Source organism: Nicotiana tomentosiformis, chromosome 1 (assembly GCF_000390325.3).
Source record: "Nicotiana tomentosiformis chromosome 1, ASM39032v3, whole genome shotgun sequence".
Taxonomy (NCBI): domain Eukaryota; kingdom Viridiplantae; phylum Streptophyta; class Magnoliopsida; order Solanales; family Solanaceae; genus Nicotiana; species Nicotiana tomentosiformis.
In genome coordinates this window covers 15476709-15548797 of record NC_090812.1, presented here as the reverse complement: position 1 = coordinate 15548797, position 72089 = coordinate 15476709, and the positions used below count along the sequence as shown (strand labels likewise).

At 38.1% G+C, this 72089-nt stretch overlaps 1 protein-coding gene, 1 long non-coding RNA gene and 1 pseudogene across 2 annotated transcripts; 2 read left to right on the top strand and 1 right to left on the bottom strand.

The window, feature by feature from the left end:
* Nucleotides 1–25887: 25887 nt before the first annotated feature.
* Nucleotides 25888–30660, top strand: LOC104099961 (uncharacterized). The gene is made up of 2 exons (XM_009607096.4): nt 25888–28082; nt 30503–30660. The coding sequence occupies exon 1, from the start codon at nt 26237–26239 to the stop codon at nt 28025–28027; it is 1791 nt and encodes a 596-aa protein (XP_009605391.1). The 5' UTR covers nt 25888–26236; the 3' UTR covers nt 28028–28082; nt 30503–30660.
* A 2722-nt stretch (nt 30661–33382) lies between these two features.
* LOC104099962 (probable rRNA-processing protein EBP2 homolog) lies at nt 33383–41936 on the bottom strand (annotated as a pseudogene).
* Nucleotides 41937–50714: 8778 nt separating this feature from the next.
* LOC104099963 (uncharacterized) lies at nt 50715–51907 on the top strand. Its single transcript, XR_687111.4, has 3 exons — nt 50715–50931; nt 51068–51181; nt 51579–51907. It is a non-coding gene; the product is annotated as an uncharacterized lncRNA (long non-coding RNA).
* Nucleotides 51908–72089: the final 20182 nt, after the last annotated feature.

Here is a 72089-nt window from a genome sequence, read left to right as displayed (position 1 = left end):
TACAGAATTAAAAAATACAAGAAGAGGCATTGGTAGCTGCAGGACAGCTCATAAAGGCACCTCACCACTGCGCCCCTAGATAACGAGGATGTGCGATGATAGGTCCTCCACTAGTATCTGTCTCAGATCCTACACAAAAAGTGCAGCGAGTGTAGCATGAGTACGTAAACAACGTGTACCCAGTAAGTATCAAGCCTAATCTCGAAGTGGTAGAGACGAGATGGCCGACTTTGACACTCACTAAGGGTCAACAATAATAAATGGAATAAATTATAATTATTCAACTCAACATGACTCACAGAGTTAACAATAATTTTATTCAATTAGCAGAAATAATAAAAATCCTTAAAATGCAACAATTTCCAATCTATTAATTAAATCCTTCAATTTCAATAAAAATTTCAATTTATCAAATAGCTTTACAAGCTGCAATAAATTGTCCAAGTATCGTGTAGTTATTATTATTATTAAGCATGATTTCTGCCGAGGTCGTACGACCCGATCCAGAGTTTTGTGTACATTGCCGAGGGACGTGCGACACGATCCATAGATGCATCTATCCTGCCGAGGCTTTCGGCCCCCTCACAAGATTAGACAAGAAACTTACCTCGTCTTGCTCTAATTTAACCCACTAGTAGGCCTTTTTCTCGATTATCCAACTTCGATTGGCTCTAATCTAACCAAAAATAATTCGATACAATCACTAAAATTTATAGGAATCAATTATATAAGTTGTCACACCTCCTTTTTACCCCCAAAATGATGAAATGAGTATTATTGATTGTGGATGGTGGGTTAAAGAGTTTTTCCAATTAAAGTGACAAACTTGAATAGGGATTATTTTATTTACAGAGTCGCCACTTGAAATTGATTTTTTTGGGTGTTTCAAGTCACCTTTTGTTTGAATCCCTAGTCAAAGGAAAGATTTGACTCTTTTATTATTGGTCTGCAAAACAAAATCCGGGTAAGGAATTCCGTTGACCGGGGAGAAGGTGTAAGGCATTCCCCGAGTCCCGTGGTTTTAGCACGGTCGCTTCATTGACTACAACTTGGCTTAATTATTAGGCCCAAAACCACACGTAGCACGTCATATTGACCCATTTGACTTAGTGAAATTTCTTACAGCTTTCTTCTCCAAAGCTTTCACAAAAATAAACTAATGATAAAATAATATTTAACTCCATGACACATGCTCAAAACAGAATTACTGCAAATGCAAGTGACATGGACAGAAACTGCAAATAATGAAGTAAATATCTAGAATATGAATTAGCGAATTAAGACGACAAACAAAGGCATGCTAATACAAGATATCAATTAAGCGACAGAACTTTTACTTAAACCAACAGGAGCAAAAATAAAATAAAAAATTAATTAAAGGGGGGAGGAGACCTTATGTGAAGCTTTTCGAATATGTGTATTGATATAAAACTCCAAATGTATACAGCAAAGTGGGACTCCGATTGTCAAACTCGCCCACAGAAAACGGACAGCAACAAAACCTCGGACTGGAGCTTTCGAACCTCAAGTGACTCGAACAACGACTTCAAACAAGGAGCCCGAACTCGCCGGTAGCCTCTGTTTTTGACATAGGAATAGTGGCTGTTTCGGGGTGGTTTAGTGCTGGATTCTTTGGCTGGAAAAATAGCTTTTTTTTCTTACTGATTTTCGTCACCCTTTTTTGGCTATTTTTGCAGCGAATATTTGCTGGAAAAGGGCTGTTTTTCAGGTATTTTCGGAGCTATTTTTTTGGAGTGATTTTTGGCTATTTTTTTTTTCTCTTTTGAACTGATTTTTGCTGGGGTTTTGATGTGGAAACAGAGCTGGTTTATGGACTATTTTCGGATCCGATTTTGAGTGAGAAAAGCAGTGTATTTTCCCCCATTTTTTGGGTGGATTTGGACTGATTTTATGCATGTGGGAGGGGGACAAGCATGGGGGGACAAAAAGTAATGGGGGGACAAAGCATGGGGACAAGAATAATGGGGGGTTTAGACGTGGGGGACAAGGCATGGGGGACAAACAATAATGGGGGGACAAGACATGGGGGACAAAAATAAGGGGGGGACAAGACATGGGGACCGGTATGGTGGGGACACGCGCGAAAAGATGGGAGCGGAAAATATTCAAACACGGTAAAAAATTAAGTGCTCACAGCATGCCCCTCTTTGCTTGGAAACATTAAAGGTTTTCAGGCAAAGATAAAGTGAGCCGTGTGACTAGATTTTGGTTTGGACTGCCTACATATCCTGGGTTATAAGAGAATCAGGTCGCGTGTAGTTCAAGGATAATGATGGAATGATGAGTTGGAGAGTCGAGTGAGGTTCCGTCGAGGCTCTGGTCCGTGGTCTTGCTATTACATCAAAATTGAAAGAAACTAAACAAGCCTATCAACTATGAGTTACAAGATTCCTATCTATAAGTCTTTTGGAGCTTGATCTTGAGTCTTGACTGGTTGTTCAATACGGACTCTGATCCGAACCTTGATGCTTGCTAACTGTAGGTGCTAGTTCATTCTTCTACGGCTTCTTCTGAGCAAGACGGGAAATGTGAAGCTCGTAACTTTAGTCATGTCTTGAGTAGTCCATATCCTTTCTATCTTCTTCTGCATTTTGATTCACTTCTTTTCCTTTTCTTTTCTTTATTCTGGATTGAGACTTTTTCTTTTGTTCATCTCGAACACTGTGCCTCGCGGTAAAACCTGCTCAGACATCACAACAAACAAACAAACGAAATTTTTCTGCCCCAGTTTTCACTAGGAAAATTTCGTGAGTTATTGTAACAAAAATTCTAAACTACTTCTTTATTGAAAGAAATAAAAGAACAGGAATGGTGTACCCTGAAAAGGTCATGATAAATTTTTTTTTTTTTTTATTGTCCCAAAAGAATGTCTCAACTAAGGATTTGTGTACCTTATGTTAGGAAACTGTGGTCAGAGAATGGGATACCCTATATTGGCAATGATACCAGGGAGTGGTGTATCCTGCTTTTAAAATCAAATCAACTAGGGAGTGGTATACCATATGTTGGAGAACACAACAAGGGATTGGTGTACCCTATACTGGTAAGGAAATGTAATCAGGGGATGGCGCCCTGTATTACTGAAAAGGAAATATAACCAGGGGTTGGTGCCCTGTAGTACTGAGAAGGAAATGTAACCAGGGGTTGGCGCCCTGTATTACTGAAAAGCAAATGTAACCAGGGGTTGGCGCCCTGTATTACTAAAAAGAAAATGTAATCAGGGGTTGGTGCCCTGTATTACTGAAAAGGAAATGTAACCAGGTGGTTGGTGCCATGTATTACTGAGAAAAAGAATGTTGAATCCCCTTGGTGAAAAAGTTCTACCTGGGTTAAACTATGAAAAACAAAACTGGACAAATAGTACTTCTACCTGGAAATATAAGCTGGATCCCCTTAGGCAAACTACCTAGGTTAAGCTACGAAAAGCAACCTGAGCGAATAGTACTTCTACTCGGAACTATGAGCTGGATCCCCCTAGGCGAAAAAGTTCTACCTGGGTTAAACTATGAAAAGCAAGCTTAGGCGAAGAGTACTTCTACCCGGAAATATGAGCTGGATCCCCCTAAGCGAAAATGTTCTACCTGGGTTAAGCTACAAAAAACAGCCTGAGCGAAGAGTACTTCTACCCGGAACTATGTGCTGGATCCCCCTAGGCAAAAAGGTTCTACCTGGGTTAAACTATGTAAAACATCCTGAGCGAAGAGTACTTCTACCCGGACCTATGAATTGTATCCCCCTAGGTGACAAGTTTTTACCCGGGTTAAACTATGAAAAGCAAACCTGGGCGAAGAGTACTTCTACTCGAAACTATGAGATGGATCCCCCTAGGTGAAAAAGGTTCTACCTAGGTCAAGCTACGTAAAACAACTTGACCAAAAGTACTTCTACCTGAAACTATGAACTGGATCGCCCTAGCCAAATGGTTCTGCCTCGGTTATGCTACGTAAAACAACCTGAGCAAAGAGTACTTCTACCCGGAACTATGAGCTGGATCCCCCTAGGTGAAAATGCTCTACCTGGAACTAATAGTTGAATCCCTCTAGGCGAAATGGTTCTACCCGAGTTAAGCTACGGAAAAATAAATCCTGAGCGAAAATTATTTCTACTCGGAACTATGAGCTGTATCCCCCTAGGCGAAAAGGTTCTACCTGGGTTAAGCTACGAAAAACATCCTGAGAGAAGAGTACTTCTACCCGGAACTATGAGCTGGATCCCCCTAGGTGAAAATGCTCTACCTGGGTTAAGCTACGAAAAGCAACCTGAGCGAAGAGTACTTCTACCCGGAACTAATAGCTGAATCCCCCTAGGCGAAATGGTTCTACCCGAGTTAAGCTACGGAAAAATAAATCCTGAGCGAAAATTATTTCTACTCGGAACTATGAGCTGTATCCCCCTAGGCGAAAAGGTTCTACCTGGGTTAAGCTACGAAAAACATCCTGAGCGAAGAGTACTTCTACCCGGAACTATGAGCTGGATCCCCCTAGGTGAAAATGCTCTACCTGGGTTAAGCTACGAAAAGCAACCTGAGCGAAGAGTACTTCTACCCGGAACTAATAGCTGAATCCCCCTAGGCGAAATGGTTCTACCCGAGTTAAGCTACGGAAAAATAAATCCTGAGCGAAAATTATTTCTACTCGGAACTATGAGCTGTATCCCCCTAGGCGAAAAGGTTCTACCTGGGTTAAGCTACGAAAAACATCTTGAGCGAAGAGTACTTCTACCCGGAACTATGAGCTGGATCCCCCTAGGTGAAAATGCTCTACCTGGGTTAAGCTACGAAAAGCAACCTGAGCGAAGAGTACTTCTACCCGGAACTATGAGCTGGATCCCCCTAGGCGAAATGGTTCTACCTGGGTTAAGCTACAAAAATGGGAGGTATGAACAGTAGTGATGCATGCTGCAAATAAAGGAAAGTGGAGATTTTAACGAAACCTACCTTTGGTGACATTCGCCCGTTGAAAATCGCCATTTTGCACCGCTTTGATCCTGCTTCAAACAAAGAAAAATTTGTGAGTTTTTAGAGTGGTGGTCGGTTTGTGGCCTTGATGCCCTTAGTAGTTCGAATTCACCCCTCTGCTGTCGAAGAACTGATTTTGTCAGTGTGATACCGAGGTTCCCGAATACTCTGTATCGCTTTCTGGAGACATTGTCTTTCTGACGGTGCCCCTGGCTGTTTCCTTTAAAATCAAACTTAGTGGTCTTTCACCTAAAACCAATGTTTTTCTGTAGTGCTTATCAACTTTTCCATGAAGCAAGTCTTGCTCAAGAGACCTTTTCAGTTTCTTTGAGACACTTTGTCTGCCTTATCAAAAAGAGATCACATATGGATTCCTGCCTTCGTCAATGCCGTATATGCTCCAAATTTATGCTTGGTATTACGGGAAAGTTATAGCCAGTTTCGCAGCCATCTTTGCTTTGCTCTTGATGCAAGATTAGACCGAAAGAGAATCTAAGAAAAATTGTGGAAAAGAATAGAAAAGCAATTGGAAAATGAAAAAGGAATTGTGTCTAAATAAAAGGTGTCCCTTTCGGGGAGAGAAATAAGGAGACTTATCTGGAGATATGTGCCGACTTCAATGAATCATGACATGCATTTTGGATTGGACGCCTGATCTGTCTGAGCTGTCTAATTCTCAAAATACGTCGCAAATGTTCATCTTGAAACTGTCTTAGTTGTACTCATGTCTGCGCATGGAAGACCCTCATTCGGTTAGTAGCGCCCTTTGCGGGTTTTCACTAACTGACCTCTCTCATTTCTCTAATCACTGGCGCCTTATAGTGCCCATACGGGTTTTCACCGATAAGACTCTCTCATTTCTTCTTCTTTTTTCTTTTTTTTTTTTTTTTTTTTTTTTACTAAAATACGACCCACGGAAGGTTGGCTGATGCCCCTGGCATGGGGACTTCAAGTATTCTCAAAGATCGATCAGAAGTTCTTGACAGGAAAAGGCGAAAGGAACCTTGAACTGAATTACGACCTTTGGAACTGTTTCTACAGGAAAAACTGTAAGATAAAACAAACTTCTGCCCCAGTTTTGGAATATTAGGAATATGGATTTTTGTTGCAATGGGACCGAACCCGGGGTAAGGCTGCCTACGTATCCTTTCGGAATCAGGTCGGACGTAGTTCAATAACTCAGAAAATTTGCTCTTCTTTTTTTTTTTTTTAAGTACACATGTTCCAAAAAGTGGAAAACAAAGGAAGAAGAAAAATACAACTTGAAAGGGGTAACAAAAGGGTGACACTTTCTTGGAATAGCGAGCAATGGTAGCCTTCGTCATCTCGATCTAAGAAAATCATGCACGAAAGTTCCACAGTGGGTATATATCATACATAATATCTTTTGACTGCATCTGCATTAATAGTCATATCTGGTAGCCGTCCTTCTTCATCTACCAAGTGCAAGGCCCCTTTTGGTAACACTTTCTTGATGATGTACGGTCCTTTCCAGTTTGGGGCGAACTTTCCTTTAGCTTCTACTTGGTGTGGAAGAACGCGTTTCAGGACGAGTTGGCCTACCTCAAAGTACCTTGGACGCACTTTCTTGTTGTAAGCGCGTGCCATTCTTTGCTGGTATAACTGGCCAAAGCACACTGCTGCTAGCCGTTTCTCATCAATCAACATTAGTTGTTCTAAACGGGTCTTTACCCATTCTGCATCTTCAATCTCCGACTCCACAATGATCCGAAGAGAGGGAATTTCGACTTCAGCCGGTATTACAGCTTCTGTCCCATATACCAACAGATAAGGAGTTGCACCGACCGATGTGCGAGCAGTCGTGCGGTATCCCAGGAGAGCAAAAGGCAACTTTTCATGCCATTGTCTCGAGCCTTGGACCATTTTCCTAAGAATCTTCTTGATGTTCTTGTTCGCTGCTTCAACGGCTCCATTGGCTTTTGGCCGGTAAGGGGTAGAATGGCGATGCATAATTTTAAATTGCTCGCATACTTCCTTCATCAAATGACTATTGAGATTGGCTGCATTGTCAGTGATAATGGTATTTGGGATACCAAAGCGGCAGATGATGTTGGAATGAACAAAGTCTAACACTGTTTTCTTGGTGACTGCTTTGAAAGTGACGGCTTCCACCCACTTGGTGAAGTAATCAATTGCAACCAAAATGAATCTATGCCCATTTGAAGCCTTTGGCTCAATTGGCCCAATAACATCCATTCCCCAAGCAACGAAAGGCCAAGGAGAGGACATGGGATGCAACTCTGAAGGTGGCGAGTGGATCAGGTCACCATGAATCTGGCATTGGTGACACTTGCGAACAAAACTGAAGCAATCTCGCTCCATTGTAAGCCAATAATACCCTGCCCGCAGAATCTTCTTCGCCAAAACATATCCATTCATGTGAGGTCCGCATACCCCCGAATGTACTTCACTCATGATCCGCTTAGCTTCTGTTGTATCTACACATCTCAATAAGTTCAAATCTGGGGTCCTTTTGTACAAAATTTCCCCACTCAGGAAGAAACCGTTGGCGAGCCTCCTTATAGTTCTTTTTTGATCTCCCTTAGCGTGCTCTGGGTATTCTCTCATTTTCAGGAATCGTTTTATGTCATGATACCATGGTTCACCATCTGGTTCTGTCTCAATTGTATTGCAGTAACCGTGTTGATTCCGAATTTGGATTTCTAGTGGATCGATATGGGTGTTTCCCGGATAAGGGAGCATCGAGGCTAAAGTAGCCAAAGCATCTGCTAGCTCGTTGTGAAACCTGGGAATGTACCTGAACTCGATGGATTTGAATCTTTTGCTCAAATCTTGTACACATTGTCTGTATGGAATAAGCTTGATGTCTCGAGTCTCCCATTCACCTTGGGCTTGCCGGATAAGCAAGTCAGAATCTCCCATAACCAATAGTTCGTGCACATCCAGATCGAGGGCCATTTTCAAACCCATGATACATGCTTCGTATTCTGCCGTATTATTGGTACAGAAGAACCGAAGTCGGGCTGTTGCAGGGTAATACTGTCCAATAGGTGAGATGAGGATTGCCCCGATCCCAACTCCTTTGATATTGACAGCTCCATCAAAATACATTTTCCATAGAGGGTTGTCGTCTGGAACTACTTCCTCTATTGAGTTGACCTCTTCGTCTGGGAAGTATGTGGTAAGTGGCTTGTACTCATCATCAACTGGATTCTCTGCCAAATGATCGGCCAAAGCCTGTGCTTTCATTGCAGTGCGAGTGACATAGACGATGTCGAACTCTGTAAGTAGGATTTGCCATTTTGCGAGCCTGCCGGTGGGCATTGGCTTTTGGAAAATATACTTCAGAGGATCCATTCTGGATATGAGGTAAGTAGTATAGGCCAAGAGATAATGTCTCAACTTCTGAGCGACCCAAGTCAAAGCACAACATGTCCTTTCTAAAAGGGTATACTTAACCTCATAATTTGTGAACTTCTTGCTCAAATAATATATTGCTTGTTCCTTTTTGCATGTCGCATCATGTTGCCCCAGAACGCATCCAAAAGAATTATCCATCACCGATAGATATAAAAACAAAGGTCTACCAGGTTCAGGTGGGACCAGTACAGGGGGTTTTGATAGATAATCTTTGATCCTGTCAAAAGCATTTTGGCAATCGTCTGTCCACTTGATTGCAGCATTCTTTTTCAGCAACTTAAAGATGGGCTCGCACGTGGTTGTGAGCTGAGCGATGAACCTACTGATGTAGTTCAACCTTCCGAGCAAACTCATGACCTCCTTTTTGTTCTTCGGGGGTGGCAGATCTCGAATGGACTTTATCTTAGATGGATCCAATTCGATGCCTCTCCGACTGACTATAAAACCGAGGAGTTTCCCAGATGGAACCCCAAACGCACATTTGGCTGGATTGAGCTTAAGGTCATACCTTCGAAGCCGTTTGAAGAACTTTTCCAAATCATTCACGTGGTCAGCCTGTGTCTTTGATTTTATGATGACATCATCGACATATACTTCAATCTCTTTGTGCATCATGTCGTGAAAAATGGTGGTCATGGCCCTCATGTAAGTTGCCCCTGCATTCTTTAAACCGAATGGCATGACCCTGTAACAATAGGTACCCCATGGAGTGGTGAAAGCGGTCTTTTCTGCATCACCCTCATCCATTAGAATCTGGTGGTACCCAGCATAGCAATCCACGAACGACTGTATCTCATGCTTTGCGCAATTATCTACAAGAATATGGATGTTCGGCAAAGGAAAATTATCCTTCGGGCTTGCTTTGTTCAGGTCTCTGTAGTCAACACAGACTCTAGTTTTTCCATCTTTCTTTGGCACGGGCACAACATTTGCCACCCAGGTGGTGTATCGTACAGCTCTGACAACATTGGCGCTCAACTGCTTCATTATTTCCTCTTTGATTTTATCACTCATGTCCGTTTTAAATTTTCGCTGCTTCTGTTGGACTGGTGGAAAATCAGGATACGTGGGAAGTTTATGAACCACTAAATCGACGCTTAAACCAGGCATATCATCATAAGACCAGGCAAACACATCTCTATACTCAAATAAAAGCTGAATCAAGGCATCTTTGGTTTTTTGTTCAGTGTGAATGCTTATCTTTGTTTCTCTAACTTCTTCATGACCTCCGATATTGATTGGCTCAGTTTCATTGAGGTTGGGCCTAGGCTTGTTTTCAAATTGTTCCAACTCTCTTTTTATTTCATCAAAGACCTTATCTTCATCATATTCGACCTCTTGATGCATTATTTCGAATTTAGACAGCCTTTTGAGATCTGGGCGTGAATTCCGCATGCATGTCATGTTATTAAAGCCGGCATTAACAACACTGAAATGGAAATAAAAATGGCAGGAATTAGGAAAAGGAAAATATACAAAATTTAACACGAAACTGAACTGCATTTCATTGAATTCGAAAGGATAGGAGGGTTAACATCAAAATAAAACAATCATACTAAGATATTCGGATTACAACCCTGGAAGTAACCCAAAGTACAAAAGAAAGAAGCTGCAAAAGTCAACTACCAAAACTCCTTCCTTATGGGGAGAGGAGTTGCTTCCCAGTTATTGAGCATGGTTTCTGGGCCAATTAGTTGCATATCGGCACGACTAGTGCCTTCTCCCGCATGGATCATGTTCACTTCAAAAAACATCTGCCTGAGGTCTTGGCAAATTTCATCAATGTTTGCATGCGCCTCGGAATTTTCACCATATTTGAATCGTGGCTTGACAAAAGTGTGGAAAATGTGAGGGATAGGTTGCTGCAAGACCCACCCTTGCTTCTTGCAGTGCTTGGCTTTGTCTTTGTCTGCTTGTGTTGGCCTGAAGCCTAAACCAAAAGTACCCCTGTTACTGAAAGGAGAAATGGGTTCTGAAATTCCTTGCAATGATGCCCCCAAACCTTTTCCTGGCTCATAACCTTGTCTCATCATAAGTGCAGCCACCATTACAGATGTGGCAGAGAGACGCGGATGTAGAATGGGTTTTCCTTCCTCAACATGGTCCACAACAACCACTTCGAAAGCCTGATAGACAATGGACTCACATCCTTCCTTGGCCTCAATACATGGGATTAACGGGTCTTTATAAATGGATGACTCGTCTTCTCCGTGAACAATAATTTCTTGCATGTTGTGCTCGAATTTGAGCATCTGATGCAAAGTGGATGGCACAGCTCGGGCTGTATGGATCCATGGCCTTCCAAGAAGCAAGTTATAAGAAGTTTTCATGTCCAATACTTGGAAGACAATTTCAAAATCAACAGGCCCAATCGTCATGGTCAGGTCGATCTCCCCAATGGTATCCCTCGCTGAGCCATCAAAAGCCCGGATGAGAACATTGCTGGGTCGGATCCTGTCTGTATTGATCTTCATTCTTTTCAAGGTAGAAAGGGGGCATACATCTACACTCGAGCCTCCATCAACCATGACTCGCTTCACATAATGCCCCTCGCATTTGACAGTCAAGTGCAAAGCCCTATTGTGACCGGCTCCCTCCTCAGGAAGTTCATCATCAGTAAAGGAAATTCTGTTCACCTCAAAAAATCTATTGGCCATCTTCTCTAATTGATTCACAGTGGTATTTTCTGAGACATGTGCCTCGTTCAGGATTTTGATTAGTACACGGGCATGCTCTCCTGAGTGTATAAGCAGAGATAACAGAGAGATTTGGGCAGGAGTCTTTCTCAGCTGGTCAATGATTGAGTAATCGTGAACTTTCATCTTTTTCAAAAACTCCTCCGCCTCTTCTTCAGTGACCGGTTTCTTTATTGGCATTTGGCCTTCTCTGATTTGCTTAGCCTTCCTCAACTCTTCTGGAGAGTAACACCTTCCTGATCGAGTCAAACCTCCAATTTCCCCCACTTCTTCTATGATTTCCTTACCTTTGTAGGTTACTACAGTTTTGTTGTAGTTCCAAGGGATGGTTTTCGTATTTGTTATACGGGGTTGTGTGGCAGGCTTGATTATGATTGGCTCTATTATACTCGTCGTACCGCCCTGATTCTCCTTTGTGATGGGGTGACCTCCAAGGACGTATAACTTTGGGCTTTGAGCATTGGAGCGAACCTCCAACCTCGAGATTTTTGGAACATATAAAATTGCCCCTTCTGAGCCCTGAGCACCTTTCACAATCAACGGTGCATCTAGGCTTGGATTTACTTCCAGTTTGGTTCCCTCTTGAATTGTTACCACTGTCATTTCTGCTCGACCAACCGGCTTGTATTCATGATCTCGGCCAATCATTCCCACAAAATGAACATCATTGTGTACTGGTAACGGGTTATTGGTCACATTAGGAGGGTCCTCACCATTCGTGACTACAATCAATTTTTCAACAATGAGTCTTTCTACGGCTCTTTTCAAGGTCCAACAATCATCAGTGCTATGCCCCGGAGCACCTGAATGATATTCACATCTAGCGTTTGCTTGAAATCCATGTGAATCGGGATGCATATGGTGGGGAGCGATGGGTCCAATCACTCCTATCTGCTTCAACTTTTGGAACAGACTAGAGTATGATTCCGCCAATGGAGTAAATTTTTCCACTGGCCTCTGCTCTCGGCCATAATCCTGCCTAGGACGAGCGTTGTAGGGTGCCCGAAAATTTTGCTGCTGAGGTCGGGGTAATCTTGGAGCTGGTGCCCGTACCTGTTGATTAGGAGGACGAGCATATGATTGAGCATTAAACACTGTGTATTGTGGCGGTCCCAAAGAGTACTGAGGAATTGGCGGGGGATAGTAATGTTGAGGGTAGATGGAGTGCCCCTGCTGAGCTTGCACATAAGGGTGCGATGCCCCTCTTTGAACTTCCCTGGATCCCGAAGTCATCATGGACCCTTCATCTCTTTTCTTTCTATTTGCCAAACTTCCCGACCCATTTTGGATAGCCTGGGTGGTGGCTTTGAGAGCAGCTTGACTTACAATTCTGCCAGTCTTGAGGCCATTTTCGACCATTTCTCCTATTTTGATCGCTTCTGCAAAAGGTCTACCCATTGCGGACATCATGTTCTGAAAGTAATCAGGCTCTTGGGCCTCCAGAAAAACAGTAATCAACTCGTGGTTATCCATGGGTGGCTTGACTCTAGCTGCTTGCTCCCTCCACTTGATTGCGTACTCCCTAAAGCTTTCAGTCGGCTTTTTCTTCATATTGGACAGGGAATTGCGATCCGGTGCAATATCTATGTTGTATTGAAATTGTTTGACGAAGGCTTGGGCCATGTCATCCCAGACATGCCAGTGAGAGATATCTTGGTCAATGAACCATTCAGAGGCTACTCCCACAAGACTTTCTCCAAAATAAGCCATCAGCAATTCTTCTTTTCCACCTGCACCCCTCAGTTGGTTGCAGTACCTTTTCAAATGGGCAATAGGGTCGCCGTGCCCATCATATTTCTCGAATTTTGGGGTCTTGAACCCTGGTGGCAAATGGATGTGAGGGAACATGCATAAATCACTGAACGAAACACTTTTGTGACCCCCTAGTCCTTGCATGTTCTTTATGTTCTGTTCAAGACTTTTCATTTTCCTGGCCATCTCATCCGACTCAACCGTCTTGGCAGGCTTTTCATTTTCCACTGGTGACTCGTACTGAGGAGTCTGATTATATGGAGCCGAAACCCCGAAAGCCATGTTTGGAGAGTAGTATTGGCCATCATAAGCGTGAGATGGTGGCTCGTTGATTGGCCTCGTCACAGGATGTGGAGGCGGGATTGTGTATGCCGGTGCGCCAGACACGACTAGAGGAGTGTTCCTGACCGGTGCGACTGGAGGTCGCACATTAGAGGTACCGGGAGCAACGTGGAGGCTGTAGTTTGGCACATACCCTGGTGGTAGGATGTGGTCGCTCGTTGCATGAGGCGGTGGTTGAGTGACCAGGGGTACGGTGGAAGTTCCCTCTGAGGGACCACGGGGTGGAGGCTGACCAGACACCCAAGCTTGATACACATCAGACAATTGTTGTCTCAATTTTCTTATTTCCTCTGACTCTTGTTCAACTGATTGACCTTGTGGATCGTCACTGATCAACTCGATCTCATCATCGTTGGCCATTACTACCGCTCCCTTAGATCTAGTGAAGTAATGGTGTGTTGCCAGTTTCACCACAAACCAACCACCCTAAGCTTACTAGATAAGAGACCGCAAACGTGTTAGGGTTAAGCATTTTATAGATATGAATCACATAATGTGCCATGCTCCTATCATTGTCAATATTTCTAACATGCTTTTGGAGGCTTCATGTTTCATTCCGGCTTATGAGGTAGCTTCTTATTGACGCTTTTTTTTTTTTTTTTTTATTTATTTTATTTTATTTTTTTTATTTATTTATTATTTTTTATTTTTTTTTTATTTTTTTATTACTCACGCCTCATTTTGATCCATCATCTTAGAATCATTGAAAAAATATTTTGATCGAACCTTTTGTGGGTTGCCTACGTATCATGTCGCCGCATGAATCAGATCATTACGTAGTTCAGGACAGACAAAATAACAATTATATATATATATATATATATATATAAATTATATATATATATATAACAATTTTTTTTTTTTTCAAAATGACTCTAAAGACATAAATATGACTGAAAATGCGACAAATATAAAATTAAAAATACGACGAATGCAAAAAAAAAAAAAAAAAAAAATGAAACTAATAACTAAGTGACTGCACTAAAACTTTAATCTTCATTGGCATTCTTTCTTAAACTGATATCATCAATGATCTGCATCCCTTGGCCTCCACTCTCCCCCCAACATCTCGTACAAATTCTAAAACACTCCCGGCAATTGTGGAACGAGGGCACGTGCCTGTTGACCAACTTGCTCATTGTTTAGATGACGATGATCATCGTGGATATATGCTGCTTTTTCTGCCAATTGAAGTACTTGCTCTCTCGCTTGCCCCATATTCATGTGACAATTCTGCAACCATATCTGGGTAGTGTTGAGGGCGTTACCCATATCAGTCTCGCGTCCCTCGTATTCTTCAATCCGGCGATTTAGCACAGCTCTCTCAATCATCCACTGACGCCGCTCAACCTCAAAATCTGTATGTTGACAACTTTTCGTTTCTTCCAATTGTGCAAAAAACTGACCCTTTGAACGTATCGAATGGGCCCTTTCCCTTGCAAACTGCTCTCTCTGTTTATCAAACTCTAATTGCTGTTGGTGCGCATCCTCTTCAATGATACTCAAGTCTTCTTGCAGCTTACGCATTTCAGCATTTTTATTTGCCTCAACTCTTCTAACTAAACCAATAGTGCTTGCCAATTCTTCTTCTAAGCGGGCCGCCTCATTTTTAGCATGCTTTAGATCTTTATCCATGCCCTGTAAGGCCGATTGATAATCTTTCTCAATATTTAAACGAATCTGAGCGACTCCGGCCTGCATTTGGGCTTGTTGTTTAGATATGGTCATCCGGGAATGCTCCAATTCCTCTTTTAACCTTTCTATAGCTCTTTGATCGTTTCTCCTCCTGTTGGATCCTTCAATCCTATCTCTAAGAAACGAAGGGTTATGAAACCAGGTAATATATTCAGGGATCACCTCTCCACGATCGCGGTCTTCTACCATATCATTCAACTCCGAGACTTTACTTGCATACCAAATTTTCATAATTTCTTCTTCGTCATGAGGTTGATCTTTACCAAAATCATAACAGAACTTGCTCATATCTCGTGTTGGTGGCACCTCCTGTAGTCGTGCAAATTGGCGCATTACCCGAAGTGGAGCATAAGACTGAACACCATCCAATCCTATGAGTACCAAATAAGAGTGGTATGCAGACTCACAAATGACCTCTTTGGAGGAGAACCAATCGTAGTTCCAAGTGATCCGTTTGGCAGACAGAGTAAGAAGTAGTTCTTTCCAGGCGCCAATCCCCTCTGGTAAGTCACATTTATCAATCCTTTTCTGGTGATCGTAAGTATGATTGGGCCATAACTCACTAAAATTAGTGATCGTAGGATGACGATAGAAATGCTCCAAAAACCATATCTGTAACAAAATGTTGCAACCATCGAAGTTTCGCGCGCCCATTTTACATCTAGTTAAAGCACGAAAAATGCAAGAAAGAATCATAGGAACCAAAGTATAATCACTCCCTTCTGAGGTCAGAGCCTCAACTATACCTGCCAAACGGATGTCAATGCGTCCCTCTCTTTCCGGGAAAACTACACGCCCCAAAAAAGTGACCATAAATGCAAACCTTCTATGTATCTTCCACGTTTCCTTATCTTCCTTTGATTTTAATTTTCCCACATTCCTTTCGAAATTGCATTCTAGGCCATACAACTGAAACAAAAGGCCCAACTTAACCCATTTGCCTCCTAGACCTTCATATTGTCCGTAATTTATGTTCAAAAGCTTCAGAAACCTACCCTCATTCATATTTTTTGGTACTATGGGCCTTTGGCGGCGAAGATTGCGGCCCCACCCCTGGAAATGGGAGATTTCCTCCAAGGTCGGAGTCATTTCGCAGTCGGTAAAACGGAACACATTATTTTTCGGATCCCAATGCGGAATTAAAGCTTCAATCACATCCCTCCTGGGCTTTATCGTAATCATGTGAACCAAATGTCCCAAGTATTTCTTTATCTGGTTCCGCTCATATTCCTTAAAATCTCTCCACCAATCCCACAACAACTGTGGTATCTGATCGACAATCAGAAAATCTGGTATCCCTTCTGATCTGGGCCTCTTTTCAGACCTACCTCTTTCCCCACTCATGGTATGCCTGTCTAACCAGACACAGGGTTAGGATTTGATCAAACATATTATTGACACACAAAAATTCCGATTTCTTGGGTTTTGACTCCATAAAAGAATATAAATCAATAAATAAAAACTCAACTATGGGACTATAAAAAATATTTTCGGATTTAGTAATTTTTATTTTATTTTTTATTTTATTTATTTATTTATTTTTATTTTTTTTGGATTTTCTAAGGAAAGAATTGTAAATATGGAATTAAGGAAAAGGAAAATATTTTTGATTTTTTTTATTTTATTTATTTTTTTTTTTTGAAAATTGGGGCCGGAACCGATGAGGTTTGCCTACGTATCTCACATCCGGTGAGAATCAGACCCGCGTAGTTCGGTTAAATCGACTATATTTTTTTTCTTCTTTTTTTTTTTTAATGAAAATTAATCTTTAAAAACCATATGACTGAACCACATCATTTTTTCTTCGTTCAACCGATATATGCTAAAGTCGGTCGACATGCAAGCCTCCCAAATAATGCAACAAGTAGCACATAACATGACATAATGGTCTCAACAAGGAACTTGTCCTAAAAGACAACTCGGCTCATGAGTCGAGTGCTTCTAAGTCAAATGCACATGATGCAAATAAAGCGTAGCCTACTAGGGATATTCATTTCTTGTGGCTTGTTCTTCTAAGTTTGTAAATCCTAAAGGAGATGGTATCTAGACCTGGCTTACTCAGGCGGACAACCCGAGCCGGGGAGCGTCAAGCATTACCAGTAGTAGAACAGCACTGGCTAGCTAACGGCTCTCCCGCCTAAACATATGTGACTAAATCCTTCACCAGAAGCTGGTAGGCTAACTGGCTTTATCTCAAGACAGAAATTTTGTGATGCTGGTAGGCAAACACAACATAACTAATTATCAGAAGACTCAGAGGGATGCGAGAGAAAAATACAATTTATATGTACAGTTCAACAATATCAAAGCGGTAAAAACTCGACAAGTAACACATTAGACTCAAATAAATCACAATATATACAAAAATTAATAAAGCCAAATAAAGTCAATGTACAAGCTCGAATTCTTGAAAAGGGTCCCCAGCAGAGTCGCCAGAGCTGTCACACCTCCTTTTTACCCCCAAAATGATGAAATGAGTATTATTGATTGTGGATGGTGGGTTAAAGAGTTTTTCCAATTAAAGTGACAAACTTGAATAGGGATTATTTTATTTACAGAGTCGCCACTTGAAATTGATTTTTTTGGGTGTTTCAAGTCACCTTTTGTTTGAATCCCTAGTCAAAGGAAAGATTTGACTCTTTTATTATTGGTCTGCAAAACAAAATCCGGGTAAGGAATTCCGTTGACCGGGGAGAAGGTGTAAGGCATTCCCCGAGTCCCGTGGTTTTAGCACGGTCGCTTCATTGACTACAACTTGGCTTAATTATTAGGCCCAAAACCACACGTAGCACGTCATATTGACCCATTTGACTTAGTGAAATTTCTTACAGCTTTCTTCTCCAAAGCTTTCACAAAAATAAACTAATGATAAAATAATATTTAACTCCATGACACATGCTCAAAACAGAATTACTGCAAATGCAAGTGACATGGACAGAAACTGCAAATAATGAAGTAAATATCTAGAATATGAATTAGCGAATTAAGACGACAAACAAAGGCATGCTAATACAAGATATCAATTAAGCGACAGAACTTTTACTTAAACCAACAGGAGCAAAAATAAAATAAAAAATTAATTAAAGGGGGGAGGAGACCTTATGTGAAGCTTTTCGAATATGTGTATTGATATAAAACTCCAAATGTATACAGCAAAGTGGGACTCCGATTGTCAAACTCGCCCACAGAAAACGGACAGCAACAAAACCTCGGACTGGAGCTTTCGAACCTCAAGTGACTCGAACAACGACTTCAAACAAGGAGCCCGAACTCGCCGGTAGCCTCTGTTTTTGACATAGGAATAGTGGCTGTTTCGGGGTGGTTTAGTGCTGGATTCTTTGGCTGGAAAAATAGCTTTTTTTTCTTACTGATTTTCGTCACCCTTTTTTGGCTATTTTTGCAGCGAATATTTGCTGGAAAAGGGCTGTTTTTCAGGTATTTTCGGAGCTATTTTTTTGGAGTGATTTTTGGCTATTTTTTTTTTCTCTTTTGAACTGATTTTTGCTGGGATTTTGATGTGGAAACAGAGCTGGTTTATGGACTATTTTCGGATCCGATTTTGAGTGAGAAAAGCAGTGTATTTTCCCCCATTTTTTGGGTGGATTTGGACTGATTTTATGCATGTGGGAGGGGGACAAGCATGGGGGGACAAAAAGTAATGGGGGGACAAAGCATGGGGACAAGAATAATGGGGGGTTTAGACGTGGGGGACAAGGCATGGGGGACAAACAATAATGGGGGGACAAGACATGGGGGACAAAAATAAGGGGGGACAAGACATGGGGGACCGGTATGGTGGGGACACGCGCGAAAAGACGGGAGCGGAAAATATTTAAACACGGTAAAAAATTAAGTGCTCACATAAGTAAATACTACATTTTCAATAAATAAATCTCGAAATTAATTAAAAATTCGTCTGTGGGGCCCACATCTCAGAATCCGGTGAAAGTTATAAAATCTGATAACCCATTCAATTACGAGTCCAACCATACCAGTTTTACCAAATTTCGATATCAACTCGACCCTCAAATCTTCAATTAAAGTCTTCAACAAGCCCAATTTACCCATGCATATCCCTTTTATCCTTAATAGATTTCATCCTTAACCTTTAAGCCCCAATCTAGGTTATATGATTCAATAGTTAATCATTATTAAGCTATTGAAGCACTAGAATCACCAACCATCCAAACAAGATTCAAAAAAAATACTATTCATCTTCTTCTTCATTCGAACCCTAACTCACAATACCCATTTCAAGGATTAGCATAATTCTTCAACCAGTTGGTACTTTCTACTTCACAGTACATCACAAATACCTAATCCATAGTTGTATTTAAGTGTAGGGTGGAGAATTTACCTCTTGTAGCTCAAACCCTAACTTGAACCCTTTTGAATGATTCTTGAAGATTAGAGAAATTCCTATGAATTTCAATCCATGTAGATATTAATACTACCATTAACTAGTGTTAATCCATTATAAAAATATTATAAAACTTACCTTTGATGTGTATTTGGGTTGAGGATGCTCCACCTTCTCTCTAGAACCCAAAACTTAGCCAAAATTATTATGTTTTTCTCTCTCTCCGGACCTCCCTTGTTTTATAAAAAATGAACTGGGTAGGCTGGCTGCGTAGCCTACGCAGATTGACTACGCAGCTTAACCCTCCCCTCACTTCCATACTGAGTTTTGCCTACGCAAATCTGCGTAAGCTACGCAAGACTCGCGTAGCTGTTCTGCCACTATTTAGTAAAATGGTCATAACTTCTTGTAGAAATCTCCAAATGCTTAACGGTTTGATGCATTGGAAACTTGACTCAAAGGGATTTAATTGGATAGGTTATACACCATATAACTCTTCATATCCTGAGATTTATGTTCATTTGAATTTAGATCTTGTGCAAACTCACTTGAAACTTTATCCAATCATATAATTTTCAACTTGATTTAGCCTTAGGGCTCTTATTAGACCCTAAACCATTTTTAATGCACCTCATACATATATTATCAAGATCACTTGATATCATTCAAATTATCAGTCTTGTTCATACCCGAATTGATATATTTAGCATCCGCCAATCTTCTTAATGGTATTAAAACACTTTTAAAAAAAATTGGAGTGTAACATTCTCCCCCGCTTAAGAACATTCGTCCTCGAATATTTTACAAGTCATTATTAGACACATTATTATCCTCTTTTCACCTTAACCATCATCTCTAATCGCTCTTGACATCAGCATGTTAGGTATCGGTGCCCAGAGCACGAAGCTTTAACTTGCGGCAAAATTTTGGTCTTGAACAGCGATCTCCATTGCTCAAAGTTTGCAAATTTGGCTTCTCATGTTGGTGGATGGAGTCCTTCAATATGGATTAATTCTGACTAAAGAAGCAATGCAAAGTACATATAGAAACAAGTTAAAATTGTTAGCTCTAAAAAAAAAAGGAACGGACAATCTAAATAAATGTTGATTTGCCGAAAAGAAAATCTGTCAAGCTTGGTGTCTTTCAGTTCTTTGTGGCAAAAACTCGTAAAAGTGCTACTGATTTAATTTGCTACTCTCGACCCAAGGTTGAATGTTGATCGCATGCTTCGGTGAGTTACTGCTTTTACGTTGTAATGCTGCTAATCATCAAAAGTTGATGAGAAAATTGTCTTATGCACTGTAAGAACCTCAGTTGTCTACGCATCTGTCAAGCTAAATTCCAAAATCCCATTTGTAATATGACAAATAAAAGCCTCCAACTGAGATTTATTTTCACTGTCTTCCTTCTATGAACTATGAAATATGAATATATAGCATGAGGTATTTGTCCTTTTATAGGAGTTGCACAAGAAGGAATTTGTCTTTCAATAAGGAGAAGAATTGTCATCAAGGTAGAGTTTACATTTGAAGAGGAGTATGCTATAGAATAAAGCAAGAAAACGAAAAAATTTGCCGGTGTCAAAGTCCCAAAACACATGACATCGGCCTTAATTTGGATTTGGCAAGCAATCCTACTGATAAGGGGGCACTTACACTGCTTAGAATTTAAAGTGGAATATTTTATCCTATTACTATATGTCAATAGGAGATGAATATGAAATTTTCAAGTATGGCCCAAAGTGGATGCCAACGTTGTGTCAATAGAAAATGTCCAACAAAATTTCAAATTAAGTTGGCTTACTGCCAATTGCCACGCTTTGAATTGAAGACCATTTTTTTTTTTGGAGTATAAAACACCATATCCCAGGTTAAATTCGTCCAACCAAAGGTTCTTGCCTGGGTAAAAAATGTTAACTCTGCTCGGGAAAAAGTATGTTATATTTGTACTTCAAGTCTTGTCTTCAAGTCTCGGTAAGTCACATTACGACAAACCTTGAAGTAGGGGCATTTGTAGGCATATAAATTTTATCGGAATAAAATCCATAAAATAGCATGGACTATATTTTAATATATTAGACTAAATAAATATTTTGGGCTAATATAATTAGATTAATTATATAAGTCCAATATAATTGAGCTAGCCAATTTAATTTAGCTACAAATAATGAGCCCGCTTCATCAGGCCCAATATATCATCTTCCTAGAGGCCCACTTTGGTGCCACGCGTGAAATGACATGGCACACCAAGTCAAACGGAAGAGCCAATGGGATCATGCCACATGTCAAAATGACAAGGCATGCCAAGTCAAATTAAAAGGCCAATGAAACCGTGCCACATGTGCAAGTGACATGTTCTGGCCAATCAAATGCGGTCTTGTCACTCTTCAATCTGATTGGTCGGAAAGAGTTTATTCTTATCATAACTCTTCCCTCCCACAACTATAAATAGGGATTTTCATAACCCAGAAAAGAGGCCAGAAGTTATAACAAGAAGTAAGAGGGAGCTCGTGGATCAAACACTGCAGATTTCTCTAAAAGCTACAAGCATTCAAGTGTTCTAAGGATAAAGATCAAGACGAAGATTCAAGAACAAGTTGCAAGCCCTTGGATTAAAAATATATCAAGATCAAGATCAAGGTTCAAACACTTGGATTAAAATAAATTAAAATTCAAGATTAAGCTTGGGGGCTTTTTTATTTACTGTTGAAAAGAAGAATAAGAGGATTCATAGAGATTGTACACTCAAATTATTTGAATTTAAATATTACGATTGTTACAATATTTTTCGATTTTATTTTTATTTTCTTAGACGCAAATTTATTGTATGCGGTCACAATCAATTATTTCTTCTCATTAGAGCCAAGTTACAACAAGATTCTTTTCTGTATTCCTTAGTATCGACTTGAATTACCTGCTCTAGAAATATGCGTTGATTTAATTGGTTGTGTCATTGTACTTTTTTCCATCCAAATTACGGCCAAAAACTAAAGAAGAAAAACATAAAAATCCTAGGCACATGATGACATGTGAAGCATTGACCAATTAATTGGGCCCCATAAATGACACCACAGTCTTACAGAATAAAGTTGAGCCTGCCGACGGGGAATTCCAGAGAGTCTGTCCAGCTGCGGTAGAACCTAGAATCAGCTAAAGTTGAGGGATATGGACATATGGACATGGTGAACGTTACATACGTACTGATTAGGGGCTGAAGTGCACAAGTAGCCTCTTTTGAGGTTACTCTTTATATTCTCTCTCTATTTTACAAAGACAATCCATGCACTACAAAATTTATTCTAGCCCTTACGGACAACTTTAGCTCATCATGTCTAAAGTTTGGTCATACTTTTCTTTATTGTTCTTCTGCATCTTTAACGCTACAAGATCAATGCCCCAATAACTACACAACAGAGTTGTAATTCACTAGTTATTTCATATGCTCCTTGAATTTGAAAAAACACAGCGTATTCCTCAAAGAGGAATTTTCATAAACTGCTATTGTTTAGTGGTTATTAACTTTTTATAGCTACCATATACGTAATAACTTTCTATAATTACTATTCACTTGTTACGGTAGTGTATTCGCGCTGCTGTATTCATGAATACAACAACAAAAAGTGCCTAAAATCAGGGCAGTCCAGCTGTACGCGTATGTATTCACATGTATTCACGCTAGGGGTGTTCTTCGGTCGGTACAGTATGGTATTTAGATATTTCGGTTCGGTATTTTCGGTATTCGATTTCTTAAAATGCTATACCAATACCGTACCTAATTAAATTCGGTATAAGTTCGGTTTTTCTCCTTTCGATTTTGGTTTATTCGATTCGGTAACTTCGGTTTATTCAGTTTGAATACTAACTAGTGCAAGAGTTATAGACTGTAATATTCTTAATTAAAGTACTCAAAAGTACAAAACTAAAAACATTTGTTGACAAAAGATTTGTCAAAAACCAGCAAATATCAACCCAGAGAGAGAAAATTGTACATAGAGGAATAAATTTGATCATTAGAAATGTCTTGTTCCTTGCTTAGAGTTGATTTATGAACTTAAAGAATATATATATATATATATATATATATATATATATATATATATATATATATATATTCGGAACGGTTTCGGTATTTTATTTTAAAATACCAAATACCATACCTAATACCAATTTTTTTTAAGCTTAAATCAAATATCATACGAATACCAAAATATTGAATACCTAATACAAAATATTTCGGTTTCAGTATGGCAATTCGGTATTTACCAAATTATGCACAACCTTTCGCGCCATGTATTCATGAATACAGTAACGACAATCACCTTAAAAATAGGTCTGTCCAGTTGCCTAATAACGAAAATAATATTAATTAGCGTGATACACTCCTAATATAACTCAACAAAATCAATTCTAACATGCCTCATTATCAACCCAATTAATTGGAATAATTTTTCAGTTATATATAACTATTGTATTTAGTGTGTTTCAATATATATATTTTTTAGTGTAGCATTCATTAGATTCAATGTTTGTATTTACTGTATTTGCTATTTTATATTCAGTGTATTCAAATGTATTTGTATTAACAGTATTTTAGTTATTTCTAATACATGTTATTACTGATGTATACATTATATTAAAACTGAAAATGGAGGCGAACAAAAATGAAGGCCCTCAAATCTTCTCCGGCATAGAAAATATTGAAGTATCAGTCGTTCATGTTACCATACCCATGCTCTACTCGGATTATTCCAATATCGTTTTTGCTTCCCGTACAGTGGCCTTAGCCTCAGAGCGACGAGAGAGAAGAGAGAGATCACATTGAGTAGAAAGAAATATGTAAGAGGCCATTTGCAATAATTAAACAACAAAAGAAACTCTCTGTTATAAATTATCTCATCTAAAGGAAGTTTCAAAGCATAAAATAGCTAAAGAAGGTAGGAAAAAAGGAGAAACTCCAATATGTAGCTTCCATAAGAATGTCTTTTATATAGTTGCACATTAGATAACAGAAGATTTGAAGAGAGTGAAACGCAGCATATTATCTTAGAAGAGAGAGAGGGAGAAGGAAGAGAGAGAGAGAGAAAGAAGAAAAATTCTGAGAGAGAATCATGTGTTAATTGAAAGAAAGAGAGAAGAAAATCATAAATAGTGTATTTTATGCCTCAATTGTAGTATATACCATAAATACCTATTTTGCTATAAAATATAAAAGGTAGCTATAGAAAATAATATTTTAAAATGATTTTAGTTTATAATAAATAGGGTGTATACCTTTGTTATAGGAAGTAAAATTTTCTTCCTCAAAACCATTTAATATTTCTTGTTTCAGTATTTGCCAAACCGCTTGGGCACTAGGCCCAATGTGAGTTGGATCACTTAGCCACGCTTCATAATTAGGAAAATGAGCAACATGGAAATACATAATGCTTATTCGAAGAAGATGATGGAGAGTTGACCGAAATGTGCACTAAATACTTTTCGAGGGATCTCCTCTAAGGTATAACTATCGAAATTATGAGCATCAACATATAAGGTCCAGATCCATGTGGTAGTATCAGATCCTTTAGCTATTAGTCTTGAGAAATGACCCGGTATGACTCATTCCGTGAAACAAGTTTTTATGGGATCCCTTTCTACCAAAATTTTAACTTCTGGTTCTGGCGAATAAATAATCATCGAGTCCTTTTTTCGGACAACACATACAAAGAGACCTGCCAACATTCAAATAATTAGTGAAACTTAGAGATAGATAGTTATTTCTATAATTAGTTCGTTTCGCTTCTATTTCTCTATCTGTTTTCTTTAGTTATTTACTAGAACAATTATGATCCGGAAGTGATTTGGGGCAAGTGTTCGGATCTATTATGACATAGCTTTAAGGCGCTTAACGGACCTTTTAACCTTCTAAAAATCTTTTTGAGCTTTGGATCGGCAAAAGTTTGGTTATTGTTATTTTTAGATAATTCAGTTTTTTTGATAACTTTAGACCATCGTTCTAAAAGTTCACTAATTAGTAATTACCTGCATGATCATTTCTACATTCTTGTTCTTTTTGTACATTGATTACCTGTACGTAACATAAAACTATGACACTAAAAATGAGTATCTCTGCTGATTTTTTTTAAAAAAGTCTAGTATTTGAGACCAACAGATACCAGCACACGAAAAGGTACACCTAATGTTCTCCAAAATCATCCTAATTATTCTTACTCAATTTCCACACAAGTTGAGAACAAGGGCACCTAAATAACATATGTTCCACATTCTTGTTCTCCAGAAGGACAAATTCACACAACCCATCCCCCATTCTCTTAGCAAGTCATCATTTACGGGTAAAAAATGTTTAAGCTTATTTCAATCCCCAGTGTCTTAAGGAAATCACAAAAGGATTTATGAACTGGATATTTGAAAAACTTCAATCTCTACCATTAAACATCTCATTTCCTAATATAGCATCCCAATTTTACCTTATACATAGTTCTTAGATTTTGTATAATGTCATATTAATCTATCTTCTGTTCCTGTCATTAACATCTTCCTTCCGGATCAAAAAGCCTATGTTATAACTCTTGTATTTTCCTTGCGTGCACATTCTTATTAATTAATTAATTCATTCATTCATAAACCTTCAAATTCATATCGAAAGATCCTTGTATACATTTACACTTTCTCTATTGGTGACCCTCCACTTCAATCACTTAATCAACAATTCAAACCTCCAGAATATACTTCATCATATCCAACATTTGGATGATGCAAGGCATTGAGGACTGAATTATTAGGAAAATATTTGCTCTTCAGCACTCTAATAAACATGCAATCGAAAATACTATTTTTATGAGTACCTTATACTATTCATGAAATGATATTTGCATTTCCTTTTTTTAACTAAACCAACACCCAACAGAATTAAAAACGATGATGTATTACGGTGAAAAAAAAGCGACGAGTTATTACCGTGTCCGGCCGGTTTATGTGAACCTACCACTCGAAACGATGAGAAAATACGGTTATGGCGCAAAAACCTAACGATCTCCTGAAGATGACACCTTCGCTGCATCAAGAAAACAGACAATGTTTCCGCCATCCTCCGCCGCGTCCACCGCCACCTCCACCACCATCTTCCACCGCTAGTCCTTCAACGAACCCCAAAAATTTCGCCCCAATTCACTCCACAAATTCGACTTCGTCATCATCATCCGCGTTCGATCAATTACCCAAAAGGGTCACAAGGGACCTCCCCAATTTGTCAGATTGTCACGGCTGCCGTCTCCGAATCAACCACACTGATCCCAGCGACCGCCTTCAAACCCTAGATAGCGTTTGGCGGATAGTCCTTCTTTGCAAGAAGTGCATCAGGAGTGTCAATTCCGGCCAAACATGCCCTTACTGTTTCAACAACACGGCTGATTCTGATTGTTTCAAATGCAACAGCTGCAAAAGGCATGTCCACAAGGACTGTGTTATCAGGTATGGGAATTCTGCACCTTGGTCTTATTCGTCTAGGGACGAAGAACAAGTAGTAGAAGAAGAAGAAGTAGGGGTAAAGTCGGGATTTTCGGTTTGTATAGATTGTTGGGTTCCAACATTCTTTAGGAAATCAATTGGGGTTTGTAAAAAGCATGTGTTGAAGACACAAAATTATACTAGTAGTTATGTTAAACCATTTGAAGAAATTAGTAACTTTGAAGCCAAAAAGACAGTTGTACTGGCGCTGGAAGCGCAGTATAAGACTTTGCGGAAGGCTGTCGTGGCAAAAAATGCCATGAACATGGCTAAGAATGCATCGGAATTAGTTGCTTCCAAGAAGGATAAGGATAAAGTGTTGCTGAAAAGCAGTAGTATAAGCAGTGATGATACTAATGAAACTGAGGTTGTAAATGACGCAGAATTGGCGTTTCAATTGCATCGCGCCATGAACAGCTCGCCACGAACTTCAAGAACCTTATGCCCTACGAATTCCAGCTATGTGGATGCTCCAGAAATGCTGGAATCAAGTAATGTGTCCTGTAATTTGTTAGAGTTGGGCCAGACTCTCTCTAATGATTCAGGTGAGAGGCTTAAGGTGTACTCTCGCACTAGGTTAAAGGGAAAAGTTGGCCAGACTAGTTCAGAGACCCAGCCTTGTGTTATAGTGTACTCTCGCACTAGATTAAAGGGAAAAGTTGGCCGAACTATTTCAGAGACCCTGCCTTGTGTTACAGTGTACTCTCGGACAATGTTGAAGGAAAAAGTTGGCAAGACTACTTCAGATGGCCCTCCTTGTGTTATGGTGTACTCTCGCACTAGGTTGAAGGAAAAAGTCGGCCAGATTAGTTCAGAGGCCCCACCTTGTGTTATAATGAAGGAGCATGGTTCTTGTGTTGATTCTGATTGTTCAAAAGCTGAGTTACTTACTTACAAGCGGAGCAGACTAAAGAGGAAGATGTGCGAAGAAAGGGTTGGTTTATCTGACCTTATTAAAGCGGAGCACAATCTTGGTGATGACTGTAGAGATTTTTGTGGTCTTCAAATTTCTCAACGAGAAGGTTCACAGCATAACTTGCATTTGCGGGATTCTATCACCTTGTGCCCCTTGAGTTCTGATGGAGATAATACTGTTGGCGAGATTTGTGCAAAAAATACAATGCAGGCCGAAAGCTGCAATGCGCAGGAGGACCGCTGTTTGTTAAAGTACAGCAAAAGGAAAAAATGCTCTGAGCCTGTGTCAGATGTGCATGAAGATACGTTTCCTTGTCCAACCCCTGATCCCGGCATACCTACAAATTGGCCCGTGGAATCCAGGACATCATCAAATGTCTGACATTTGAGCTAGTACTTGCGTTAGTGGTTCTTCGCCAGAAGTCTGAATTATACAGGTAAAAGGATTCATCATTCTCTTTGATAATCTTGTTGTACTTTTTATCTTGATCTATGAGTGCGTTGTTTATCATTTGTGAAGTTCATTTTACCTCAGCTCGCTTTTTTTTTTATTTCTCTGAGGCGGGACATCACATGCGGTGCCGAATTTGACTTAGTGACTTGTATGAACTACAATCTCTTTCGGTTTATTGTCTTTCATTTTTTTGGGCTGCTGCTGCCCTTTATTGTCTGCCATTTGAAGTTGTTCTGAAGCTGTTAGATGTAAAACTGATAAAAACTAATGAGGGAAAAGGGAGTGGAAGTTGTGGTTGTACCGCCAGTTACTTCCCTTTTAACGTATTGTTTCACCTAAGTTTGGATTGGGTATGCGCGTGGAGTTTTGAAAATAAAATTTATCTTTTTGTTTTCCCTAGTTACTTCTATTTTAACGTATTGTTTCACCTAAGTGAAACTGGTCACCCTAGACCATTGAGTGCTCTGGCTCGGGCCATTGACTTCATACACCCTATTTATATAGATTTTGCGAAAAATAGCTTTATCACATCTTGATTGGTACGCCATCAGAACACACTTTACACAAAGTAAAGGATGTAAGCTCCGCTCAGTGGATTGACTGTTCTGGTTGCATCATAGGTTCTCTATCACTCTAAATATGGTCTTTTCAATCCCCGTCGTGTATGTAAATTATCAGATATGGAAGAGTACTTAGGCTTAGACGGTGGTCCCGCTTTCTCGGTATAAAATGATTAAAGTTCGAACACGCAATATTTTACTAGGAAGGACATGAGAACTAATCGACAAGGCTATTTACCATTTTCAGTCAGATCTTGTAATCTTTACAATTACAATGTACTAAGCCATTTCCTTCAAAAACTGATGAATTGATATCTTACAATTAGAAAGATGTTTGGAGCCATAGTACTATCTTTAGATTTTGGAATCGCCCAAATCTAACGTAATAGGCTTGGCTAGCTCACATTTCTCGGCAAAATCCTAAATTCCTTTTATGAATTGATTTCTCCGAGTGGACAGTAATTTCAGCTACAGCAACTTTTCTCTTTTCGACCAGTTGTTTGTCTTATCTGTTTTCTTCCCTCTTTCCTGTTACTTGCTCGCTATTTCCTTTTCTGGGCACTTTTGAGCATACAACACTGATGATACAGTTATAATTATTTACAGACCGCATTCTAGTATAAAAAGTTGAATTGCTTGGACCTGTTTCAAGTATATTGCGATGTGTCACATCAAATTGAAATCCGACACAAACTTGAATAATTAATATACTTATTCTGTAAGGAAAATGAAGTCCATTATCTCCATGTCTCTAGTGAAAAAGCTTCACCCGTATTGGTAAGTGATAACTAGATTGCATATTTGTAAGGCTTTGAACCTTTTTTTGATAACTGAGAATTTCCTGAGGGCAAATAGCGCAAGGTTTGAAACTCGGTGGATGATGTGCCCGCTTCTCAACCTTTTTCCACTTAAATACCAAGATTTTGTCTTTGGTAGAGCTCGAACGCGTGATATGCGCCTAACCCACACATCACGCACTGCACTTTTACCACTAGGCCAAAGCCTTGGGGGCAAAGGCTTTGGATTTTAAAGGTGTCTTGTTTTTGTGGATAATATATAAGAGGTGATTCCCTCATAAAGTTCAGAATCCTAGAATGAAAAGCAGCTTCCCAGAGAGATGCAATGAAGATATTAATGAATAGTGATATCGTTCATAAAAGCTGACGTCAAAAAATCTTTTATTAAGCAGCTTCCAAGAGAGAACTTCATTACTATGACATCATACTCGCCTGTGCCCCTTGGACCAAATAGAAATATGTAGGAGGGAAATCATGTTCTGTTAAATATGCACTTCTGATGTTCTCGGCGTAATGTACACAGTGGTATAAAATGGATATAATTTGCTGTTCAGCAAATCGGAAGTATAGGATGTTTTCCCGTTCTCCTTGGGCCGGGGGTGGGGGAGAGGGATTATTTGTATGTGTGTTGTCTTCTTAGTTACAGAAGCAGAGAGTATGTCAAAGGAAAGCATTTATCCTGCTGAGCTCATAGGTTATATGCATTTGTAAGCTGGCTTGTGATAGGCTTAATAGCTGCTGAAAGGGACATATTTTAGTAGACCAGTCTCTTATTGAATCAAAATATTAGTGGTTTTGATGAGCATTAACTCTTTTTCGTTCTCTCGTTTTTTTACAAGAAAAATTGTTTGGTAACTAGATTCCCTTTGGAGTTTGCTTTGTTCGAATAAATGAATGCGATAATACAGGGCATCTTTTAACCCATCAATATATCATAAGGATCTTTGAGAAATTATGGATGAAAAGTTGTGCATTGATCTCTTGACAACATTATTCATTGCACTGGGATTTATCTCTAATTTGCATTTGATTTTTGTTTTTGGCAGGAAACTACACCTGTGAATAACTACCCGATATCAGATACTGTAGTGTAATGTAGATGAATTTTTTTTCTTCATAAAGAGTACATTGCCTGGAAAGTTGCAATCTGTGTTGTTTAAGTTAAAGACGGTCATGAAGTGAATTTTGTATGTGCTTGTGCTTATCAGAATGTAAGAGAATATGCAGGGATAATTCAGAATGTAAAACAAATAAGGTACTTAAAACAAATTAAGAGGCAGAAATAGATGACTGTTTTTAACACACAACAGAAATGAGCTACTAAGACGGGATTATTGCAAAAACGGATGTGAAATAAATACAACTATTGTTTGAAATGTACATAAACATAATTCAAATCTAGAACTACCCAAGGACAAGTGGTAGCCACATCCGGAAGGCACGAACATCTTCAGAGTCGGCCCCTCTCATCCACCACAGCTTCGCTCCAAAAATCTGCACACAAAGTGTAGTATGAGTACAATCGACACCATGTACTCGGTAAGTATCTTGACTAACCTCGGTGAAGTAGTGACGAGACTTTTTAGTTAAAAGATACTCACCGATATAACCTGCACAGTAAACGAGCAATAGAATGATACTACAATATAACAGAAAAAAGAGTACACGAAACGAATATGCGAAGCAATAAATGAGTACTAGAAGAGATTACAATTTAGCATTTCCCAATATCTCGACCAATCCTTTCCTTAGAGCGATAACCAATAACCACGATAGTAACTCCATGACTTTCATAGTGTGAGAAATGTATTCAAGATATCAAGTCAATGGCACGGCAACACCCTTTGTGCATTTATCTCATCCTCGCCAAATATATGTGTAACAGTACCAACCGAGTGAAAGAAATGCCAATAACAGTAATGACAAAGTGAAAAATACACAGATAACAATAACGAACAAGGCAGTACATATGGTCAACGGTAGCAGACTAGGTAGGAGGCATAGAAATAATGACAGCAATTTGGAAAGAATATAAATTCTACTAACTAGCATGATAGAAGGCCTAGGTGTAGATATAACAAACAAGAGGGAAAGCATGATCTTTTTGAGCTAAACATGACAACATCTAGCCAAACACGAGAGTAAATAAATTATGGTCTTGCAGTTCTAAAGCAACTTAACTAAGACTGCTAACTCCGTCAATTTGACTCCTCCTCCAAAAAAATAGTTCAAATTTTTGCTTGCATCTTAATTCAGCTTTCTCTGCTTATGTCAATTTGATGACTACCTGAAACAAATAAATCAGATCTTCTATTTCATCTCTGATAAAGTTCCTCTAGTATCTTCTGCTAGTTAAGCTTTGTTTTCTTTTAGGAACTTGCTAGTATCCCTTTTCTTAAGAGAATTAACATTGTTGTCGTCTTCGTCGTCTCCTTTCTGGCAAAAATTTCTTGAGCGAACAGCCTTAGGGAGGTTTCATCACAGCAATAGTAAGAGAATGGGGACGACATTTCCATACCTTTGACTAAATTAAGCATCTTGAATAAAGATTCAACTTTGGTATTAATTGTAATCTTCTAATTAAATATATAGTTTATATATTTCAAGAAACCAAATTCATATAAGAATATTTCAGTTTGTTTATCCTTTGACTTAACATTTCATATAAAATGGAAGAATTTAAAATTTTGTTGCCTCATGTATGTCCTAATATTTGTGTGAATATAAAACTTTGAAACTTGTGGTCTTAATAATATCATATTAATTATGTGGTTATAAACGTTTTTTTATTAAGAGAAATATTAACATTGTGGCCTTAAACTTGCATTAGGGTAGGTTGTCTACATTAGGGTAGGTTGTCTACATTGAACGTGAGATGCTTTGTGTACCGAGCTGGCCTTCTATTAAACTTGTGGTCTTAAATATGTCCAGATGAAATAATGAAAAAATTACATAATACAGTCGCTCTATAAAATAATACCATGTAAATGTATATTAATGTATAATATGCATATTTTATACATAATCGGTGTATATTTGACTAACAGATGTAATCAGCGACCGCCCAAATGTGTAACTTGTCCTAAAATAATTAACACCGAAACAAAATATGGAAACCTGCCAATACACCCAATCCGACCCACTAAAGCTAAAATCCACCAATAAATTTTGCTTAGTTACAACTGAACACCGGAAGTTATTACATCCCTTTCTATTAGAAGGCAGAGGTATTTCTGATCCATGAGATCCTTTGCTTAATCGCGATGCCTAATGAGTATGCTCTATCTACCCCAAAATCGAAATATCTTGAAACTGGGGAATAAGGAGACACTTCTACGTTTGTTATCTCCTCATTCCGCATGATCTGATTTTCCAAATGCAGAAAATGACACTTTCAATAATTATTTTAGTACATGGTACGAGCTTATTGTTCATTTAACTCAAAACTGAGATTATTTTAATAGATAAAAAATCCCTATCTCAGCCAAAAAAAAAAAAAAACACACACTATTGTGGGAAGTACTGAATTTACTCTACCAACAGAAAGATCTGGAAAACTAAGAACATAACCACAACACAAGTGAAGTTGTATGCTCCAAGGGCAGGACACTATAAACTGAACGTGGAGGGAGCTTCAGGGGGCAGCTCTGGTCATGATTTCCTGATAAAAGAAGTATCAGATGACCAAAAAGTCACGGTTTCATCAATTTTTAGCTGGAAATTTACTGAAAGATAGAACTAATGTGAATGCAATAATGAAATAATCATAGTCTTTGAGAGTCTGAGACGGAGAGAACTAGCAACTTTTGCAGACTGAAAAAAGAAAACAAATGAGATGACAGAAAAAAACAGACTCCTATCCAACGGAGAAGTTACTATTCTATGCAGTATACATGGTAAACTAAAGAAGACAAGCTAAGACATGATTAAATTTCAAGGCCAGGCAAAAATAGGCATCAATTAGCAAACATCTTAACGATAAGTGACAATAATTCATTCTTTTTAATAGGTAAAAGCTCTAAATTAAACATTAATTTCATCCACATCACAGAGGAATAACTTTAGTCTACTGTAACAAAGTCTAGAAGGTAATAAGCAGAATCATCACTTGGCGTGTTTTTTATTTGCAAGAAATTAACCCTTGTGGAATCCTCTGAAATCATTGGAAGTTTCAGCAGTATTCTGCTTTTTCAAACCTTTTCTCCCACCAAATCCAAACTTGGAGTCCCTGAATTCCCTGGTTTTCCTCTTTTTGCCTGGCTCCTTCCCTTTTCCACCAAATGTCGCCTTTCCTCCTGAACGATCTCCAGGAGATACACCAGGGTCTATTCTTATTTGACCTCAGAAAGGGTTTAGTCCCATCTTCATCAATAGCCAAATCCAGGCTGCCAGCACCCTTTTTATCGAAGCCACTCTGCTGCCTCTTCTTCATCCACTTTTTAACAGACTCAATTTCCTGCTTCTTCTGTTTAGCCCTTTCTTTCATCTTCTGTGCCTCTACTTCCTTGGCCAGTTTCTTGTTCTCTCTGGCCTTTCTCCTCTCCGCAACCTCCGGAATCTTCCTCATCTCAGCCAAGAGTCTTGACCTTGACTTTCTCCATGTGAGTATCAGGCTTCACCATTTCCATATAATCACAGGGTCTAAAAAAAGGTTCACCCTTTGACTGAAAATTGAGAAAGGCTCGGCGTACACCCTCCAACGCTTGCATGTAGAAAGAGAGATCCTTGGCACAGTCATCATTCACATCCACCCCTTCTTGCTCCTCCTTCTTGTCGAAGTTAAGCCTGCGACTCCAATCCAAACCATCAGGCAAACCGAAATCTCTCAGCTTGTCAAATAAACCATCCCAGTTATATACAGCATTCTTTGAAGGTTCAGCCAACTTTACAACTTGCTCATCCTCTTCTTCTGATTCCGTTTCTGGCTCGTAATCCTCATGCTCCGGGTTCATCATGCCCAATTCATCCGTAACCATCATACTCTCACACTTCCTGGTGAGAACAAAAATTATAATATTAGAGAGCTAACTCTTTCTATTTGTACTACATATTCTATGTGTTGGCCCAAGTGAAAGTTTGTTTTGAAGATTGACAAAGGAAGCTCAGGCATGAACTAAGTCCATCCTTGTGTGCATAGACACTGGCAGATTCGAGCATGTGAGATGCAAGTGAAGGAGATAAGCTTAACTTGGTATAATTGATATCTCCTGATCGAAAAGGTTGCATAATTGATAAGGAGAAGGACTCCTTACTCAAAGAGAACACTATCCAAAATAAGGGAGGAGTTAGAAGTTGAGATCAACTAGAACTCTTCCACCAAGGAAGAGTAGCATTAGAACTCTAGTTATTTCTTCATCTACTAACTCTATATATAGCAGGATGTTCTCATTTTATAGGCACGCACAAAAGCAAAAGTTAAACGTAGGTTGAGAGAAAAATAGCAAGGCATTTTGCAAGCAATTCGTGTGTGATTCAAATGTGCAAACCTGAAACTACATGAACCAGATAGAAGAACCAGTTCCAAGTGTCTGTCTTTTATTCTAGTTCAATTGTAGTATGTGTTTTCATATTGTACCTTTCAGCTTTATCTAGAGGCAATTGTAATAGGTACTCAGAGTATTCAAGTTAGAGTTAACTTGAAGTTGTCGCAACAGTTAGAGGCTGGTTGCCACAACGGGATTAAAGTTAATCCTAGGTTTACAAAAGTGTTTTGTAAATGCAGTTTTTGGCTCAGTGATTTAGTGGAAAGTTTGAGAAAATCCTACTAAGAAGTAGGTCGTGTTTTTTTCACCTTTTGAGTCAGGTGTTTTTCATGTAAAAATACTTGTGTTCTTTACTTTCCGCATTTACTATTTCAGCAATAGTAGGTTAAGGAACACTTAGAAAAACCAGGTCCTTCCATAATCAGTTTAAGCGAAAAATTGGACACCACACAAATAACCCCCCTCTTGTGTGGTATTGAAGTTAAAATATCAATTGGTATCAGAGTAGGTTATCCTTGAAGAGGCAAACACCTGAGAAGATCAAGATGAGTGCACCACCTGGAAACTGGGAAGAGCAATCCACTGCTATACCACCACTCTTCAACGATCAGTACTACTCCTGGTGGAAGAACAGGATGAGAGATCACATCATTAGAGAAAACTATGAGCTGTAGGGCATTGTTATTGATGGACCACTGGCTACACTGAAGAAAAATGCTGAAGGAGTAGATGTGCCAAAGGCAAGAGCTGACTGCACTGCTGATGACTTGAGAAAATGGGTGAAGAATGCTAAAACCAAGAAATGGCTTGTTTGTGGACTTGGTCCAGGCGAGTACAGCAGGATTCAAAGTTGCACCACTGCTAAAGAAATTTGGGACACTCTGCAAGTGGCCCATGAAGGAACACCTCAAGTGAAGAGGTCTAGAGGAACTCTACTATATTCTCAATATGAGAATTTCACCATGAAAGAAGGGGGAACCATCCAAGAGATGTATACAAGGTTCACCACATTGACAAATGAACTTAAGTCTCTTGGAAGGATTATTCTTGAAGAAGACAGAGTTGAGAAGATTTTGACAAGGGTTCTGCCAGTTACTTGGGAGAATAAAATCATTGCCATTCAGGAATCAAAAAATATTGCCACTCTTAAGTTGGATGAGCTAATTGGAAATCTCACTGCTTATGAACTTAGAAGGCAAACCGTGAAGATGGATGTACCCAAGAAGGAAAGGAGTCTGGCACTCAGAATCACTGAAGGTTCTGATCTTTAAGATGATGAAATGGCTATGATCACAAAGGACTTCAAGAAGTACCTAAGAAGAGGTTAGGGTCCTTCAAGAAGTGGGAGCTATAGCAGACCAAAGGTTCCTAAAAAGCAAGCACTTATGGCAATTGGAGAATCTGATGAAGAAACCGAAGTAAGTGTAATTCATCTCAAAGACAAGATTAAATTTTTGTCTAAAGAAAGGTTATCTAAGTTACTTCTAGATTTAACCGATGAATCAGAGGATGTAAACAATGAAAATGAACAGTTGTCTAAGGAATGTGTGATTTTGAAAGCAAAGTATAAGAACCTGGAATTTAGGGTTAGTGAGACTATAAGTGAAAATACTGCTTTAAAGAACCAGGTTCATACACTTGAATCAAATGTCCTAGAACTTAGTTCTGAAAATCTAAAACTGAAATTAGGAACATGTAAGAAGACAACTGATTGCACACAACTCACTCTAGAAGAAAATGTAGATAAACTAAAAGATGAGTTGTATAAGAAGGATGAGCAGGTAAGAATTTTGAAGGAGGATCTAGGCAAGGTCAAGTATGAACTAGACAGAACTTGTAAATGGAACAGGTCCTCCGATACACTTTCATGGCTACAAGAACATCACAGTAGAAATAGAAGAGGACTTGGCTTTGGGAATCTGCCACCTAAATGGGATCCCAAAAGCAAGTACCTTACACTTCCTAAAAACAAGATTTGTACTCACTGTGGTTAAACAGATCACTATAAAAGTGAATGCACTGCAAAAGAAAAGGCAAGTCAAAAGAACAAAGAATTTGTTCAAGGGAAGAATAGGCTACCAAGTTGGGCTAAAAAGAATTTGATTCGTCTGTTTGCCTATAGAAAGGGATCCAAACTAGTTTGGGTTCCTAAGACTAACCCCTGATTTCCTTTTGCAGGTCCAAGTGAAGGGGAGCAGCCAAATATGGTACATGGACAGTGGTTGTTCAAAGCATATGACAGGAAGCAAGAACCAATTCCTTTCACTTGAGGACCTCAAATGAGGTAATGTCTCCTTTGGAAATGGGAAGAAAGGTGAGATCATTGGGGTTGGAAAGGTAGGTTAGACTGATTCTCACTCTATTGAGAATGTCTACTTGATAGATGACCTAAAATACAGTCTAATCAGTGTATCACAACTGTGTGATAGAGGTAACTTGGTAGCATTCACCTCTACCAAATGTTTTGTGATTAATCTTACCACTGACAAGATTGTTTTGCAGGGAAAAAGAGCGAACAATATATATATTGTAGATCTGTCCACACTTTCAGAAAATGAACTCACTTGCTTAAGTGTGTTGGATAATGATCCAGTCCTTTGGCACAAGAGACTTGGACATGCCAGTCTGAGTCAACTCAACAAATTAGTCTCCAAGGACCTGGTGATAGGGTTGCCTAACATCAAGTTCAAGGAAGACAAAGTTTGTGAGGCTTGTGCAAGGAGGAAGTACGTAAGATCCTCTTTTAAATGCAAGAAAGTGGTAAGCACCACCAGGACGATGGAACTGGTACATATGGATTTTTGTGGTCCAATGAGAACATTAAGCAGATGTGGTAAAACATATGTGATGGTGCTTGTTGATGATTACTCTAGGTTTACTTGGACAACATCTAAAGATAAAGCATTTGATATGTTTACTTCTTTTGTTAGAAAAACTCAGAAATAACTAGGTAATCAACTTGCATCAATTAGGTCTTTTCATGGCACTGAATTTGAAAATACTAAATTTGCTGAATTTTGTGATGAGCATGGTATAGATCATAATTTTTCTGCTCCTAGGACTCCACAACAAAAAGGAGTAGTTGAAAGAAAGAATAGGACACTTGAAGATATGGCTAGGACTATACTTCTTTCTAGTAAACTGCCCCATAGCTTATGGGCAGAAACTGTAAATACTGCATGCTACATCATAAATAGGTGCATGACTAGACCTCTTGTAAAGAAGACTCCCTATGAGTTACTTAAAGGGAGAAAACCAAACATATCCCATCTTAGGGCATTTGGATGCAAGTGCTTTGTGCACAACAATGGTAAAGACTCCCTAGGTAAGTTTGATCCCAGAAGTGATGAGGGAGTATTCTTGGGATATTCTTCACATAGCAAAGCTTATAAGATCTATAACAAAAGAACTATGTGTGTAGAAGAAAGTGTTCATGTGGTTTTTGATGAAACTAACATTCTTTCTGAGAGGCAGGAACATGATGATGAAGCAATTGGGCTGGTAAGAAACTCAAATGAAACCACAGCCCAGACTGAAGATGCACTAGAGGAAGGAACGGGTGATGGAACAGGTTCTTCCACCCAGGGCAACATGACAGGGGGAATAGAACAAAGAGGAAATGATTCTCAAACCTCAAGGGAACCTGTCCATGAACCTATTCCACAACAACAAAACATTGAAGGAACACCAAGGGGAAACCAGTTGGTTGTGAAATCTTACAAGTATCAAAGTTCTCATCCCATTGAGAACATAATCACTTATCCAACCTCTGGAATCAAAACCAGATCTTCATTAAAAAATCTTTGTGCTTTTGATGCTTTCTTATCTCTTATTGAACCTAAAAATGTTGTTGAGGCTTTGCAGACTGGGTAAATGCAATGCAAGATAAACTCAACCAATTTGAAAGGAGTCAAGCTTGGTATTTGGTATCAAGACCTAAGGACAGATCAGTAATTGACACAAAATGCGTTTTCAGAAACAAATTTGATGAAGATGGAACAGTTACAAGGAACAAGGCAAGATTGGTGATTCAAGGATATAGCCAAGAGGAGGGCATAAACTATGATGAAACCTTTGCTCCAGTTGCAAGGTTGGAAGCAATAAGGCTCTTCATAGCCTTTGCTGCTTACATGGAATTCACCCTTCACCAGTTGGATGCCAAGAGTGCCTTCCTCAATGGCTATCTAAAGGAAGAAGTGTTTGTCAAGCAACCTCCGGGGTTTGAAAGCAAGGAGTGTCCCGATCATGTGTACAAGCTTTGACAAAGCACTTTATGGGCTCAAGCAAGCTCCAAGAGCATGGTATGAAAGATTATCAAAGTTCTTGCTTGAGCATGACTACAAGAGAGGTAAAATTGACAATACTCTGTTCTTGAAAGAAAAATGTAGAGATCTCTTGGTATTTCAGATATATGTTGATGATATAATCTTTGGAGCAACTACTGATAAGTTAAGTAAAGAATTTGCTAAACTAATGGGGAGCGAATTTGAAATGAGCACGATGGGTGAGCTTAATTTCTTTTTAGGCTTACAAATTAAACAAAATTCAAATGGAACTATGATCCATCAACATAAGTATGTAAAAGAGTTGTTTAAAAGGTTTAAAATGGAAGATTCCAAAGAAATTGACACTCTTATTGCAACAACTACAAAGTTGGATATAGATGAACCTGGTTCATCTGTTGATCAAAAGTTGTATAGGGGAATGATTGGCTCATTGTTATATCTCACTGCTAGTAGACCTGACATTGTTTTCAGTGTAGGCCTTTGTGCAAGATTTCAGGCGAATCCAAAGGAGTCTTACTTGACTGCTGTCAAGAAAATTTTGATGTCTATGGTATCCAAAAGGTAGTAATTTCAATCTAGTGGGATATGCTAATGACGATTATGCAGGTTTTCTTGTGGATAGAAAAAGCACCTCAGGTATGGCACATTTTCTTGGCTCATGTCTTGTGTCTTGGGCCACCAAAAAGCAAAATTCAGTAGCCTTATCTACTGCTGAAGCTGAGAATGTTGTTGCTGCTTCATGGTGTGCTCAATTGTTGTGGATCAAACAGCAATTAATGGACTTTGAAATTGATGTTGGTTGTATCCTTATTTTTTGTGATAACACTAGTGCAATTAGTATGACCAAGAACCCGGTTCATCACAAGAGAACTAAGCACATAGATGTTAGGCATCACTTTTTGAGGGATAACTACGAAAAGGGTTTGATCACTGTGGAATTTTGTGCTACTGACAAGCAAATAGCTGACATCTTCACAAAAGCCCTAAGTAGAGATCACTTTGAAAGGAACAGGTTAGAATTAGGGATGATTAAGATCACCTAAAAAGACTAGTTCAAAATTCACAATGAAAAAAAAAAGGATGAAAAAATATGAAAGAAAAAAAATTGGTTAGAAAATCTGTAAATTGTGTATATAATTAGATTAGATTTTGCTCAGTCTCATACTTTCAATAGTATACTCTTGTGTCATGTGCTAAAATGACTCATTAATCTCTAATGATATTTTCTCTATTTTGGAAAATTTAGACTTACACAAGAGAATTCTCAATGAATAACCTAGTTCACCAAGATCACTCAATATGTTTTCTAAATTCTGCATAATTTGAAATAATCATATTTGGATCATGATTAAAAGCAGAGTCCCATTAAATCCCAAATCTTTTCTTTTGGACTTATCTGTTACAAGTGAACATGTTCCGTTCAAAAGAGTCCTAACCGAATTGAATTGCCTAGATTCTAGGGATAGACTCCAACGTCTTTCCAAAACTGAAATTCAGTTTGATTAGACTTCTGAAAAGTTGTCGTTACCCCATTAATCATTTCTCTTTAAATTGATCATGCTTAGTGTCTTCTTCACTTCATCTTTTTCAAGTCGTCAAAATACTCTTCATCTTCTCTCATCTTCCAAACATAATCCAACTCTCTTCTTACATACCCAATCACAGAAATGGCAAACACTCCCGAGAATCCTTCATCACCACCACAAGAAACCACTTCCACACCCCCTATCACCCCTTCCACCACCCCAGCCTCTAAGAAAAGAGTAAAAATGATGGCTCGCAAGGTTGTCGTTGGTGGAGAGCAGATTCAGAAAATAAATGATCAATTGAAAGCGAGTAGGGAAGAAGAACCTCAGAAATCTGATGAATCGTTCAAATCTGCTACTGAGGGGAGAGAAATTGTTTCTTCTGAAACTGAACATGTATCTTCTGGCCCTAAAGTTACTCCTAAAATAATTTCTGAGAAACTTTCCGCATTTATTATTTCAGCAATAGTAGGTTAAGGAACACTAAGAAGAACCAAGTCCTTCCATAATCAGTTTAAGCGAAAAATTGGACACCACACAAATCACCCCCTTTTGTGTGGTATTGAAGTTAAAACATCACTATGTGAAGCTCAAATAAAGGATGAGGGTTGATGAAGGTCGAGTACAAATTCAGCTCCACGGAATTCAAACTAAACTTGTCTTACATATTCTTATTTATGGAAAGGGTATAATTTGAAGACGCCATTGTTTAGCCACTAGAAAACTTAACCAGATGTTTGGACTTTACAACTGAATACTAACAATACAACAACAAAAAGTTAAACTTGCCAAATTTCAACCCAGGAACTGAACACTAACAATACAACAATAACAACTTTTTTTTAATAAAAGTAACGAATTTTTTTCTTTTAACAACCCCGTAGATTTTCTTTGTTTTCTTTTTTCCTTTATTTCGCTCCAAATTTGCAAGGATTTCTGTTTTCAGCCATTATCACGAGAGAAGCTAAATAACACTGCAAATTAAGCAGTAAATATCACAAAAAGGAAAAACACAATTATTAAGGTTTCCTTAATTTCACCCACAAAAAATCAATGGAGAAATAAGAGACAGAAAGAACTTACAACAAATGGAAGGATTCGAAAAGAGATGGAGAGACACTCCTGAGCTCTTGGGAGTTGGGACAAGGGTCTAGGGTTTTGGTCTTAAAATAAAATTGGTGGGCTAAAAAGTCTAAAACCAATATGTATGATTCTTGAAAATTTTAAACAAAAGTATACATGCTATTTATTATAAATCAAAATTATTTTAAAATATTATTTTTTATAACTACCTTTTATATTTTATAGCAAAATAAGTATTTGTGATTACGCTATTTATATTTTTCTTCTCTCTTATACAGCTATACATACCTATTTTTAAGGTGATTGTTGTTACTGTATTCATGAATACATGACGTGAATACATGTGAATACATGCGCGTACAGCTGGATTGCCCTTATTTTAAGCATTTTTTACTATTGTATGCATGGATACAGCAGCACAAATACATGTGAATACATGCGCGTACAACTGGACTGTCCTTATTTTAGGCATTTTTTGTTGCTGTATTCATGAATACATGGCGCGAATACATGTGAATACATGTGCGTACAGCTGGACTGCCCTGATTTTAGGCGCTTTTTACTGAATACATGTGAATACATACGCGTACAGCGGACTATCCTGATATTTAGGCTCTTTTTGCTATTGTATTCACGAATACAACAGCACGAGTACAGCGAATACACTACTGTAACAACTGAATACTAGCTATAGTAAGTAATTGCGTATATGGTAGCTATGAGAAGTTAATAGCTACTAAACAATAGTGGTTTCTGAAAATTACTCGTAATTCTTCCAACAAGAACTTTGGGTAAGAAAGTAAACGGGCTTAAAGATATTTGCGCTTACAAATTGAAATGGAGATTCTAAGAAATATGATCATTTAGAAAGAAGGGAAATGTCTAAATTTACACGTCTACTTTCGAATATTGTCTACATCTAACTTCTGTTATACTATTCGGTAAAATTTAACTCTACGGTTATACTATCTGACCAAATTTACCCCTACCATCAACAAACTTTTAAAAATTATCCCGCAATCCGTCAAGTGACCCAAAATCTCCTAAATCACATTAATTAAGTCACTTATTCTTCTTCTTGACCCATTATATCGAAATAGTTGGCATTTACCTGCTTTCTTAATTGATAAATAAAATAAGAAGAAATATTAAAATAATATAATGGTTAGTAAATAAATTATAGTAAATTGAAGAATCTAAATTAAGTAGCTTGTCTAAATTTTAAAATTATTTACAATCCCCCAACTTTAATGAATTCGTTGCACCAAAGATATGGAGGCTTTGCAAATATTATTGATAGAAGTTGAAGTTCCTTGAAGTCTTTACATTGTCGATTCAACTTTGTTTTAATCAAATGCCTACGCATTGTGCACTCTTAAGCTAGTGGATCGAACTCTATACTAACCAGACAGTAACAAAATATATTCGAATATACACATACATACATATAATACATAATAGACACATTGAATTCTACAATGTGAATATAGTTAAAAATAAATAAAATTTTAAACCAATTCCAAACTCATTATCACAAGAAGAGAAGTTGGTGCAATGGTAATTAAAAATATCCATGAATAATTTGTATAGTCTAGTACTTTTAGTATTTACATCAATTGTAATTTCTGAAAATAGTGGAGCAAGAAGAACAACAAGTGATTTAAATAAAAGAAAATTGGGAGATTTTGGATTAGTTAACAGATCAAGGGGTAATTTTTAAAAGTTTTGCTGATGATAAGGGTAAATTTGGCAGGATAGTATAAAGGTAAGGATAAATTTGGTCGGATAATATAACGGAGGTTAAATGTAAATAATATCCGAAAAGTAGACGGGTATATTTGGTCCTTTTAGAAAGAATAAGGGCATTTGCATCTATACCAAGTCTTGGGATCACAATTGAAGTTATACCTATTTTGCACAAAAATTAGGAAGTCTACCCACTTTAGGATCAACTTCAGATTTATTCGGTCTTAAGTTGAAAAAAAATAGTCTGAAGTGCAATGCACTTAATGCTAATTAAATCTAAAGTGCAAAATTGTACTTAAGATGCACTTAAGTCCAACATAGGTACGTTGTGCAACAAATATTTTCATGCACTTAAGGCCAAATAGGTCCGAAATGAAAAAATTACACTTTAGATACAGTTAAGGCCAAATAAATCTGAGGTGCATCCAATATTTTCATGCACTTACGACCAAATAGGTCTGAAGTGCAAATTGCCCAGAAACAAAAACTTGTTCTTCGAATTTCGACAATCTAATACATGAGTTAACACCTAAATCTACTCCAAATGAGCTCAAATTTGAAACATACCCTCTAAATATCATAAAAAAACAAACCATAATTATTAATTTATCAAAACAACGATAAATATATAACTCATTTAGCAATTTAGAAGAAGAAGAAGGAGGAAGGAAGAGGAGGAGGAAGAACCCTAAGCGTCACAACGGCTCACCACAACAAAATACCATAAAACATGCTCACAAACATCATATAAATTCACCTTCACGTTTATTTTCATAGTGAAGAGTCGTCTATACTTTGGGTACTAGTTAAAAAAAATAAAAAGTTGGTATATGTTAAATTGGGGCGACCAAATCGGATGTTCAGTGAAATTTTTACGGGGGGATTTGCAGTCGTACCCTATATTTGTGCCACATTTTAACCTGTACCCTATTTTTAAAAATTATTGATTTGGTAGCTAGCTGACAAAAATTTTGTAATAATATGATAATTACACTCCTAACAAAAGATATAAAACCTGCATCACGCATTAATCGTTTGATCTGCAACCTCATTCGTGAAAAAAGATCTCCTTATCTCCTCTGACCTCTCGGCAGCTTTATCAAAAAACCAGAAACTTGTCCAGATTCATCTTCAGAATCACACTTGCATGAAGTTGTTTCGCCTTGAAGCGAAAACTTCATGCTAATGTAGCATTAAGTTGTTTCATGTTGAAGCTAAAATTTCATGCTAATATAGCATGAAGTTGTTTCACATTGAAGCTAAAAATTCATGCTAATGCATGCTGAAGTTATTTATCTAGCAGTTTACAGTTTTGTCATGAGTTTTATCCGAAACTTCAGTCTAAACATGCTGAAGTTATTTAGTTCATTTGCTAAAATTTCAGACTAAACATGCTTAAGTCTTTTAGTTCATTTGCGAAAACTTCAAATTAAACATGCTTAAGTTTTTTAGTTCATTTGCTAAAACTTCAGACTAAACATGCTTAAGTTTTTATGTAATTTCTAATGAGTTTTTGCTAATGCATGCTGGAAGTTATTTAGTTCATTTGCTAAAATTTCACATCAAAACATGTTGAAGTTTTGTCCCGCAGTCTACAATTTTGTCATGAGTTTTATCTGAAACTTCAGTCTAAACAAGCTGAAGTTTTTTAGTTCATTTGCTAAAACTTCAAACTAAACATGCTTAAGTTTTTGTCTAGGAGTATGTAATTTTCTAATGAGTTTTTTTCTAATGCATGCTGAAATTATTTAGTTCATTTACTAAAATTTCATACCAAAACATGCTGAAGTTTTGTCCTGTAGTCTATAGTTTTGTCAATAGTCTTTTATTAAAGAAGGGCAAAATCGTCTTTTTAAAATGCTTTTAACAAAAAAAAAATGGGTACGAATGTAAATGAAAAAACAAAATGGGTATAAGTTTAAAGGGAACGACCAAATAGGGCGCCATGCAATTTTTACAATTTTTACGAAAGAATATACCAGGTAGCCACTTTTAGGGTTGTAAATTTGAAATATAGTCTGCGTTTGCTAAGCAATTAAAATAATCACAATTTAAAAATATGACAAAGTAGTTGAAAATAACCACACGAACTCTAAGAAATTTTCTTGGAGTTCAAAATGATGCAAATAAAACTCTAGGACCAAAATGACGCCAAAAAAATAGCCAGGTGCAAGGGCAGTGTGCGAAAAAATAAAACATATCTAGGTATAGCACATTAAACATATGCGCTACATATGCTTAATCTGGCGTTTTAGACTAACAAAAATTTCCCTTTTTCTTCTTCTTTTTTTTGGGAAAAAGAAATTATAATCATGTAACACTGTTATGCAAACAATTTTTAGACGGTTTTAGTGGAGGCAGGATGGCTACAACTCAAAGGATTACAGCAGTTGCTACAAACTAAAGTATTTGTTTTCTTTTAAATCCAATGTCCTTCCCTTAGGTTACAACAATCATCATTTCTTTCTTGATCGGTCCTATTAATCCTAATTATTACATCATCACATTATTTTTTTAATCGCAATTTTCTTTTGGATATTTTTAATTATTGCTATGTGAACTTATGTAGTTTCTAGATATGTCAATCGCTTTCCCTTTTTCTATACTAAGCCGAGGGTAGATCGGAAACAATATCTCTGCCTTCTTGAAGATAGAGGTAAGGTGTGCGTACATTTTACTCTCCCTAAACCTCACTTGTGAGATTATACTGAGTTGTGTTGTTGTTATCTAGATATGTTAATTAAAAGTTTATCACACTAAACTTCAAAATTAAATAAATTAAAAGTCATATAAATTCTACCCCTTTTGTTTCAATTTAGATGACACATTTTTCTTATTAGTCCGTTCCAAAAAGAATGACATATTTTTACAATTGGAAATAATTCAACTTTAAATTTTTCATTTTATCCATTTTATCCTTAATGAGAAACTTTTATAACCACACAAATGTTATCGCCCACAAAGCTTTTACCCCTTAAGCTTTTAAAATCACAAAATTCAAAAATCTTCTTCTATTTTCTTAAACTATGTGTCGAGTCAAACTACATCATCTAAATTGAAACGGAAGGAATATAAGATTTGTTTTAGAAACAATTAGAATTAGGAATTTTACCATGCAAGTAAATGGGTTGAGATATTGAGGAGGGAAATTTTTAATCACACTCAATATTTTGTCACGACTCGAAATTTTTACCTTCGGAACCGTGATAACGCCTAATATTTCACTTGTTAGGCAAGCCAACGTTAGAATATAATTAGTCATTTTAACAAAATTTTAAATTAATTAGTACCAAGGAAACAAATGCGAAAATAATGTCTGAAATAATCCATAATAATCGCGATATCTAAATACCATCCCACAACTAGAGTCACAAGTGCACGAACTTCTAGAATGAAACAAATTAGGGTCTGAATAAAATAAAGTTGTTTGAAAGCAAACACACAACTAAAATAAAGTAGACGGGGACTTCAGAACTGCGAACGCTGTGCAGTTATACCTCAAGTCTCCTCTGGGTAGCTGAAATCCGAGCAAACCTATGGTACGCCGCTGGGACCAACTCCGAAATCTGCACAAGAAGTGCAGAGTATAGTATCAGTACAATCGACCCCATGTACTGGTAAGTGCCGAGCCTAACCTCGACGAAGTAGTGACGAGGCTAAGGTAGGTCACTTACATTAATCTGTACGCAATAATAATAACAACAACAATAAGAGAAATAAAACAGGTATCCCCTTTTCAACAATTGAAGCTAACTTGGCAGTCATAACCAATTATTATTTCAATCAGTTTCCGTTGCGGCGTGCAACCCGATCCCATAATATATTCACATTCAATTCGGTTGCGGCGTGTAACCCGATCCTCCAATATATTCATTTCAATTAATTCTGTTACGGCGTGCAACCTGCCCCAACAATATAATTCCTCAATAAATTTCCGTTGCGGCGTGCAACCCGCTCCAACAATATAAACTTTAAATAAATCTGTTGCGGCGTGCAACCCGATCCCTCAATATAAACTTTAAACAACTCTGTTGCGGCGTGCAACCCGATCCCCCAATATATTTATTTTTATTTCCGTTGCGGCGTGCAACCCGATCTCCCCGTATATTTTAACAACTCTTAAATGTAATAAAAATACTCCAATAAATACCATGTTCAATGAGAAACTATTAAGCATCAAAGCATACAATAATTATAATTCATTTATGAAACAAACAATGACAAGTAGCAATTAACTGTGAAAATCAGGAAGAAAATAGGCAGTATAATATTTAATATACTAAATGTCAAGTAGCAATTAAGACACATAAATTAAATAAGCATGTGACAATTATTACATGAATTCAAGAATTAATATTTGACAAGGAATGTGAGAGAAACAATTATTATAATAATTAATTTGTGTCTTAAAATAATTTAATATGTTTAAATAATTAAACAAATAATTAAATTGACAAAGTATAGGCACTCGTCACCTTGCCTATACATTGTTGCACATGAAATTCACATAGCAAATAATTTAAGAGTTCTATTCCCTCAAGTCAAGGTTAACCACGATACTTACCTCTAGGGCTGTGCATGGATCAGATCGGATCAGATTTAGCACATTTCGGATCGGATTTTGAATTCTAAAAAATGCAATCTGAATTCGATCCGAATTAACATCGGATTGGATCGGATATTAAAGTTTGGATCGGATCGGATTTTCAGATTTCGGATTGGATTATTATGCCTCAAAGTTGCAAACTCATATGCATATTTTCTTTATAAAAGAGGCAATACAGTAAAAAAAAAAATTCATGTTTCTACAATTATGAGAGCACTATGATGCCAATATAGCTAAATCCATCAATTTTAAAGGTAATAACTTGGAAGAAAATGTAAAGGAACTAATTATCCGAAATAAAAGTTTAGTATTTATACCCGCCCTAATAATTTTAGATTTCGGATCAGATCGGATCGAATCAGATCGGATCATATTATAATTATACCAATCCGAATCCGATCCGAAATATGAAATTTTAATAAACACAATCCGAAATTCGATCCAATCCGAAATTCGAAATTGAACGGATCAGTTCGAATTTCGGATATCCGATCCAAACGAACAACCCTACTTACCTCATTTTGCAACCAAATTCAAGAATCCAATAAACCTTTGTCTCGCGAATTCGTGTCTGAAATCCTCAAATATAGTCATAAACAATTCAATATACTCAATACAAATCGTAAGAATTAATTCCATATGAATTTACTAATTTTCCGAATTAAAATCCGAAATTTATCTCAAAAATTATTAGTGGGACCCATGTCTCGAATCTCAAAAAAACTTACGAAATCCGAACACCAGTTCCGAGACGAGTCCAACCATACAAAAATTATTAAATTCCGATGTCAAATGGACCTTAAAATCTTAAATTTTCTTTTTTGAAAAGGTTTACAAAAATTCCAATTTCTCCCATCTAAATCCAAAATAAATAATTAATATAGATTTAGATTTATAAAATATAATCACTATATGATAAAGAATACTTACCCAGGCCTAAATCGAATTCTAATTTAGGGTTTGTGAAAAATGGAAAAAATCCCGTTTTGGTTATGTTTTAAGGTCTGGGCGTCAGGCCTTCTTCGCGTTCGTGATGAGCAGCAACCCGAGTGGCTTTCGCGTTCGCGAGTCCTCCTTCGCATTCGTGAAGGCTTCTTTCCCCTGGCCTTCGCGTTCGCGTAGAAGAAACAACGATTCCCCATCCCCATATCACAAGCCTACGTGTTCGCGAGAAGCTGGTCACGTTCGCGAAGGGTAAGGCCCCCCATTGCTTCTCGTTCGCGATAAAGAAAATTCCCCTGTCCCAAATTCCTCTTCGCGTTCGCGTTCGCGAAGCACATAACACCAGAAACCAGCAGGAGTCCCAAAACCCAGAATTTTCAAAGAATTAAAGTCCGTAGGCTATCCGAAACTCACCCGAGCTCTCGGGGCTCCAAACTAAATATGCACACAAGTCCAAAAATCTCATACAAACTCGCTCGCGCAAACAAAATGCCTAGAACTACGAATCAGACACCAAATCAAATGAAATTTTCAAGAAAACTTTAAAATTTTTATTTTCGCATCCCGAGCGTCCGAATCACGTCAAATCAATTCTGTTTCTCACCAAATTCGATAGACAAGTCATAAATGACATAACAGACCTATAAAAATTTTCAGAACTCAAATCCGACCCCGATATTAATAAAAGTCAATTTGTGGTTGAATTTTGAAATCTTTAGCCTTTACATTTCTAGTTTCCGTTAAATGGTCATAACTTGAGTTAGGGACCTCCAAATTAAATTTCGGTGAGAGAATCTCGGTGGAAATTAAGGAAAAACCAATTAACTAATCTATCATGGGGTACTCACTATGTATTTTATATTCCAAAGTAGAGTTTTCACCACTATAAGAAGAATGGCTATCACTTCTGTAAAGGGGGCGGATCAAAGAGCATTGAGGCATCTACACACTCCCATATTGAAAAGATTATTAATATTCACATAGAAATACAGTAGAAGTTATCCTTTTTTGAGCTTTGGATATTGACTCATCTTGCTTGTTTATAAATTATTCTCCGTTCAACTTGGTTTGTACTTCATTCTTTTTTACAGTTAATATTCGATATATTTCTACCTATCTTTCCGATTTGTGCCAAATTGTACCACGTATCCTTAGAATTACGTACAAATTCAACTATATTCATTTTTCGGGTAAACATACATATAAAAAACACAATAGAAAAATAAAAGACATATACTAATTGAAGAAGTTCATGAGTACCGGTAAAGTGAGTAGAGTTGAAAAATTACTTTTCGAGGAGATCATGACCATTTGAGAAGGTTAAGTCTTGGTAACATCTGAATCACCATCTTTAGTTTTTTGTTTAAGATCATATCACGGGTAGAATGACCGGTAGAATAACTGCAAAAAAAGAAAAGAAATTAAAATAATAATTTAGGATATAAAAGAACATGGAATAAGAAGTTATATATATATAAAAGAGGATTTAGAAAAAATGATGTGGCATATCTCTTTAGCCAAGAAACACATTTATCTTTTTTCTCATTTTTTTTGAATTTTTTTCTTTTTCTTTTAGTCTTTTCATTCAATCCAACTTATTAAAAGACTACAATGTCTATTAAAGAAATATTAATGCTGACCATTTGCTTTCCCTTATTTCTTTATTGCGTTTTCGGTTACACCATAGTTATTATGGTTTTAATGGGTTCTGCCCTTTGTATGTTCTTCCTTTTTAAAGTTTTGTTTCATTTCATATTTTCAGATCTTTCTCCATGCTAATGTGGAGTTGTTCGATATGAAAAGGTAAGCAAAGAGTTCATTTTCTAACTTTTGTTATTTAACTTTCTGTAAGGTTTTTCTTATAAATTTTGTTGAATCTTCAAGTCTTTGTCTATTCACCTTATGATATATATCCTAATATTTCGGGTTATGTTAACAGGAAAGCATACTAAATTTTAGAGGGATGAAACTGTTCACATATATTTATTCCTACAGATTGTCAATCAAAAGTTGTGATCTTCCTCTGGCATGGAGTGCAATATATCAATGAAAGGTCATCATCTCAACATAACAAAACTTTTTTAATTTCCATTTCGCGTTGTAATCACTATATGTACCTAGATTACTACAACTAATATTGGGTATATAAAATCTAATCGATATACTTTTGCTTGTGTATTATAATATTTCTTGAATATTTTGTGTCTTGTATTGGAACAATTATCAATTTCTTTTGGTAACTAATTGTTTTGCAAATTGTACTTTTTTCTTTGTGTATAATTTTGTGGGTATTTTAAATTCGATAAGATTTATGTCTCTTTTTTATTGTATATTATGGTGTTTTTTTCGGTTTGTCTTATTTTTCAGGTATATGAAATTTAGTCAGATTTATTTTTTGCTTTTCAGTTTATGGTATTTACATTTGGATTTTTGTGTTTATGTTACCACAGTTGAATCAAATGAGAAAATCAAAAGGAAAAAGGCCAGAAAAAAACTCAAGCTCAGACTGGTAAAAGCAAGACTACGGGAAAAAGATGATAGTTTGACTCCTTAGTGTTATCATTTCAACTATTAGAAAGCTACTGAGATGTAGTTATGAATGAAAAAAGCCCTAAGTCACATTGCCGTTAGAGGAAGCTACTAGATTGAAATATCAAAACATTGGAGCATTTCTTGGTTCATCTATATGTTGAGTTAGAAGATAATAAACTGTAAATTTGTTTTGTCTTATGGGTTTTCTCTTCGCTAGATGTATATCGATTCTCGCTCTTTATCTAAGGTAGTCATATTTATACTGTATTCTTCAGATGGATTTTTTGATGAAATATAGTGCCATCATTTTTCTTATTTTTTCATTCATGAGCTATTGCATGGAAGCTTCAAGGTGGAATTTGGAAAGATTAAAATGTTATTTATCTTTTTCCTCCTTTTTCTGTGTGCCTTTTCTCCTATTTTGTATTAATACAATTATTAATCAATATTACTTTTCTAATCATAATTCTTAATTAAAAGATACTTGCTCTGACCTTTTTGCTATTATAAAGCCTGAGTGTTAATTATTACTATTTTGACTTTTCATATTTCTTATCAATGCGTATGCAATAAAACTAATCCATTCAAGTTTCCAACGACACGTCGAAATTAGCTTTTAGTGGTGGAGTTCTTAATTAGTACTACTCGACCTTTCCCATTCTAAAGCCCAAAAGTATCCACTGCTACTATACCAGTTTTTCATATTCCTTATTAATGCAATAAGAAAAGTGTTTTCAATTTCCAACAAGAGGTAACAAAGTGGAGTAGTGATTTTTAATGCTGGAATAAATTCTATAATATGGATGAAGACATTTTAGTAATTTTTCAGTGAAAGAGTAGGTACATTTTCTTTTGATATTTTATTTTTATTCATTGTGATTTAGTTTATTTTTGAATTTTTAGAAAAACAAGAAATTTAATTTAAAAGGAAATATTTTAAGTATATGTTATTTGTCGAGAATTAATTACTTCTAAGATTATATGTTAAAATATTTGATTGTCTAACATCAATGTGAACTGTTCTAATTCTAATGAAAAAATAATATTTACTATTTGTTATTTAATCAATTCATAGAATTCAATTTTTGTATGCATATATACGAAACTTTCCATCTCTTCTGTTTCGACTAAATACACAAAACAAAGAGTAGTCATTGTATAAATTCATTTAAGTTTTTCAAAACCGCGCGAAGCGCGAACGGATTCCCTAGTTAGAGAATAATAGTATACAGACCCATTTTGGAAGAAGCTTTTAAAAGATCTCTTCCCATGGAAAAGGATCCATAACCGCTCCAAAAAGATGGAAAGGTCTTAACGTTTAAGAATTTAAAAGGTCATAACGCATGAGAGTTAGCAATATAATGACATTTCTGCTTATTTTTTATTAGTCTTATGGTACGCGCTTTGCGCGTTTATCTAAGTCAGTGAGTATACGACTTTTTAGAAAATCGTAAGTACTACTCCTGTCACGATCCGAAATTCCCACCTTCGGACCGTGATGGGCCTAACATTTCACTTACTAGGCAAGCCAACGTTTGAATAATATTAACTATTTTTAAAATAATTTTTAAATTTATTAATAACAAGAAAACAAATGCGGAAGCAAAGTTTGAAATATAGTGAAATAATCCATCAAAACATGTGATGACCCAAAATATCATCTTTAAATTTAATGATTAATTCTGTGATCTAAGCACTATTTATCATTACTCGACTTGCGTGCGCAGTCCGTAAAATTTTTTCGGAAAGTTTTCAGGTGAAAAAATGGATTAAAATGTGAATTAGATGTTTAAAACACAATTGAGTTGACTTTGGTCAACGTTTTGAGCAAACAGACTCGGATCAGTATTTTGACAGTTTTGGTAGGTCCGTATCGTGAATTGGGATTTGGACGTATACCCGAAATCAAATTTTGAGGTCCCTAACCCGAGATATGAAATTTTGATAAAAATATTTAAAATTTAAGTTCAAATAGTGACCGAATGTTGAATTATGTGCAAATGACCCCAGAATAGAATTTTGATGATTCTAACAGCTCCATATGGTAATTTTGGACTTAGGAGCCTGATCGAAATTTTATTTGGAAGCCCGTAGCGGAATTAGGCTTGAAATGCCGAAAGTTAATTTTTTGGGAAGTTTGACCGAGGGGTTGACTTTTTGATATGGGGGTCGAAATGCGATTCTGAAAATTTGCATAGCTCCGTTATGTCATTTATGACTTGCGTACAAAATTTGAGGTCAATCGGACTTGATTTGATAGGTTCCGGTGTTGTTTGTAGAAATTGAAAGTTTCAATTCATTAGGCTTGAATCTATGTGTGATTCGTATTTTTTAGTATTGTTGGATGTGATTTGAAGATTCGATTAAGTTCGTATGGTATTTTAGGAATTGTTGGTATGTTTGGTTGAAATCCCGGGGGCCTCGGGTGTGTTTCGGATGCTCAACGGGTCATTTTTGGACTTAGAGAAGTAGCAGATTTTTTTTGGTTTTTGTTGCAAAAGTTTGTTCTTCGCGTTCGCGAGGGTGTGGTCAGTGAAAGCATCGCGAACGCGAGGAGTAGGACGCGTTCGCGAAGTGTGTTTTCTAGTGTGAGATTTTGTTCTTCGCGTTCGCGAAGGGGAGGACGCGAACGTGAAGGTATGGTCTGTGTGTGTGCATCGCGAACGCGTGAGTGGCATCGCGTTCGCGAAGGAGAGCGAGGCAGCTGAGAACCCCCAGTCTTTTGTTCTATGTGTTCGCGAGATAAGGGACGCGTTCGCGAAGGTCTGAGTTAATAAAGCTTCGCGTTCGCGAAGAGGAAAGTTAGGCAGCACATTTTTGCGCTTCGCGAACGCGAGGCAAGGGTTGCGTTCGCGAAGAAGAAACCACTGGATAAAATGTTTAAGTTTAGAAAATGGGACTTCGTCCCATTTTCCAATTTTTAACGATTTGGAGCTCGAATTGTGGCGATTTCTGAGAGATTTTCAGAGAAAACGTTGGGGTAAGTGTTCTTAACTCAATCTTTGTTAGATTACCCGAATCTATCAGTGTTTTTAACAATTAATTGAAGATTTAAGTTGGAAAAAATGCGAAAACCCCTCTTGGATAGATTTGAGGATTTGAGGGTCGAACTGTTATTGGAATTTAGTCATTTTGGTATGGTTAGGCTCGTGATTGAATGGGCGTTCATATTTCATAACTTTCGTCGGATTCTGAGACGTGGGCTCCACAGGCCATTTTTGAGTTAATTTCGGATTTTATTTAAAAAATGTAGTATTTTCTTATAGAATTTATTCTATAATTTTTGTTGACTGTATCGAATTATTTATGACTAGATACGAGTCGACCGGAATCAAAAAATCGAGGAAAAAGCATATTACTTGGTTAAATTTGAGCAAGTCGAGGTAAGTGACTCGTCTAACCTTGTGTGGGAAAAATTTCCCTAGTATTGGTATTAATTGTAATGTGATAAAAGTCATGTACATGAGGTGGCGAGTGTGTACACGGACTAAATATGAAGGATTATATGTTCAGATTATGAAGATCACTGTTGCATATTAATTAAATTATTAAATCTTGTTATATTTTCCATTATTGATTTGATTTGTATACCTTAAATTTGCTTGACCTTTTCCTGCTAATTATTTTACCTGTTTAATTGAAACTTGGTTTCTTTTATACTGTGCATTATTTGAAGGTTGATTTTCTTTAAATTAAATATTATTAATATGAAGTATTTGACATTTTTAAATTTGATATTGAAGCAACGTATTAAAAAATTTTGAAATATTATTTTTCTGAATTATTTATTCTTGAATATTTTCGTAAGATTTTTTTTGGTACTCATTGTGATGGAGCCGTGAGCTCTTTATTGTGGAAAAAAAATATTATTGTTGGATTATTCTGGCATGAGCCGTGAGCTCTTTATTATTGAAAAATATTGTTGTTGATTTATTGTGAAAAATTGAAATATTGGGCACTTGAGGTGCACATTGCGATATATTGTAATATTAATACGCATGCGGTGGTATAAAGTCTGGGTATTGAAACGCATGCGCTGAGATAAGGGTGGCTTGATACGCGTGGCTAGTAGGGGTGACTACTAGAAGTCATGCGGTATAATAAGGGTGGCTAAAACGCGGGATGCTATTTCGAAAAAAATATTTTTTAAAAATAAATCGTGAAGGCTCCCGCGGTGATATAAGAAAATGGGATATTGTGAAATTATTTATAATTTGGGACTACGAGGCGGTACCTCGGTAGTGCCCTTGTTGATATTGATTTATGGCCATAGTTGCCTTCGATTAATTGTTGTGATTTTCATAAAGTTGAAGGAAATTCTGTTTTGATTCCACGAGATATTATTTGCAATTATTTGGTGTCATTAAATGTGACATACTATTTGATTCATTTCCAATGTCATTTTATTTTACTATATTGTTAAATATTTTACCATGCCATTATTACATTCCAGTAGGGCCTCACCTGGCCTCGTCACTACTCTACCGAGGTTAGGCTTGTGACTTACTGGGTACCGCTGTGGTGTACTCATACTACGCTTCTGCACATCTTTTTGTGCAGATCCAGGTACATCTTACCAGCCTAGACGTCAGTGAGTTACCTGCGCACGGAGACTTCGAGGTATATCTGCCAGCGTTCGCAGACTCCGGAGTCCCCTTCTATCATTTTATGTTGCCTCCTTATATTTTATTTAGACTTTGATATATAGAGACATTGAGAATAAATTCTTAGAAGCTTGTGACTTATTTCTACCGGGTTTTGGGAGTTGTAATCATTTGAATTGTAGTTTATTTATTTTCAGATATTTATGATTATTTCGCATTGATAGGCTTACCTAGTCTTAGAGACTAGGTGCCATCACGACATCCTACGGAGGGAATTTGGGGCTGTGACAAGTTGGTATCAGAGCACTAGGTTCATAGGTATTATGAGTCACAAGCAGGTTTAATAGAGTCTTGCGGTTCGGTACGGAGACGTCTGTACTTATCTTCGAGAGGCTATGGAACTGTTAGGAAATATTCACTTCTTTGATTCCTTATCGTGCGCCTTTGTTGATTTCAAAGTTCTAAACAATTGTCTTTCTATTCTCTCACAGATGGCGAGGACACGCACAACTGGATTTGATGATCAGACACCCGCACCCCCTGTTGGAGCCGCAAGAGGCCGGGGTCGGGGCAGAGGCCGAGCCAGACCACGTGGTGCAACCAGAGCACCTGCACGAACTGCTGCACCAGAGCCACCAGTAGCTCCAGTTGGAGAGCAGGCACCTGAGATGCCTGTTACTACACATGCACTTCAGGAGACTCTTGCCTAGTTTTTGAGCATATTTGGCACTTTAGCTCAGGCAGGATTAATTCCACTTGCTCCTGCCACATCTGAGGCTGGGGGAGGAGCACAGACTCCCACCGCCTGTACTCCAGAGCCACGTGCCCAAGTTGATCATGCCCTAGAGGTTATACCAGTGCAACCAGTTGTCCTAGTTCGGCCTGATATTAGGACAGCAGTTTCAGAGGGGGAGTAGCTCAGGCTCGAGAGGTATAAGAAGTACCACCCTCCCACTTCCAGCGGTTTAGCTTCAAAGGATGCTCAGGATTTTTTGGAGGAATGTCACCGTATCCTTCGTACTATGGGTATTGTGGATTCCAGTGGGGTTTCTTTCACGACATTCCAGTTTAGAGGAGCAGCCTACCAGTGGTGGCGGGCATATGAGTTGGATAGTCTCGCTGAGGCATCTTCACTCACTTGGACTCAATTTTCAGATATGTTCTTAAGGGAGTATGTTCCTCTGAGTCTTAGGGATGCATGGCACGCAGAGTGTGAGCAGTTGCGCCAGGGTTCTATGACCGTGTCAGAGTATGCGGTCCGATTCAGTGATTTGGCTAGACATGCACCGGCCTTAGTTGCTACTGTTCGAGAGCGGGTTCACAGATTTATTGAGGGTCTTCACCCTAGTATCATATACAGTATGGACCGAGAGCTAGAGATGGATATCACATACCAACATGTGGTATCAATTGCTAGGAGATTAGAAGGTATGCAAACTCGGGAGAGGGAAGAGAGGGAAGCTAAGAGACCCCAAGATTCTAGCACATATAATAATTCTCGTGCCCCAGTTGCAGCCCGTCATGGTAGAGGTATGTGAGCCGTCCTATTCATTCAGCACTTCAAGCTTCCAGTGGTATTCCGACTACTCCCAGAACTCGGGTTCTATATTATGCACCACCAGTGTCCTCTGTACCTCCTGTACGGGGTGCTTTCAGCGGGCAGTCTAGTCGATCAGGCCCGAGCTAGTCCCAGCAGCCACGTCCTCCGAGGGCTTGTTTTGAGTGTGGTGACACTCATCATATTATGAGAGATTGCCCCAGATTTAGGAGGGGTGCACCTCCAAAAATTTCTCAGGCCCCACCTATTCCACAGGGTCCTCAGGCTTCTCAGGCCATGATTACTGCACCAGTTGCTACTCCATCTGCACAGCCAGCTAGAGGTGGAGGTCGGGCAGGTAGAGGTCGTCCTAGAGGGGGAGGCCAGGCCAAATATTATGCCCTTCCTGCTAGGACAGATGCCGTTGCATCCGATTCTGTTATCACATGTATTATTCCGGTATGTCATAGAGATGCATCAGTTTTATTTGATCCAGGCTCCACTTATTCTTATGTGTCATCTTATTTTGCCCCATATTTTGTCGCATCACGTGATTACTTGAGTTCTTATGTTTATGTATCTACACCTGTGGGTGAATCCATTATTGTGGACCGTGTGTATCCGTCGTGTTTAATTGTTATCAGTGGTTTTGAGACCAGAGCTAATTTATTATTGCTCAGTATGGTGGATTTTGATATTATTTTGGGCATGGACTTGTTATCTCCCTATCACGCTATTCTTGATTGTTACGCCAAGACGGTGACATTGGCTATGCCAGGTCTACCACGGCTAGAGTGGAGAGGTACCTCGGATCATGTTCCTAGCAGGGTTGTTTCATTTCTTAAAGCTCAACGAATGGTTGAGAAGGGGTGTGATGCGTATCTGACCTATGTGAGAGATGTTAGTATTGATACTCCTACTGTAAAGTCAGTTCCTGTAGTAAGGGAGTTTCCTGATGTATTTCCAGCAGATCTTCTGGGTATGCCACCCGACAGAGATATTGATTTTGGTATTGATTTATTACCGGGTACACAGCCCATTTCTATTCCACTATACCGTATGGCCCCAGCAGAGTTGAAAGAATTAAAAGAACAGTTACAGGAATTGCTTGATAAGGGTTTCATTCGGCCTAGTGTATCGCCGTGGGGTGCTCCCGTCTTATTTGTAAAGAAGAAGGATGGTTCTATGCGGATGTGTATTGATTATCGCCAGTTGAAAAAGGTTACAGTGAAGAACAGGTATCCATTGCCACGTATTGATGACTTATTTGATCAACTTCAGGGTGACAGGGTATTCTCTAAAATTGACTTGCGATCAGGCTATCATCAGTTGAAGATTCGAGAGCCAGATATTCCGAAGACTGCTTTCAAGACTCGGTACGGTCATTACGAGTTCCTTGTGATGTCTTTTGGGCTGACCAATGCCCCAACAACATTTATGCACTTAATGAATAGTGTATTTCAGCCATATCTTGATTCCTTAGTCATTGTGTTTATTGACGACATTCTGGTGTATTCCCGGAGTCGGGAAGATCATGAACAACACCTGAGGACTTTGCTTCAGATCTTGAGAGATAGGAAGTTATATGCAAAATTTTCAAAGTGTGAATTCTGGCTTGATTCAGTGGGAGTTTTGGGTCATATATTTTCGTTCAAGGGGATCAAGGTAGATCCAAAGAATATTGAAGCAGTGCAGAGTTGGTCCAGACCGTCCTCAGATACGAAAATCCGTAGTTTTCTTGGTTTGGCTAGGTATTATCGCCGATTTGTATAGGGTTTCTCTTATATTGCTGCATCTATGACAAAATTGACCCAGAAGGGTGCTCCGTTCAGGTGGACCGAGGAATGTGAGGAGAGCTTCCAAAAGCTCAAGACAGCTTAGACTATAGCCCCAGTATTGGTATTACCTACAGGCACAGGATCTTATACTGTGTATTGTGACGCGTCGTGTATTGGTCCCGGCGCAGTGTTGATGCAAGACGGTAGGGTGATTGCCTACGCGTCCAGACAGTTAAAGGTGCATGAGAAGAATTATCCTGTACATGACCTAGAGTTAGCAGCTATTATTCATGCCTTAAAAATTTGGCGGCATTATTTGTTACAAAACAACGGTCTCTAAATACCATCCCATAATTGGTGTCACAAGTGCACGAGCTTCTAGAATGAATACAAATAAAGGTCTCAATAAAATAAAGCTGTCTGAAAACAAACACACAGCTAAAGTAAAGTAGACGGGGACTTCAGAACTGTGAACGCCGTGCAGTTATATCTCAAGTAAATCCGAGCAAGTCTACGGTACGCCGCTGGGACCAACTCCAAAATATGCACAAGAAGTGCAGAGTGTAGTATCAGTACAATCGGCCCCATGTACTGGTAAGTGCTGAGCCTAACCTCGACGAAGTAGTGATGAGGCTAAGGCGAGTTACTTACATTACCTGTACGCAATATTAGAAACAATAACAATAATAGAAATAAATCAAGTAACCCATTTATAATAATTAAAGCCAACTCAACAGTCATAACCAATTATCATTTCCATCAATTCAGTTGCAGCGTGCAACCCACTCTCACAATATATTCATTTTTAATCAAGTCTATTGCGGCGTGCAACCTGATCCTCCAATATGGACTCTTAATAAGTCTGTTGCGGCGTGCAACCCGATCCTCCAATATAGACTTTTAATAAGTCTGTTGCGGCGTGCAACCCGATCCTCCAATATAGACTTTTAATAAGTCTGTTGCGGCGTGCAACCCGATCCTCCAATATAGACTTTTAAAAAGTCTGTTGCGGCAGGCAACCCGTCCTCTAATATATTCAATATAATCAATTCTGTTGCGGCGTGCAACCCGCTCCTCCAGTATATTCACATTCACCAATTCTTATAGAAGGAATTTTCCCAATAAATGCAATAATTAATATAAAATTATAAGACAACAAGCATACAATAATTACGATTTATTCATGAAACAGACAATGTCAAATAGCAAATTATTATAGAAATCAGGGAGAAAATAGGCAGTTTAATATTTAATATGCTAGATGTCAAATAACAATTAAGACACATAATTCAAGTAGCATGTAACAATTAATGCAGGAATTTAAGAATTAATATTTGGCAAAGAATAGGAGAGAAACAATTATTATAATAATAAATTTATGATTTTAAATAATTTATGATTTTTTAAGTAATTATGCAAAAAATTAATTTGACGACGTATAGACACTATTCACCTCGCCTATACGTCGTTCACATGCATTTCATATAACAAATAATTTAAGGGTTCTATTCCCTCAAGTCAAGGTTAACCACGACACTTACCTCGCTTTGCAAATTCCAATCAATTATTCAACCACAACTTTTCCTTTTAAATTTACCTCTGAAAGCTTCAAATCTATTCACAAACAATTCGATATACTCAATACGAATCATAGGAATTAATTCCATATGAATTTACAAATATTTCCGGATAAAATCCGAAATTTATTAAAATATTCGGCAGTGGGACCCACGTCTCAAATCCCGGAAAAACTCGCGAAATGAGAACACCCATTCCGATATGAGTTCAACCATACTAAATTTGTCCAATTCCGATATCAAATGGACCTTCGAATCTTATATTTTTGTTTTTGGAAGATTTTATCAAAATCTAATTTTTCTACCATAACTTCACGGATTCATGATATAAATGAGTATGAAATCATGAAATATAATCAATATAGGATAAGAAACACTTACCCCAATGTTTTTCCGTGAAAATCGCCCAAAATTCGCCTTACCCGAGCTCAAAAATGGGAAAGAATTGAAAATGGGTCGAAACCCCATTTCTAGAACTTAAGTTCTGTTTCTGGGATTTTTACCCTTCGCGAACGCGGTCAGTGCCTCACATTCGCGAAGCACATTTTTGTGCTGCCAAAACTTTGCTCTTCGCGAACGCGAAGGCAATGTCGCAAACGCGAAGCCTTGCCAAATTTGGCCTTCGCGAACGCGATACACCCTATGCGAACGCGAAGCTTTAACGCTTGGTGCCTGGCCAGGCCCGCCTTCTACGCGAACGTGAACGCAAACGCTTCCACGCGTTCGTGATGAACACTGCCCTCTTCCCTTCGCTAACGCATCCCCCTCTTCGCGAAGGCAAAGAGTAAATTTCACCTCGCTCCAGTTTCTTCTTCGCGAATGCGAGCCACCTCTCGCGAACGCAAAGAAGGATCACAGAAGCAGATTTCTGCAGTTTTTCCCAAGTCCAAAAATGGTCCGTTAACGACCCGAAATCAACCTGAGCCCTCGGGGCTCAAAACCAAATATGCACCCAAGTCCTAAAACATCATACGAACTTGCTCGCGTGATCAAATCGCCAAAATAACACCTAGAACTACAAATCGGACACCAAATCAAAGGAAGTTTTCAATAAAACTTTAAAACTTATATTTTTACAACCGGACCTCCGAATCACGTCAAATCAACTCCGATTCCCACCAAATTCGGCAGACAAGTCATAAATATTATAGTGGATCTATACCGGGCTCCGGAACCAAAATACGGACCAGAGGTTAATAAATCCAACATCAGTAATTTCCTAGAAATCATTAAGCTTTCAAACTTTTAATGTTTCATCAAAATTCCATATCTCGAGCTAGGGACCTCGGAATTCTATTCCAGGCATACGCCCAAGTCCCAAATCACTATACGGACCTACCAGAATTGTTAAAACCCTGATCCGGGTCCGTTTGCTCAAAAATGTTGACTAAAGTCAACTTAGTTGATTTTTAAAGCTCTATTTCACATTTTAATCCATTTTTCACATAAAATTTTTTTGGAAAATTGTACGGACTGCGCACGCAAGTCGAGGAATGATAAATGGTACTTTTTGAGGTCTTATAACATAGAATTACTTATTAAATTTAAAGATGATATTTTGGGTCATTACATCCTCTACCTCTAATATAAACGTTCGTCCTCGAACGGAGTTAGAAAAAGTACCTGAGCTGGAGAAAAGGTGTGGATATTTACTCCGCATGTCCGACTCGGACTCCCAGGTAGATGCCTCTACCGGATGACCTCTCCATTGCATCTAAACTGAAGGATAACTCTTAGACCTCAACTGTCGGACCTGCCGGGCTAGAATAGCCACCGACTCTTCCTCGTAAGTCAAATCTTTGTCCAATTGGACTGAGCTGAAATCTAACATATGGGACAGATCACCATGATATTTTCGGAGCATAGACACATAGAACACCGGATGAACCGCTGATAAACTAGGTGGTAATGCAAGCCTGTAGGCTACTTCACCCACCCTTTCAAGAATTTCAAAGGGCCCGATATATCTAGGGCTCAACTTGCCCTTCTTTCCAAACCTCATTACACCTTTCATAGGTGAAACCCAGAGCAATATTCTTTCTCCAACCATGAATGCAATATCACGAACTTTACGATCGTCATAACTCTTTTACCTTGACTGAGCTGTGCAAAGTCGATCCTGAATAATCTTGACCTTATCCAAGGCATCCTGTACCAAATCAGTACCCAACAATCGAGCCTCTCCCGGTTCAAACCAACCAACTGGCGATCGGCATCGCCTTCTGTATAATGCCTCATATGGAGCCATCTGAATGCTCGACTGGTAGCTATTATTATAAGCAAACTCCGCAAGTGGCAAGAAATGATCCCAAGAACCTCCAAAGTCCATAACACAAACGCAAAGCATATCTTCTAATATCTGAATAGTGTGCTCTGACTGTCCGTCTGTCTGTGGATAAAATGCTGTACTCAACTCCACCCGCGTGCCTAACTCACGTTGTACAGCTCTTTAGAAATGTGAAGTAAACTGCATACCTCGATCTGAAATAATAGACACGGGCACACCGTGAAGGCAGACAGTCTCACGAATGTAAATTTCAGCTAACCTCTCTAAAGAATAGGTAACTACCACTAGAATGAAATGTGCTGACTTGGTCAACCTGTCCACAATGACCCATACTGCGTCAAATTTTCTCTGAGTCCGTGGGAGCCCAACAACAAAATCCATAGTGATACGCTCCAACTTCAACTCAGGGAATTTCTAACTTCTGAAGCAAACCATCTGGTCTCTGATGCTCGTACTTAACTTGCTGACAATTCAGACATCGAGCTACATGTGTAACTATATCCTTTTTTATTCTCCTCCATGAATAATTTTGCCGCAAATTTTGATACATTTTGGCGGTACCTGGATGAATAGAATACCTGGAACTATGTGCCTCTTCAAGAATTAATTCACCAAGCCCATCCACATTAGGCACACAAATACGGCCCTGCATTCGCAGAACCCCATCTTTCTCCACAACAAACTGTTTGGCATCACCGTGCCATACCGTGTCCTTAAGGACAAGTAAGTGAGGATCATCATACTGCCTCTCTCTGATGCGCTCATATAATAAAGACATAGCGATTGTGAAAGCTAGAACCCGACTGGGTTCTGAAACATCTAACCTCACAAACTGATTAGCCAATGTCTGAACATCTGCAGCTAATGGCCTCTCACCAACCGGAATATATGCAAGACTGCCCATACTCACAGCCTTTCTACTCAAAGCATCGACCACTACATTGGTCTTTCCGGGGTGATACAAAATGGTGATATCATAGTCTTTCAACAACTCCAACCATCTTCTTTGCCTCAAATTAAGATCTTTTTTTTAACAGATACTGAAGGCTATGATGATCAGTAAATACCTCACACGAGACACCGTAGAGGTAATGCCTCCAAATCTTCAACGCATGAACAATGGCTGCCAATTCTAAGTCATGAACAAGATAATTCTTCTTGTAAACTTTCAACTTCTGCGATGCATATGTAATTACCTTGCCATCTTGCATTAATACTGCACCAAGCCCAATGTTAGATGCGTCATAATATACCGTATACGATCCTGAACCTGTAGGTAATACCAACACTGGCATCGTAGTCAAAGCGGTCTTGAGCTTCTAAAAGCTCAACTCACACTCGTCCGACCATCTGAATGAGATGCCTTTCTGGGTAAATATGGTCAATGGGCTTGCTATAGATGAAAACCCTTCCACGAACCAACGATAATAACCTTCTAAACCCAGGAAACTCCGGATCTCTGTGACTGAAGTAGGTCTAAGCCAATTCTGAACAGCCTCAATCTTCTTAGGATCTACCTTTATGCCCCTTGCCGATACAACATGTCCCAAAAAGGCAACTGAGTCTAACCAAAACTCACATTTTGAAAACTTGGCATATAACTGATTATTCTTCAAGGTGTGAAGCACACTTCGAAGATGCTGCTCATGTTCCTCTCGACTGCTGGAGTAAATCAAGATATCATCAATGAATACAACCACAAAAGAATCCAAATAAGGCTTGAACACCCGATTCATCAAATCCATTAATGTTGCAGGGGCATTTGTCAACCCAAATGACATCACTAGGAATTCGTAATGCCTATACCGAGTTCGAAAAGCTGTTTTAGGGACATCAGATTCCCTAATCTTCAACTGATGGTAACCAGACCTCAAATCGATCTTCGAAAATACCTTGGCACCCTGAAGCTGAACAAATAAGTCATCAATTCTTGGCAGTGGATATTTGTTTTTGATAGTGGCCTTGTTCAACTGTGGATAATCTATACACATCCACATAGAGCCATCTTTCTTCTTTACAAATAATACTGGTGCACCCCAAGGCGAGACACTGGGTGTAATGAATCCCTGATCAAGCAAGTCTTGTTACCGCTATTTCAATTCTTTCAACTCTGGCAGGGCCATACAGTATGGTGGAATAGAAATGGGCTGAGTGCCCGGAGCCAAATCAGTACAGAAGTCAATATTACTGTCGGGTGGCATCCCCGACAAATCTGCAAGAAATACTTTTGTAAATTCACGAACAACTAGTACTGAGTCCATAGAAGGGACATCCGCACTATGATCGCGAATATAAGCCAAATAGGCTAGACACCCATTCTCTACCATACACCGAGCTTTCATATAAGAAATAACCCTGCTGGCAGAATGACCAGGAGTTCCTTTTCACTCTAACTGAGGTAACCCCCGCATAGCTAGGGTAACTGTCTTGGCATGACAATCCAATATAGCATGATAAGGGGATAGCCAATCCATACCCAAGATGACATCAAAATCTACCATATCAAGAAGTAGAAGATCCACACTAGTCTCAAGATTACCAATAGTAACCACACACGAACGATAGACATGATCTACTACAACATAGTCTCCCACCGGTGTAGATACACACACATAAGTACTCAGAGAATCATAAGGCACAACCAAATATGAAGCAAAATAGGAGGACACATAGGAATAAGTAGATTCTGGATCAAATAGAACTGAAGCATCTCTACGGCAAACTGGAATAATACTTGTGATCACAACATCAGATGACTCGGCCTCAGGTCTAGCTGGAAAAGCATAAAATCGGGGCTAGGCCCCACCACTCTGAACTGCATCTCTGGGACAGCCTCTAACTAGCTGGCCTCCACCTCTAACGGTCTGACCTCCACCTCTAATGGACTGAGCTCCACCTCTAATGGCCTGACCTCCACCTCTAACTGCCTGACCCCTGCCTCTAGCTAGCTGAACAGGTGGTAAAGCAACCGGTGCCGGTATGATGGCATGAGAATCCTTCCGAGATCTATTACTTGCCAATCTAGGGCAATACCTCTTGATGTGACCAATGTTCCCACACTCATAACACCCATCCTGATGCCGTGGCTGCTGAAGATGAAGCTAATCCAAATGGGCCGGATAACCACTGTAGTAACTCTGGAGTGGTGGTGCACTGATAGGAGCTGAATGTGCACTAAATACTGGCTGCCCAAAGTAAGGCATAATAGGACCGTGACTCCCTGAAGCACCGGGAGATGCATGAAGTGCTGAATGAAATGGTCTGGGAGGATGACCCCTACCAAAATTACCCTATCCTCCAGACGAGGCACCACTGAAACCACCGAACTGACGAGGCCTCTTATCGGGCCTCTACCCTCTTTCCTATGTAAGAACCATATCGATCCTCCTTGCGACATTAGGAGCCGCCTGAAAAGAAATCTCACTTCCGGTCTCCTTGGCCATCTGAAGTCTGATAGGGTGAGTGAGTCCTTCAATAAACCTCCTTACTCTCTCTCCCTTCGTAGGTAGTAAAAGGAGAGCATGACGAGCCAAATCAACAAAACGAGTTTCATACTGAGTAACATTCATACTGCCCTACTATAGACGCTCAAATTGCTTGCGGAATTCCTCTCTTAGTGTGATAGGGAGGAACTTCTCCATAAATAGCTGAGAGAACTGCTCCCAGGTGAGTGCAGGTGATCCGACTGGTCGGGTCAATGTGTAATCTCTCCACCACCTCTTGGCGGAACTCGTCATCTAAAATACAGCAAAATCAACTCCATTGGTCTCAAATATACCCATGTTCCGCAGCACCTCGTGGCAGCTTTCAAGATAATCTTGTGGGTCCTCAGAAGGTGTACCACTGAAGTGAACTGGAAAGAGCTTAGTAAACTTATCCAGTCTCAATAAGGCCTCAAAAGACATGGCGGGCCTATCACCGATCTGTGCCGCAACAACTGGCTGAACTACCCCAACTGGTGGGCTGCTAGAGCCTGATTCTGGGGAGCTATCTACTCTGGAGAGGGAGTAGTAGGAGTTTGTGCTCCTCCCCCAGCCTATGAGATGGTTGGTGCCATTGGAAATGTACCATTCTGGGCCACACCCTCCATAAGACTCACCAAACGGACTAGAGTGTCCTGAAGTACTGGAGTGGCTATGAATCTTTCCGGGACCTGAACTGGTCCAACTGGTACATTCTGAACTGGAACTTCCTCCTGAAGGTCCATATGAGGTTCTTCAACAGGTGCAGCTGCTCGACCTCTGGACTGAGCTCTACCTCGGCCTCTGCCTCGGCCTCTAGCACGACCTTGACCTCGACCTCTACCCCTGGCCATAGTTGCCACCGGGGGTTCTGGTCCCTGTCCATCGGTAGAGGTATTACGTGTTCTCACCATCTGCAAGAGAATAAGAGTTGAATGGTTCAGTCATCGATGATAGAATAAAATCGCACGACAGAATAAGAAAGAAGTGATATTGTTCCTAAACTTCATAGCCTCTGAGAGACAAGTATAGACGTCTCCGTATCGATCCTTTAGACTCTACTAAGCTTGCTCGTGACTCGTGAGACCTATGTAACCTAGTGCTCTGATACCAACTGTCACGACCCGAAATTCCCACCTTTGGACCGTGATGGCGCCTAACATTTCACTTATTAGGCAAGCCAACGTTTGAATAATATTAACCATTTTTAAAATAATTTTTAAATTTATTAATAACAAGAAAACAAATGCGGAAGCAAAGTTTGAAATATAGTGAAATAATCCATCAAAATAACAGTGTCTAAATACCATCCCAGAATTGGTGTCACAAGTGCACGAACTTCTAGAATGAATACAAATAAAGGTCTGAATAAAATAAAGCTGTTTGGAAACAAACACATAGCTAAAGTAAAGTAGACGGGGACTTCAGAACTGCGAACGCCGTGCAGTTATACCTCAAGTCTCCTATGAATAGTTGAAATCCGAGCAAGTCTACGGTACGCCGCTGGGACCAACTCCAAAATCTGCACAAGAAGTGCAGAGTGTAGTATCAGTACAACCGACCCCATGTACTGGTAAATGCTGAGCCTAACCTCGACGAAGTAATGGCGAGGCTAAGGCGGGTCACTTACATTACCTGTACGCAATATTAGAAACAACAACAATAATAGAAATAAATCAAGTAACCCATTTATAATAATTAAAGCCAACTCAACAGTCATAACCAATTATCATTTCCATCAATTCAGTTGCAGCGTGCAACCCACTCTCACAATATATTCATATTCAATTTTGTTCCAGCATGCAACCCGCTCTCACAATATATTTATTTTTAATCAAGTCTGTTGCGGGCAACCCGATCCTCCAATATGGACTCTTAATAAGTCTGTTGCGGCGTGCAACCCGATCCTCCAATATAGACTTTTAATAAGTCTGTTGCGGCGTGCAACCCGATCCTCCAATATAGACTTTTAATAAGTCTGTTGCGGCGTGCAATCCGATCCTCCAATATATTCATTATAATCAATTCTGTTGCGGCGTGCAACCCGCTCCTCCAGTATATTCACATTCACCAATTCTTATAGAAGAAATTTCCCCAATAAATACAACAATTAATATGAAATTATAAGACAACAAGCATACAATAATTATGATTTATTTATGAAACATACAATGTCAAATAGCAAATTATTATAGAAATCAGGGAGAAAATAAGTAGTTTAATATTTAATATGCTAAATGTCAAATAACAATTAAGACACATAATTCAAGTAGCATGTAACAATTAATGCAGGAATTCAAGAATTAATATTTGGCAAAGAATAGGATAGAAATAATTATTATAATAATAAATTCATGATTTAAAATAATTTATAATTTTTCAAGAAATTATGCAAATAATTAATTTGACGACGTATAGACACTCGTCACCTAGCCTATACGTCGTTCACATGCATTTCACATAACAAATAATTTAAGGGTTATATTCCCTCAAATCAAGATTAACCACGTCACTTACCTCGCTTTGCAAATTCCAATCAATTATTCAACCACAACTTTTCCTTTTAAATTTGCCTCCAAAAGCTTCAAACCTATTCACAAATAATTTGATATACTCAATACAAATCATAGGAATTAATTCCATATGAATTTACAAATATTTTCGGATAAAATCCAAAATTCATTAAAATATTCGGCAGTGGGACCCACGTCTCAAATCCCGAAAAAACTTACGAAATCCGAACACCCGTTCCGATACGAGTTCAACCATACCAAATTTGTCCAATTCCGATATCAAATGTACCTTCGAATCTTATATTTACGTTTTTGGAAGATTTTATAACAATCTGATTTTTCTTCCATAAATTCACGGATTCATAATATAAATGAGTATGAAATCATGAAATATAATCAATATAGGATAAGGAACACTTACCCCAATGTTTTCCCATAAAAATCGCCTTACCCGAGCTCAAAAATGGGTCGAAACCCCATTTCCAGAACTTAAGTCCTGTTTCTGGGATTTTTACCATTCCCGAAAAGTCAGTGCCTCGCGTTCGCGAAGCATATTTTTGTGCTGCCAAAACTTTGCTCTTCGCGAACGCGAAGCCTTGCCAAATTTGGCCTTCGCAAACACGATACACCCAACGCGAACGCGAAGCTTTAACGCTTGGTGCCCGACTAGGCCTCGCCTTCTACGCGAACGCGAACGCTTCCACGCGTTTGCGATGAACACTGACCTCTTCCTTTCGCGAACGCGTCCCCCTCTTCGCGAACGCGAAGAGTAAATTTCACCTGCTTCTAGATTCTTCTTCGCGAACGCGAGCCACCTCTCGCGAACGCGAAGAAGGATACCAGAAGCAGATTTCTGTAGTTTTTCCCAAGTCCAAAAATGGTTTGTTAACCACCCGAAATCAACCCGAGCCCTCGGGGCTCCAAACCAAATATGCACCCAAGTCCTAAAATATCATACGAACTTGCTCGCGCGATCAAATTACCAAAATAACACCTAGAACTACGAATCGGACACCAAATCAAAGGAAGTTTTCAAGAAAATTTTAAAACTTATATTTTTACAACCGGACGTCCGAATCATGTCAAATCAACTCCGATTCTCACCAAATTCGGCAAAAAAGTCATAAATATTATATTGGACCTATACCGGGCTCCGAAACTAAAATACGGACCTGAGGTCAATAAATCCAATATCAGTAATTTCGTAGAAATCATTAAGCTTTCAAGCTTTTAATGTTTTTTTTTAATCAAAATTCCATATCTCGAGTTAGGGACCTCTGAATTCGATTCCGGGCATACGCCCAAGTCCCAAATCACGATACGGACCTACCAGAATATTTAAAATACTGATCCGGGTTCGTTTGCTCAAAATATTGACTAAAGTCAACTTAGTTGAGTTTTAAAGCTCTCTTTCACATTTTAATCTATTTTTCACATAAAAACTTTACGAAAAATTGTACGGACTGCGTACGCAAGTCGGGGAATGATAAATGATGCTTTTCGAGGTCTTTGAACATAGAATTACTTATTAAATTTAAAGATGACATTTTGGGTCATTACAACTCCTATATAATATGTTTGTATTATAAAATCATAACTCCATATATATATATATATATATATATATATATATATATATATATATATATATATATATATATATATATTAGTTAAAAGGCTTATCTATAATACCTTCCATGTTAATTTTTCTATTTTTTTTAATTTTCTTTCACCTTCAATACTATTCTTATGAAAACCAATTTAGGCATCCTAAGAGGTTTGTCCACTTGAAAAATAATTTTAGTTATATGATAAATTTGATAAATAATTGAATATGATTTTTAGACTTAATTATTTGGTTTAAATATTAAATAATTTATTTTTTGTTGATTCTAAGTTTTAAATATTTAATTATACCTTAAAAGAGATTATAATTATGTTACATCATTCAAATAAGAAAATAATTATATAAGGCAATTAAAATTTAATTTATTTAAAGTACTGAATAAATATTTCTAATAGTTCAAATAGAAAAATCTTAGTTAGTTTTCAGATCCTAAATATTAAAATAGTTAATATGAAATATATTATAATTATGTTAAAGAATTCTAATATGAAAGGATTAAGAAGCTATTGGTTAAGGAACACCTAAATATTGGTCAACAATTCCCATATAATTACTACGTTTGACCTAAAAAATATATAATGACATGACATTTTATTATAGCATCCATAAGATTTTGTTAATTGAATCCTTCCTTTGGTATCTAGCATTCCATAAAGTTTTCACTAATAAGCATTAAAGTAGTTACCGTAACAATGACTGTATATATATAATTTTTAATTTTTACAGCAATTGTAGAATAAGATTGTACTTGTTCCAATGCGTAATGCTTTTTCTCTTTGTCATCCTACCTTTTATTAGTAGTATAAGTAAACTTTGATTTGAGTTTAAATTTCTAACTATTAAGATTTTTAAATAATTTAAATAAGGAAGGATTTTGATTACCAAAATTTTAGCTAATTTTAAAGTCCAAAATATTAGAAAAATAACTTAAATTACTATTTTGTCCAGTGTAAAATCTGATTTTAAAGGGTAAAAAAGGCGAACGACATTTCGCTAAGGGTTTTCGTGCTTTTAATATAGTACTAGTTCCTATGTTCGTGCTTTG

Bases quoted from the DNA above. Each gene is read 5' to 3' on its own strand.
- LOC104099961 (XM_009607096.4), top strand. From the start codon at position 26,237: ATGGCGCAAAAACCTAACGATCTCCTGAAGATGACACCTTCGCTGCAT.